At 37.8% G+C, this 62,528-nt stretch overlaps 1 protein-coding gene across 2 annotated transcripts; it reads left to right on the top strand.

Moving 5' to 3' along the window:
* Positions 1-25,862: 25,862 nt before the first annotated feature.
* Positions 25,863-60,595, top strand: ITCH (itchy E3 ubiquitin protein ligase). Of its 2 annotated transcripts, none has more exons than XM_009892100.1 (23): positions 25,863-25,947; positions 28,461-28,599; positions 31,374-31,498; positions 32,776-32,913; positions 35,099-35,141; positions 37,207-37,376; positions 38,550-38,784; positions 40,075-40,170; positions 41,432-41,606; positions 42,574-42,640; positions 44,499-44,583; positions 46,543-46,671; positions 47,336-47,408; positions 48,315-48,386; positions 50,479-50,567; positions 51,238-51,397; positions 51,658-51,791; positions 55,653-55,793; positions 57,594-57,714; positions 58,950-59,054; positions 59,288-59,384; positions 59,768-59,840; positions 60,447-60,595. In XM_009892100.1, the coding sequence occupies exons 1-23, from the start codon at positions 25,878-25,880 to the stop codon at positions 60,544-60,546; spliced, it is 2,637 nt and encodes an 878-aa protein (XP_009890402.1). In that variant the 5' UTR covers positions 25,863-25,877; the 3' UTR covers positions 60,547-60,595. The 2 variants fall into 2 exon arrangements, with proteins under 2 accessions (XP_009890402.1, XP_009890403.1); XM_009892101.1 differs by having other exon boundaries at positions 38,583-38,784.
* The last annotated feature ends 1,933 nt before the right edge of the window (positions 60,596-62,528 follow it).

Genomic DNA, 62,528 nt, shown 5'->3' on the forward strand with positions numbered 1-62,528 from the left:
TCCAAATAGGGTGTCTTTGACCTTGTGTGGCAGTAGTATCCAGATAAAAGCAGAAGAGGGTGTTTGGGGATGCCTATATCTAATTGGCTCTGGTATCCAAGAATGCAGCTTGTTTTAATAGCTGTAATTTGTGATGTTAAATTGACAAAAGAACTTCAGAGCTGCATGTGATACAGAGAGAAAGGTGGGTGAAGCATTTGGGGTATCTGTTATCATTTGTGTGGCATCCTTTACCCTTGAAGCTTCAGAAAATATCCCCAGCAAAACTTATCTTTATAGCTTAGTTAGAATTGAAGAAAACAGAAACCAGGGTACTTTAGACCGTCTTTTCACAATATATTATTACTTATTTTAGTGAGTTCCTCATTGTTTTGTTTGGTCTCTGCTACCCTGCCCCTCATCCTTTTCAAAGAGAAAAGGAGAGAAATCGGCACTGATATTTGTAAGAAGACAGCCCGTGTTGAGAAAATGACAGTAGATCCAGCTATTGCTTGCTTGTATTTACCTAAAAAAAAGGCATAGATATTTAAGAATGAAATGTGAACTGCAAGCTGTCTTCGGCTCTGAGGATTTTAACGCTTAAAAAAAAATCTTGTTTGAAAAATTTAAATTCTTTTCTCTCTTCTTGCAGCAAAAGTCCAAAGCAATTCTAATTTAATTATAGTTACATTGCTCGTTGCTACAGCCATTTAAATCTGAACTTGGTCTAGTGTGCATTCTTAGTTGTGGCTTGAGTGACAGTTTTAATCAGTACACTGAATGCATTCACCTCCAAGTGATTATTGAAATAATACGTAGCATTCTGATCCAAAGTGAATTTTCTTGTCTTTAAAACAAAGAACTGATACAGTGCGTGTGAAAGGTGATGTTGCAGTGGAAAATAACTGAGACTCCTGAGTGCTAACTTTAAAAGCTTCTTACAGATTAAACAGTTATTTTGGGGCTTAGGAGAGGTTGAGAGAAGGTTATTTATATGAATTTATTAGTTAAGTAGCATCACCTCGTTTTCTTCCCTCATTTTTTCCTCCCTTCTTAAAGTTCTGTTTCTTCTGTGGTGAAACAGACCTGAAAGATGAAGTTATCTTGTTTCTCTTGTTTCTAAGTTTTGAAATGGTTTGAGGAAGTTAACTACAGAATAAATAAGCTAATAGAAAGACAGGTGGTAAAGTAGCATGGTGTTTCTCTTGTAGAGTTTAAATTAATCACTGTTTCTAAGAAAGCTTGCCTTAGAACTGCTTGAAAAATATGTTTTATGAGATTAATTTTCTTCTATTTTACAGCATATGCAATAGTTAAGTTGCTTCTCAACAGCATTACCAGTTAGTCTCAGTCAATGATAGCATCTAAACAAACATCTTTTGTAAATTTAAACTGTTCAAACAAAGTGGTAAATGTATTCAACCATAGCGAAGTGCTTTTCATGTTACAGCAAAACCAATTTGATTTCTGCTTAAAAGCAAGGAAAAGAGTCTATAAGGTTGGAGTAGAAGAAAAACCCCTTGCAAATGGTAATGGTGAAACTTCTGGGAGTGCTATCACTGATGCTGTTTATTTTTAAGCCTTTCTGTTTGGCTATCCAGTTACATTCATGTAACGTTCTAATTTTTGTCAGTCTGCTATACTTATATGTAATTGAGGGAACTGCTTTGTGCCCTTACCTAAGAAAAGTGAATACGTGTGCATAACCTAGAGGAGAGTGTTTGCCTCAGTTGCTTACTGTAACTGTACTTTGCCCAACTATAGAAGCACTTTGAAGTGTGTGCTCGCCTCAGAAGAGGAAGTAGGCAAGCCATGATTATAGTCTAGCTTGGGAGTATTCTGTTTTTCTAGATATTTACTTTTTACTGTCTCATAAATTGAGTATTTTAAAAGGTTTTAGGCAATCCTTCATGGGCTTAGTTTGACTGTTACCCGAGTTAATTCTGTGTCCACATTTTGGAGCGGGAAAGGTAGTCTTTCTTCTTCATCCCTCTCATCTGAAGCATAAAGCGATAAGGACTTGGGCACTTTCTGTAAGTGACTGGCATTCAGGTTTTACTTGCTATAGTGCAGAGTTGCTGCAGTTGAAGGATTGATCTTTTTCTATATAAGAAGTGCAGATTACACTTAATAGAAATGAAAGTATTGTAGCAAACTGGGAAGAGTGTTTTAAAGAAACCAAGGCCCTGTTTCACATGACCAGCTCTTAAGTTATGCCTGGAATTTCTACTTTTACTATACTGGGGCATAGAACAAGCTTCTGGTAAAACATCAAGGGCAGATTTATTTTTTTTTCCCCCTCCAAGGAAACGCGATACTAGATCTTGTTACACTGGTTATTCAAATCATTTTTTAAAACTTGGCAGTATGTTAATATGCTGTTCTTTTTTTTTTTTTACATGTTTTATTACAGTCCTCCCATTTAGAAACGGATAATGCCTGCCTTCCACCCACCTGCCTGAGCTATTCTAAACTGTGCTGCTAGGAGAGGCCTATTGTTTCAGTCATGAACAGAACTACTTACATGTTTGCATTTAGATCATTGATTTTGAAGTTCAGTGCTTAGACTCAAATGGTATTGTTGTTGAACAAGAAAAGGCCTATTCTTTTCAGGTGGATTGTTAAAGTTTTGTTGCATGGAACCCTGTTTCTAATCAAGAAGAAGTGAAAGACAGGTGACTTACCTTTTAACTGAAATGTGCAGATCTCGGATTTTGGATTGGGTAGGTCATGATATGGAAGCTGGAGCTTTCAAGAAGAGGGTGCTAATGTCAGCTTCTGTAAAATCTTTATGCTCTCTGTTTTCTGTTCTTTGTAGGTCTAGCTTTTTGTCAAAGGTAGCCTTTAGACATACTTTTTCTCTCTTAGTATTAGCTAGATACCTGGTAATTTTTTTAAAGTTTAGTACTAAGGAAAGAAAGATCGGCTAAGGTTTAAAGCAATCTTAAATAGAAGACGACATAGTAAAGACAGGTTATAATCTGGTTCTGATTTACTCATTAATTCATCAAATGGTTAGCTGTTCGCAGTGAGATACCCATCAAGAATATAAAGTTTCTTATAAATGAACAGGAAGCCTGTTCATTTACTTAAAAATAAAATGGATTCTTTGATTACTTCGGTTGCACATGATTGTGATGGAACTTTTGCCTGTGCAAGTCATTCCGAAGTGGTTACTGCCCTTTTTAGTTTTGCCTTGTCCAGTACAGTCAAAAAACACAAGGAAGACTAGATGCTGAACAAGTTGAAGCGTATGTACAGAGACGTAGAAGAGTGGATTCTGTTAATTTTTAACATCCTTTTTTCAGTATCCACCCCAAGTGCCTGCTCCTATCCCTAGAGCTAGCTGTCTTTTAATTTTATATTACTAATCAGTACTGTTGCTTGAGAGTTAGGGTGCTCAGATATCCAAATTCTTATTTCTTCACTGCTGGTTTCATAAACATTTGAATGGATTAAGATCTGTTGCTCCAAATACTGCATTTGTACTTAGAATTCTGACACCTTAATTTTTGCTCTGCCAGTGCCATGAGCTGGTCTTCTCTTGATTTATTTGCAAAGCAGCTAGATGGAGTGAGGTCGTTCTTTATAAGAATTTTTCAACTTTGAAGGTTTTTTTACTTTGGCTTGTCAGAGCCTGAATTAATTGTCCTTCGGATCATTCTGATTTAATTTCTCTATGAAGGACTTGCCTTTTGTGTATATGTGTGTGTGTATTTTCTATTGCTGTAAACAGATAATTTTAGAGACTAGGTAAAAAAATGTGGCAATTAATACACAAAAATGTTCATAAGGTGAAAATGTGTTTGGTCTAATCTTTAACCAGGCTTGCTAACTTCTGTGAGAGTGATGAGCTGCATATTTTCACTAGATTTTACTTGAAGTTGAACACCCTTTCCTCTCTATTCAAGTTAAGACCTCCTGGGGTGATCCTGGGTATGAAGGACACTTTGCTCTATAAAGGAAGTGAGAAAGAAGAAAATACAGGAGCTTAGAAGATAAAGAGTAACAGTGTGACACTGACTTGTGTTTTGTGTAAGAATAGCAGGGCTGCTTCTGTCCTTAAATGTATGCGATTCCTCCAGTGTATGTGTTGTCACCAATGATGCAGTCTTCAAAGCAGCTTCTTATTCCATCTGTTTGAAGGGGAATAACAGGAAAGAGGAGGGAAATGCTGAAGGCTTAGGGAAACACTGACCTCCTCACTCTACATTAAAAAAGTTTCTATAGCTGGCCAAACTAAATAGCTGTCACGGGTGTTTTTACGTTGTGTTATTTAGTGTAAACACTGGCCATGTGTATCATTTCTAATACCCTTTAAAAGTGTTCATCACCTAGAGATACAGAGAAAACTTATGATCAGTGGGCAGTACTTCCCCAGATAATTGGCATACTCCATTTTGTGCTTGTTAAATTGAGTTTACCAGTAAGACATTAGAATATCTTTTTTTTTGTCTTTTGCAAATGCGGTGTATGCTGTATATTAGAATGACCAATTTCCAGAGCAATGCTACGTTTGTTAAACATTTGCCTGAACCAAATCTAGTTCAGGTCAATGAATAAGCTGTCACAAGGCAACGGTGTTCTCATTGTGCTTCTTTTGTGCACCCATCGAATCAGTGTATTTAACCCCTGTTCTGAAATCTAATTTGGGCAAGTGGATTTGCTCTGTGTGAAAACCTGTTGACATTGCTGGTGGTTTATTTAGGTGTTCTCAATGGTTTAAGGGTTTTAAACATAGTCCTGTGAGGTGTGGCGTATGGTTACTTTTTTCCTTTCCCTTCCTTTCCCCCCTTATCAGGCCCTCAGAACTGCAAGACTTTTATCGCATTAGCAACAATTTGAGTTGTTAAAGCAAAGATAACATTTAGGAGAAGTCTTGCTTTCATCTGGGATGTAAGTGTCTGAACAAAATAATACTGTCCTGGTGGTGATATTAGAGGTAAAAATGCTTTCAGACTGTTGTGCGTTCACTTCGAAGCTGTGTGCTTCCCAGTGAACCGTACATTTGAGTGTAGAAGATACCAACAAAGTGAAGTTCACAGTTAAGGGTGGATGATGTGGGAGTTGAGAGGAGAGGGACTTTGTAGACAGTAATGACAGGGGTAGGATTTATTATGAGAGAAAGCCCGTGCTGCAGCTGGGATTTCCTTGCTTTTTGGAATTTTGCTTCCTATTTTTAAAATAGTAAACTCTGTACTTTGTCTTTTGTATTTCTGTATTCATGACTTAGAATCAAATGCAGTAAGGTACTTATGCATTACAAACTAAATTAAAAAAAAAAAGTGTCTGAACAAAATTTAGAAGAACAATTGTCGGGACTCCTGACATGACTCAGACTCGGGGTTTGTATCTGGAAGAATGCTTTGCTGATTAAGAAGGTCATTACATGGCATTATAACCCTATGGGCCTATACTTTTACTCCAGTGTGTGAGTACCTTTTTGGTTTGCCACATAATGCATGGACAGGTAAGCCATGAAGGGGTGTGTGTGGTGTAATAAGTGTGTTCACACTGAATTACACTCCTTGTACAGAGTACTTTGCCAGGGCAAGCAAAGTATGACTATTTTATTTAAAAAAAAAAAAGTTTTGCAGTTGTCAGTGGCCCTAGGCCTTTTTTTTTTTTTTTTCCTGAAGTTTTACTGAATTTAAATAGGTCAGTGAGTGTCAACTTAGCACTAGAATTGGCACAAAGATCGGGGAGGACTGTGTGACTGGGAGGAGCCTGAAGGGGAAGGTGGGACCACTCCTTCAGCAATCTCGAGTTGCCAAAGTAGAACTCACCATCTGTGCTCCCCTGATAGCTGCAGCAGCTGTATTGCTGTCACTCTTACTGTACGGTTACCTCCGGCTCACTGTCAAGTTTTAGTTTAGGAGACACTTCTAAGCTTCTTCACAGACCTGTGAGCTCTAAGTTGTATCCCTGCAGTATGGCGATTCCCTTGAAATTCAAAGGTGCAATTAATGTTTGTTGTTAGCAGATAATCCTGTTCTTTTTTTAAAATGTGCAATTCTCAGTTCTTCATATAGAAGATCTAGGGTGTAAAGACTGAAACTTTTATTCAAGGATTTTATTTACTATAGTGAGAAGTCTTGGGTAGCCCAACATTGCAGAAAGGAAGCTTACTTTGTTTTCTGAAAAAGGGCAAAAAGGTTTTAGGGGGCAGCCCCACAAAAAACAACTTAAATGGAAGTGCTCAGAATATTGAGATAGTGGTGCAGTTTTAAGCTATCTTTTTTCTATAGTTTCTGTTTTATTTTTCAGAGAGGCATGAACTGGAATGCAGCAGGCAGTTGCATTTTGCAGGGTTGGGATGGTTGTGTTGTCCAGTCTGGGCTATGCTTTCATGTTGCCATCTGGTTACTCGCAAAAGATTCGTAGGAAGTAGGTGATGGACTACTTTTGCAATTAGAAGACATGAAGGTGATTCCTGGAACTCAAGATTTTACTTGCAGCACTTTGCAGTTTTAAAAAGACAGCGACCCATAGTAGACTTTCAGATACCCTGGTGTTTACTTAAATAATATCTCCCCCCCCCTGAAATTCTCATTTCCATTACATCTTTTGGATTTGTGTGCTTCACTTCAGTAATGCATAATTTAGGTTGGAAGGATGCAACCTTTTCTTCCACCTGGCATTGAATTTAGCACACAGGAATATTAGTTCATTTTGTTGCAAATACTACTAGATTTCCAGTTCTAGTTTTTTTGATTGTTTGTAATACTAAAAGTATTCAGAGAAGCAGCTTATTCTTCTTGTGGGGCAATGTATGTATATTCATACCTTGGCAAGTAGCTAACTGTAAGAATTTCAATGCATTGGCTACAGTAGTTCTTTTTCTTACAGCTGAGTCAAAGTTAGTCAAGAGGAACTGTCTTATTCCACCTAATTTTCTAAAGTAAGTACAAGCAGCAAGCGACAAAGAACTCTCTTTTTCAAGAGATTTCAAACAATCAGCAAATTTCAGATTTGTGGTTGTGACTGGTACTAGAGAATGATTCATCATTTCTTTGATGAGCCTTGGCGGCTTGAATTGCAGATCTGTGCAGTCTGTTTTCATTTGGTTTATTGTTCAGGTACTGACAGTCGCAGTGTGTTTAGCAAGAGAGTTTTTGTCAGGCGATAGCATTTGCCGGCACCTTTCTACCGATACCTCCATGACCGTCGTTGTCTGTGTTCTTGGGAGCAAAGAAATGGAGGTGTATCTGGGGCTCTCTTCTTTGTTATACCCTCAGAGGGAGAGATCTTTGTACACGTCTGAACCTTCCCCAGTGCTACTGAACCCTCTTAAAACAAGGTGCGTTGTGTGATGTACAGTTCTGTACAGAACATGCTAAAGAGTCATGTTTAGGTTAATGTAGATACCAGCTTTATTATGCTTTTGAAAAATGTGTCTGCTAGATTTGGGTCTTCTAGGTGTCAGAGTCTGGTTTTGGTTCTGGGTTTATAGACTGCTAGTAAACAACAGCCTTTCAAAAGACTACTTTTAAAAACATTCTTTAAAGCAACTGTAATAGTGGGTGAAGTTGTCATTCTTAGTAATGAATACAGAGTACTTCAATGGTCAAGCTTTTTGTTTGTTTTTGTTTTTCTTTCCCCATTCCCTCAGAGTTAAAAACTTTATGTAGTTTGAATAAGGGTGTGTGTGAACCATTGATAATGAAATGTAGTGCTGAGAATGGAATGGGGAAATACGCTGAAGCAAGCACCAAGCTGTAAACAAGAAGAAAAACTAATGGCTGGAGATTACAAAATCCTATGTAGACGCTGTCCTCTGTTCATAACTGAATATATATAACTGCTTCTAAAGTGACTTGTTTAAAAGCTGCAGGGTGGATGGTGAAACAGAAGGGTGGTGGCTTTGTATTTTGTTTTACTGTGAGAGTTTATAACATAGAGATTGTTTCTTACTGACACTTCAAAAGTAATGCCTTTGAAACATGTTTAAAAATAGCTGTAATACAAAAACACTAGTTTTCTTCTGATGCCAGATCACAAAATAACCAGTTAGTTAAAGCTCAAGTGGTTCTCCAACATATCTACTAATACCAGTCTTTTATCTCTCTTCCCATGAGCACCAAATTATGTTCTACAGTTTCTGAAATTTGCTCATGAAGGTTAATGATTTCCGCCTTTTTACTTGGAAAATAGCATAAAGCTGTAATCTGAACTGTGATGATACATGGATATTTCTGTAATAATGAGATAGCGGCGCTAAATGTACGCACTGGGAACTGTGAAATTAGGGAAAGTTAGTGGATATGTTAAAACCATAAGGCTAAAGTGGTAGAACAGCACATTGATGTCAATTTATCAGCTTCATATGTAGCTATATTATGCCTCCAAGATCCAGTTACCTGTATATATCATTGGGATTTTGGCAGCATTATTTTTGTTTGGGTTTAGTATCATAAGTGAAACTCCATTGCCATTCTTCCCCACTGAGGTTTGGATTAATTTATATAGATACCTAGGAAAAACTTTTAGAAACTGATCAAGGATCAACATCCTTTAAGTGACACTCCAGTCTAGTTTTGTCACACGTGGGATATTTTTAATGTAAAATACAGTAATTAGTTTGACTGAAAGTACTGCAGAGATTGGGACAGAGGCATTAGGGATGTGTGGGAGAGATATGGAGCAATGATACAAGTTAAAATGAAGGAAATTCTTAAAGATATGAACAGTTGGATACCTTCCAATAGTGAAGTAAAATATCTTTTTAAAGAAACAGAGTACCAACCATGATATCCAATGACTTCCCCATCTCTGAGGTTAAGAGATACCACAGGTTCCAAGGCAGTTCCGTCAGTGTTTTATGAGGTTTTTTATCAGGGCAAAAGAAAATTAACATAAGCCAAGAAAGCAGTATGCATATGAAGTGTACAATAGCATTATTTCTGTTGGGACAGTTGAACTTGTCCTAGATTTTTGCGTGTTTTTCAGTTTTACGTTGCCTGATTGTCATCAATTGAAGCTAGCTAACACTTTGGTATGTAGTCTTGGACATTTTGTAGAAGATTGACTCAAAGTGTATTCCTTTGTTCTTTATAGCAGAGAGCAGCAATAAGGTAAATGGAAGTAGTTTTTAAAAGTGAGAAAACATACCTAGTGTAAGCTTGTGCATTGAGTTTTAATATAGGACTTGAGAAAAGCTGTAGAAATTAGAGTAGATGACACTCAAGATGAAGATTAGTGACCCTGAAGGAGGTGCATGCTGGCTAGTAACTAGTAAAACTTAAGCTGTAGTCAATAACTGGGCACTGAAAGGGAACATCAGTTTGAAAAAAAAAAAATAATCTACATAGCCAACTTGGTAGATGTCTCTTTAGAGGAGGAATCTGCCACAAAACAGAAGCCTAAAGAGAACAAGCAGGAAGAATGGGACAGGTACAACAGGAATTACTGAGTTTGTTTTAGGGAAGTCAAAGAATCACAGAATAATTGAGGTTGGAAGGGACTTCTGGACAGTCTGGTCCAAACTCATCTGCTTAAAGCAAGGCCAGTTAGAGCAGTCAGTAACGTGACATGTTCTGTCAGGCTTGGACTATCTCTGAGGATGGTGACTTAACCTCTCTTGGCAAGCTTCTCCACTGTTCAACCACCTCACAATAAAATAAATAACTAAATCCCCTGTTTTTAAGTGGAATTTCCTGTATTTTAATTTGTGCCCACTGCCTATTGTCCCATCACTGTGCACTGCTAGGGAGAGTCTGGCTTCATCTTTTTTAACCCTTTGTCCCCTGTTCAGGTATTTATACACACTGGTAAGATCCTCCTGAGCATTCTCTTTTGCAGGCTTAACAATTCTAGCTCTCTCAGCCTGTCCCCCTATGTCATGTTCCAATCACTGTCATCTCTATGGCCCTTCGCTGCTGTCACTCCATAATGTTTGTGTCACTCCTGATTTGGGGAGCCCAGAACTAGACACGCTAGATGTGGTCTCAGCAGTGTTGAGTAGAGGGGAAGGACCACCTTCTTTATTCTGCTCATGATGCTTTTCCTGATGCAGCCCAGGATGTTGGCGACCTTTTTTTTTTTTTTTTTTTTCCCTGTAAGGAAGCATTGCTTGTTCATGTTCAACAGGACCAGAGTTTTCTGCAAAGTTGCTGTCTGTCCAGCTTCCCCTCAGCCTTTACTGGTGCATGGGTTTATTCCTCCCCAGGTACAGAACTTTGCACTTCTCTTTGTGGAACTTTTGTGTCATCAGCATATTTGCGGAGGGTGAGCGTGGTCCCATTGTCCAGGTCATCAATGAAGAAGTTAAACAACATTGGCCAAGTATCCACCCTTAGGGTACAGCACTAATGACTGGCGTCTAACTGGACAGTGTACCGCTGATCACAACCCTTTGAGCCTCACAGGTCTGCCAGGTTTTCAGTCCACTCTGCAGTCCTCTGTCTGGCCCATACTTCATCATCTTGTCTGTGAGGATGTTATAGGAGGCAGCGTCAAAGATAATCAGCATCCACTGCTGTCTTCTGAACTGCCAAGTCATCTTGTCATAGAAAGCTGTCAGGTTGGTCAAAGATGATTTCCCCTTCATAAATCCATGCTGACTAATAAAAAAAAAATCACCTTCTTGCCCATAATGTATTTGGAAATGGCTCCTATGAGAATTTGCTCCCTGACCTTCCCTGGGATTGACATGAGACTAACCAGCCTGTAGGTTCTTGGATCATCCTTCTTGCTCTTTTGAAGAAAGCATTTGTTTTTTTCGGTACCTGGGAATGTGGAGAGTTGCTCAAAGCAGTGGAGTGACCTTTTCACTTTTACATGGCACAGTATGGGCTTCACTGAGCTCAAATGTGACTTTGGAGATTTATCAGAAATTTTAGGTTTGCAAATGTGTTTCTTTAGCACATAGAATGAATGGGAAAAAAAACCTTCATTTTTTCAGCATCCGTGTAGATTCTTAATGCTTCTTGAAATTTATCTTCCTTGTAAAAAGAAACATTTGTATTTACACAGATAGTGGTACTCAGTTACTTGTCTTCCTTCCATGTGAGACAGATAGTTCTGTGGTCCAGCTCGTTGCTTAGGCCTCAAAGAAACACCATCTGTTACCCTATCTGAAGACACAAATAGCTTTTTTTTTTAACTTACAGTATTAATCATTCAAGTTAAATAGTTATATGCTTAAAATTCAATCTTAATCTATTTGACTAAAAAACCCTTATTATTTACTTAATTTTAACTGTGGTGGTCATGTCTTTCCAGTAGGTTTGCAGAAAAAAGAATCTAGTCTAGATTTTGTGCAGAAGAAAGCACAGCTATCCCAAAAGCAGGTCTATCCCACTGATGGAGAGTGGGAAACTTTGGGGTTTCCTTTTCATGTTTTTATAAAGGAAAACATTCTGTGACAGAGTCTCCTCTGAAACTGTCAAAACAGAGTGAAAGGTGGAAGTCTTGAAACAAAGTGACTAAGCATACCAATGTGTGAAAATACACATATCCTCATTCACAGAATTAAAGAAAGAGAACAGAAGTAATGCAAACGAATGAGCTTGAGTCAGTGGACATAACTTAGACCTGTGGAGGGTTTCCATACTGCCAGAATACATACCAGAGAGGAGCAGGTGAAGGGGAAACAGGGAGTTGCATCTGCATTAGTGTTTTAATGGTTTTAATTTGGACAAAGAGTGCACTTTGAAAATTATTGTTCTCACAGACTGCGCTTTGATTTAACGTGTGAAATGAGCTTGGATCAAGGAAGCTGAATTGCTTTAGGGTAAAACTAAACTGGAAGCTGCAGTCCAGCTGGTCTCGGGCTGTGGGATCAGGGTAGAGTTGCTCCAAAATAAAACTCCAGGAATGTATACAATGTCGGTATTGGGTCTAGAGACCTGTCTTACTCCCTAGCTCCACTTCTGTCACATGGCACTGCTTGCTGATGTGGACATGGTACAGCAAATCAGATTAAGGAAGGTACAGTGAGAGTTCAAAGACTGTCATTGCTGGGAAAAGGCTGTTGCCATTCTAAAAGATGCCATAACAAAAAAGAGACGAGTCAGCTACTGTATTTCTGAAAGGTGTGTGCCAGGAGTTTTTAGAAAGATCAGTGTACAGTGGGTGAAAAATGGGTCTGTCACAAAATAGGAATCTGTTTTGGCAAGTGTTTCCCTCGGTGAAGCTTAGAAGCCATAAGACAACGTAATAAGCTAATACAGGCTAAAAGGGAATAGACCTATTTTTAAATCCAATTTTTAGAAAGGAATTACTCTGATTTTCCTTGAATGTATACAATACGAACAAGTGCAGAAAAGAAGAAGCAGTAAAAGTCTTCAACAAGAAAAAAAGAAACAACCAAAAAGAAAATTAGATTGATACAAAGGGAAGCATTTATATGTATTTTTATTGACAAAAGGTGCAGGGAAACACATATCCTAAGGTGTTAAAGGAATAGCTATTACATTCACTAAACCTGGAATTATTTTTGGGAGAATGGTGAGATGGAGAGTGCTTCAGAAGGAGTTAGCTTAGAAGCTCTTCTCAGTCTTTCAGTTGAGAGTCATATGAAATTAATGTACAAACATACACTGAAAAAATTATTATACTTCTAAGAATTAAATCATGTAACAAAGTAAATCTTGTCATATAAAATTGGGTTTTTTTAGAACTATTAGATTTGCCCTCCAGTTTTAGGAAAGCAGTTTGATTTACGGTGGGCTTGAAGTCCTGAAAGAAGTAAATTATCTTGACTGTGGGAAATCTCTTGTGAAATGAAAGCTGGCTTGTATTTGAACTTGATTGAAAAGTCACTGCTTAGGGTAGAAGGGGCAGTTGTCTTTGGAGTTGACCTGTTTCCCTTTATTCAGTCTAAATCTCCGTATTATTGCAAATATCAAGAGGAACAAAATTTCTGAGGAATGCATTTTTAGGTAACTTCATATTTTAACTTTGATGCTAGATGTGTTTTGTTTCTCTTGATAAGTTTTAGCAGCAGTATGGCAGGGATGTGAAAGGCCTGAAATGTTAGGAATGTAAGGCTTTTGTGCACATTTACACGTTAGGAAAATAGGATATGCATTTGTGTAAAACCACAGAGCCGCTCACTTTGTTGTTATTGTATCTGGAAACTTGAATATCTTTTGAGATAACTTTATTGCAACTTGCATCTTGCAAGTTTAGTGTACTCAACATTTTTATGAGACTCTGGGCAGCCTGGTCTAACTTTGAAGTTGGCCTTGTTCTGGGAGGGTGTTGGACAGGACGACCTCTGGAGGTCCTTTCCAGCCTAAATTATTGTATGGTTCTATTAAAAAACCCCACATCTTTTGGGAGGAAATTAGAAAGTAATTCATAGAAGTGTGTTCTCATTTTAAGATACCCTTGTTTGCTTATATGCTCTTTCAGGAACACATTTTCATTTATATTGTTTTCAGTTCATTTTTAGATAGTTTTTTTTAATGCACAGCATAGGAGAGAACAAAAATATACATAGGAAGGTTCTGAGAGATAAGATACAAATGCTGCTTGACAGTTGTTTAGGTTATGTTCGGAAATATCTGAGAGTAAAACCAAGCAAACTTTTCTCATCCTGTGTGACATTTTTCACAAGGCTTTGTACCACGGCTTTCAAGTCACTGACTGTTCTATGTGTTTTGTCTCCCTGTCCTTAATTTTCTAGGCACTTCATAACAGGCAAAATTTTGGGACTTTAATGGTGTATTTTTTTATCTTTCAAGTTTTGTTCATGTGTTTTATTCAAAATAATTTCTAATCCTTGAATGTCTTTGTTTTAAATTTGGAGATGCTAATTTGTGTTTTTTCTGACTATTTCTACTGACTTGACTCCTTCCATTTCAGGAAAACTGTTAAAACTGCAAAAAGATGGGTGAAAGGGGGGTGATTTGAAATATCGCTTCCAGGCAGTCATCAGCTAATAAATTGCAAGTAAGAAAATTGCGTAAAGGGGGAACTTATAATTTTGGCTTAATATTTTTGCTCTGGGTGATCACATTAAGATTATTTCATTGCCCTAATTAAAAATTACTGAATAGCATGAATAAGTAGCTTATGGCTTGTGGATTTATGTGACCATCTCTTCTCACTACTGTCATGTAGCTAAAGCAGTGATAAGCGGAACCCTCCAGGTAAATTCTTTCCTTCCCTTCCCATAACAACAGGCAGGAAGAGAATTTGGGTAAAGTTCTTCAGAAGATTTCATGGTAAGGTCCAAAATAACCTGTTGGGAGCACCGACATGAACATTTGACTGAGATGGTTAAGAGTGGCTTTTTTTTGCTTTGTAGGAACCTCTTAGCCTCAGAGCCAGCTGAAGTGTAAACGTAGCTGTAGGGCTAAATGAGATTTTATATGGCAGACAGAACAAAAAATGTTGTTACTTTTGGTAACTCTGTGTTTTGCAACTATCTGGACTACTTCTTTTCAATGCTTCTTTGTACTCAAAGTTGTGCTTTGTAATAAAATTTGAGTAGTGTTGAGAAATTTAAGCTATGAATTACAAAAATGTGGGTGTTTCTACAGTTAGGGTACAATCTTACTTCGGTAAACTGTAACCATGCTGTAGAATATTGTGTTTATGAAACAACTGCAATTCCAAGAAAGTGCTAATGCTTTGGGATACTTGGTCAGCTTATTGTTAGTGCACAGTTTAACAGTGATTGCTTGGAACTATCTGGCCATGCTGTCTGCTTTTCCCTTGAGACAATTCTCTTCCAAGGCTACCACTGGAAAATGTTGTTTATACTTTCTAGGTACTTTCTTTTTAGAAACCTGGAAATAAAACAATGTTGGTTTTTAAAAGTGAGATATAGAAGGGCTTTTTGCCTCTTAGAGCTCTCTCAATACACATCTGTCAATTACATTGCCTCAGTCTTTGTAACTGTCTTTCCTTCCTCTCTGAGGAAGGATATCCCTGAAGTTACAGCACAGATTATTTTTTTTTTAACCTGTATTTCCACAAAGCTCCATATAGGGCATGGTTCACAGTGCAAGGAAGTGGAAGGATTAAGAAGGAAAGCTGTAATTAATTTCTACAAGATGTGAGAGTTCTAATTGCTAGAACTTGATGCCTTTTTGTTAGAGATGTATAATAACAGTCTAACAGTCTTAATAACAGGAAAGGTCAGAAGAACTTTGGTATTTGGAGAATCTAAAAGGGTATTTTCCTATGAAAGAAGAATATTGCCCATTCGGAGAAGTTGTTTCGCTATATAGTCAGTCAGGTTCTAGAACCTCTTCAGGGCACCAACTCTCAGATCATAATACTGTCAGCTGGTAGGCTTCAGATCATGAGTTTAATTTGTATGTTGGAAGCTGAACTTCCTCTAAACCATCCTGAAAGAAATGTGATGCAACTGAAATGTGATGGCCACCGTAGACCAGTGTGATGGGTTAATCGTGGCTGGCTGCCAGGTGCCCACCAAGCCGCTCTCTCGCTCTCCCTCCTCAGCAGGAGGAGGATAAAATAGCATTGAAAAAGCTCATTAGTTGCGATAAGGATGTGGAGATCACTCACCAGTTACCATCATGTGCAAAACAGGCTTGACTTGGGGACGATTAATTTATTGCCAATTAAAAATAATAGGATAGTAAAAAATAAAAACAAAAGTAAAACCATCTTCCCCCTACTTCTCCCTTTTTTTCCAGGCTCAATTTCACTCCTTCATTCCCAACCCTTCTACCCCTTTCCTGCTCTGAGCAGCACAGGGGAGTAGGGAATGGCGGTTGTGGTCGGTTCATAACACTTTGTATTTGCCAGTCCTTCATCTGCACACTTTTCCTCTGCTCCGGTGTGGGGTCCTTCCCATGGGATACTGTCCTTCACAAATTTCTCCGATGTGGGTCCTTCCCATGCGCTGCAGTTCTTCACAAACTGCTTCGCCGTGGGTCCTTTACATAGGGTGCAGTCCTTCAGGAACGGACTCCTGCAGCGTGGGTCCCTCGTGGGCCACGGGTTCTGCCAGAAAACCTGCTCCCAGCCGGACTCCACAGGTCCTGCCAGGAGCCTGCTCCTGTGTGGGCTCTCCACGGGCTGCAGCTTCCTTCAGGGCACATCCACCTGCTCCAGCATGGGGTCCTCCATGGGCTGTAGATGGATATCTGCTCCACCATGGACCTCCATGGGCTGCAGGGGGACAGCCTGCCTCACCATGGTCTTCTCCATGGGCTGCGGGGAAATCTCTGATCTGTTGCCTGAAGCACCTCCTCCCTCTCCTTCTTCACAGACGTTAGTGTTTGCATAGTTGTTTCTCTCACATTTTCTCACTCCTTTCTCACACAGCTGCTGCATAGTGTTTTTTACCTTTTCTTAAATATGTTATCACAGGGCGATACGAGCATCACTGATGGGCTCAGCTTTGGGCAATGGTGGGTCTGGTTTGGAGCCGTCTCAGTCTGACATGGGCGCAGCCCCTGGTCTCTTCTCACAGTGGCCACCCCTGCAGCCTCCCTGCTCCCAAAGCCTTGCCACGTAAATCCGATACGACCACCTAGTATGGAGACAGGTTTGGGGCTAAATTTGCTGAGTTGTGTTTGATAAGTAAAAAATTCTGTACTCATACCCTTAGGGATTTGTTACTCCATCAAGAAAAGGCACCCAACAGCAATTTAAAAATCTTGACCTGTAGGGTAAGCTTGCAGAAGAGGGGACCTGAGAAAATAGTTTTGCCCATCGTGAAATGGATAAAAGAGCACAAATCGTTATAAACAAACTTCTAATTTGTGAGTAGATTGTCAGCCCATGATAACACCTGGGTACTTTCCACCATTAAAGGAATAGGCTTGAATATCGGGGTTTCTTGAATGAAAAGCAATTTGTCTTGCTTTGCGAGTAGCAAAGTAACTGCCTTCAGTCCGCAGATCGTAACATGGTTCTAGTTGTGCACTACCACTGAAAAGCTTTCCTGAAGCCTCATGACAGAAATATGAAGGTGAAACATAGCTCTGAGTCAATGCAGTATTGTGTGGAAACTATATTATTACAAAAGATTTTTAAGAAAGAGTTTAAAAGACAAAAATTAATTTCTAAAAACAGTGGTTTGTAAAATGCAGGAGTTAATCCAGTCAATGGCCAGTTAATACCAGTAAATCCAGCAGTTTAAAAGAAATCTGTTTAAGTTTGTGGTAGTTGCAATGGCAGTTTCACTGTCTTCTCTGTCTTCCTAATACCAGTTTAATTCTCTCTCCTGTGGCTTAACACGCATGCCAACTTTAATATATCTTGTTTTCCAACAGTGGTATTTAGGAACCAGCCACTTTAAGTATTGCTCTATTTCTAAGATTACAGCAGTGAACTAGTTTTAGCTTCGTGGTTTGCATATATGAATTGTTGTTCTCTTTGAAATGGATTGTACCATGAGAAGGAAATGGCTGAAATAAAAATAGATTATCTCTTTGTTTTTACAAATGGTTTTAATTATCTCGTGCAGCTCTCTGCAGTGGCTTTCCTTGCCAGGCCTTTCGGAATCAAGCAAAAGGCATATGATGTACATGTACACTTTTGTCTTTTTTTTCCCTCTTTGAGCATTTCTTAGAGGTTGGTAAAAGCTAACATTCGTTTAGTTACAAAGGAGAGTTAGTGGCAAAGCCTGTTTTGTCCCTTTTGTCCTGCCTGCCACAGTTTCGGTCTAAGAACAGCCTGTGGTTGGGGAATTAATGATGTGCTACTGAAAGGGGAAAAAATCCTGTCAAATTACATGATTTTTTTTCTTTGAATTTTGTATATGTCAGTACTGTGTTTTTTACATATCCTTTTTTTCCCCTCGATTCTTTTATTCAGTATCAAATATGTATGTAGAAAAAAGTCACGCGAAGTATTTCTGCTGAGGTGCAGGTTATACAAGCAGGCTTCTTGGTGCATAGAAATGCTAACGAATGAATTCTCTCTAATTTTGATGTGTGACTTTGGTTTGAGAGGCCTGAAGACATAGGTTAATTTGGATTGCAAGCAGTGTTGTTGGAAGCATTTTTCTCTGCAGGTTGAAGTTGATGGACCAGTTTTTCTGATCTGCGCAGTTTGCATAAGGAACACTGGTGATCCCAGGTATTGAGGTAAAAGTTACAGCGTGAATGTCACTGGCTGTCTGGCGACGTTTCCAGAGTTATTCTTTCCTTGGGCAATCTCTTTGTTTTGATCGTCAGGTTAAATGTTTTTCAGCTTTTCCAACTTAAAAACTTTGGATTCAGAAGAATTTCCCATGTTCAGTTCCCTTTTGAAGTGGTAGATATTTAGGAAAAACAAGGAATCAGCGCTGAGGATCAGTGTTGCATAAATAATTGTCTGCGTGCTTTTAGGAAAGGCTGTTTAAGGCTGTTGGTCTGTAGTTCCGTAGTCTTTGCTGCTTTAATTTTAAGTGTGTTCATGACAGAATAGAACCATTTTTTGATCCTATTGTAGGATATCAGTAGGGTGTCAGACTGATTATCGTTCATGTTGTGTATGAGGTTGCAGGAAATTAGTATAACAAAACTCAGCGTGAAACTTTACAGGAAGGGAATGTGGTATTTACTTTTAAAGTCTCAAATTAATTTTACCCACTCACAGTCATTCTCTCGTGCATGTTGTTTACTCTTTCACTCTCCTGTACTCACGAGCACCAGGACGTTTTTGTGTGCTGAGGTGCTATAGTCAGTGTCTCTTATGTGCACCATGGAGGATGGATGGAACAAATGGTATCTGTCAACTGCTTATCGTGCTTTGGGTTCCTTTTGATGGCAGCAGACTGCTTTATAGACACATATTTTATATCCCTTAGGAGTCGAGTTGTTTTACACTCATCCTTTGCTTTAGAATCTGGCTTACTTCAGCCTCCATAAATCTTAAATGAAGGCTAATGCTAGTTGTTTTTTCCTGATTTGGAATATCCATATCTTTACAGCTACGGTATGTTTTCCTGTTGGGCTAACAGGAAAAGGAATGACATATGTGATGTGCCGTAACCCTCTTGGGGCACTCCTCTCTTTAAAGCACAGGCTCTTTCTGCTGGTCAGTCATCTCTGCTTGAAGGCATCCTGGTCTCAGCACGAACATGCCTCAGTTTTATTGCTGCAAGAAGTGTTCTTTGTTATCAATAAAAGCCGTTCTTCCAACCTTTTGTTTTGCTGGTTTTGCTGATTTATACATGCGCCTCTCCATTCCATCTTTGTTCATACCAATCTTAACATCTCCGTTGCAATTCTTTGCGAGGTATATTTACTTGTAGCAGTAGAACATCCAATAGAAAGGTTCAAGATAATAATTATCTAGAATAGATTCAGATAATCTCACTCATAAAATATAATTAGACCTGTTGATTTAAAGGAGATGTGACTTCTGACTCTTATATACCACTGTACTTTGAAACAGTGTAGAAACGTGGTTCGTGTGTTGAGCCAAAAGTACAATCGATCGCATACGTTTTATACATGAATAGGGAAAAATGTAAAATACACATTTTTAGGGCAGCATAATGGATGAAGTTTCTACTTCAACGTCAAGGATTTCTCATTAGCAAGTCTGTAGCAGGGAAAGGACAGAAGTTGGGCAGCTCTTCTCTGCATATGTTTTTGTGGTTTCTATATCTTGCTTTTCCCTCGTTGCAGCCTCTGAAGGTCATGTCACTTGGGTCGCTTCCCAAACTGATTAAAGTGTATTTCCCACAAATATATTTTTAGCTAGTATATTGAATTGGCTCAAGTGTTGTCTTTGAGCCTGCAGCTCACTCATTCTTATCAGAACAGCCGCCTGCATGTTAGCTTTGTAAATAGCTGAGGGGAGTGTGTACGCAGCGAAGGGGCGGTGTGTGCCCGTAGAGCTGTGGGGTGTATCGGCGGCTCTAATCTGGTGAGTACAGTTACTGATAGCGGTGGAGATAAGAGAGTGACAGCTCAGTAATTCAATCTAGAGTCTGGTTTTGGACACAGTATGCACTGTATTTCACATTTGTTCAAAACAAAAAATAAATTTAGGCACCTGGATTTTAAATTTCAACAGCTGTGTTACGGCAGAGACTACTTTGATTTTACTGCATTTGCAGTAAATAGGTGTAGTGCTGCTCACACGCAGTAATGGCCAAGGGAGCTAAGCTGCATTCTACTGTTAAAACCCTCTTTGTTTCTATTCCTTATATAAATATCCCTTGATGCAAACCTCATAATTGCTTCCCTGTTCAACGTGGACTCAACACTCTTATAATCTGTGTCTATTCTTTTCATCTTGGTTGATTACTCAGCAATTTCTTTCTTTCTGTATGTCTTCTTACTTGTTTGGGCAAACCTGACCATGTCTTTAAAACTTATTTTACGGGGAAAAAAAAAAGATAAAAATGTAAAACAATAAAAACAGCTTTGTCAAGCCACTTTTTACTTTAAAGATGAAACTTGAACAGTTAAAGTAACTGCAAATTTGCTAAACTAGCTGTCTCTGCCTAAGCTTACTGGGTAATTATAACAAACACTGAAAAGAACTTTTCCACAATATGCATGCCTCCAATTAAAAAGAGGTTTCAGTGTTTTGGGGGAAGGGGAGGAAGCATTTGTATTTAATTTCTCACACAAAAAAGTGCAGTAATAATGTAAACATGTGACTTTGAACTTTCACTGAAATATCTAGTTTAATCTCTTCATAATTGTTGGTAACTCACATACGTGTTGATAAAATAACTGTTGTAACGGGGACATGTTACATCTTGCATGCAGTTTTTTAAACAGAACTTTGTATTTTACATTTTTTCCAAAAGTCTATTCCTGTGTTACACATCAAGGTTTTCAAAACCATTGTTAAAATTACTGTTAAAATTAAAGACATTTTTCATTATGCAAATTTTTTTTTACTAAATTATTGAAAAAGTAAATACACTTTGAATTGGGACACCTGTAAAAAGCAGTTTAGCCTGTTCTTAAAATTAATTACTAAACATAAGGCTTACAGCAGGCAACAATGTGCAATTATTTCAGTATTTTTTAAATTATAAGAAGCATGTGCCAACATATTTTCAAAGCTATGCATGTATAATATAGAGTCACAGGATTTCATTTTGACCTAGTTGTGTCTTCTATTCTTTCAAATAAATATGAAACAAAATTACCTTCTTTGAGAAGTCAGTTCTTTAACAGATGAATTCCATTGCTGAATAAAGTCACCATAAGTTAAATTGGTGTGACACTCTAAAGATCTTTCAAGCCTTTGATAGCATTTTTCTTCTATTTATACTCCCTGATTTTGTGGGTTAAGAAGCTCCTTCCCTCCTCTTCTCTTACTTTGCCTTAACGAAGAAGCGCTCAAAGCTGCTTTTCTCCCCACTTTTCCTCATGATTTGTTAAAAGAAAAATAAATGACGGTCCTCCCTTTCTGCCTTGCTTTTTCTGAAACTGTTTGTAACATCTGGGCTGCGCTCCTCCAGAATTTCTTCCTTCTTCCACACCACTCAAAAAAAATCTAGTGGTGAAGTTCGCTGTCTTGGATTAAAATGCTGGTGAAGATAATGCAGTTTGGCCTAACAGCATCAGGTGCCGTAGGGGAGGCTTCTGAGAAAGCACGAGAGGTGGAATTCAAAGAACTGAATCCCCAAAGGATGCGTGGAGCGAGTTTCCTACTATGAGGCGGATTTATTTTAAGCAATGTTTGTTCAAACCTGCCTGAGTACAAACAATGGCCTGTGCAATTATGAAGCTGGGCATAATTTATCTAATAATCTACACATTGTGGGAGCATGTTATAAAAACAAACCAACCTGCCTGGGAGTAGGTATGCAGCCACTGAAGAAATTCAGGCAAGCATTTGAATGGTTTATTTTTAATGACAAGAAGATATTAATTCTGTATTATATCTTTTTATATGCTAAATAATTTGTTCGTTTCTAAGAAAATTATACTTACGTGATCGTGCTCTGAGTATCTGTTACACTGTCCGGCTGTCACAGTTTTCTAACCTTTCAACTAATGTTCCTAAATTTCATATACTGGCAGGTTTCTGGGAAGTGGGTAGCAGTCTCTGAGGGGAAAGAAATGGCAATATGAGCTTACTATAATTTAAAACAAAATAAAACCAGAAGAATAAAACAAACAAACCAATTCCCTAAATGTTTATGAAGATGTGTGTAATTTTCTACTGCAGAAAACTTGAGTATGCATTCTCAGTTGTTTGGAATGATGGTTTCAATTTGTGGAAGTACTTGTTGCCTTACAATGAATTTATAAAGCAGACATACCTAGTTTATAATGATTTCACAACTTACATTTTTGTTCGTAAAATTATTATTTATAACAGAGTTTGAAAGCAATCGTTATATTCCCTTCCACTGCCGAGGGGTCCAGAGGTGTAGTACAGTTAAAATGCTTGGTGCTCTGCACACATGATGGCCTGTTTGCATCCCGTTACTGACAGAACTGCTTATCTTTATTTACGATATTTGCTTTTTGCAGAATCCTAAATATTTTTTCTATTGTAATAAACCTAAATGGAAATATTTTAATGATTGAAGAGTGTATGTTTTATTATTTTGTGATTAAATTTATAAGTAGCCCTAGGGTGGTTTTGAGTTGAAATCCTATATAGTATTACCATTAAAAATAGCCATTAATACAGTCGTTTCTTACCAGATTTAATTTGTGTATTTGTTATGTAATCAAAGAGGAGTTAAATACTAAAAATTAAGTTTAAATGTAGAAATGAGCTGAATTTTTGTGACTTGTGGGTTATTGTCTTTTGCAGTCTCTTTGTGCTTCTTTAAAGAGTAGTTCATTAGTCATCAAGGGTTCTTATTTGATTGGTTAATGTATTTTAGCCTTGTTTCCTAAGAAAATGAGGGGTATAAAATTCCACCTGCCGATCCTGTTCTGTTCTCTTCCTCTCCTTTTCCTGTGTGTTGCACTACATACTTTCTTAGTTGCGGATCCATTCCAGCTAAAGATTGATGGAGGTATCAAAGTTGATTAAATTTCTATGAGTTATGAAAAATCTGCTTAGAGTATATACATGTATAGTAGGGGAAGTGACTTAAATTAGTCCCTGGCTGAGAGAAAAGCTGCAGTGTGAGTTCCGTGGTTGTTCCTTGCTGGATGTCTGGTTTGGAACCAGCTGTTCTGCTTGCTGGGTCTTTTTCAGCTGGCAGTTAAGGGGAGCAGAAGATTGTTGCTTGTTGCTTCTTCCTCTGGAACTCTCCCTTTTCCTGGTTAACTAGTGGAGCTTGCTTTAAGTGAAGAGCCCCTGGATTTTAGCAAGAGTGCAGTAAAATAAAACTCTTCAGTTTTATTGTTCAAAAATAATTAGAAACTTTATGGCAGCTGAGAGAACTAAACAATGTGTAATGTGGTTTTTTTGGTGGGGTTTTTTTTTAGAAGTATTGGCAGGCAGTAGATTCTTGACATTTTACTTAAGCTAGTTAGTGAAAAGCGACTCACTAGGTACATGCTTGTGCATATGTGCTAACTCAACAAATATTTGCAGGACGGTCATTTCAGATGTGATTACCTGGTTAGATTTTTTCCCACATATTCTCAATGGAAATGATCGAATATTAATAAAATCATTTTAATGAGTGTATTTTGCAGGCTTAGAAATGAAAGCTAGCTCTAACGTGCTTCTTAATGAATGTGGTATGCTGTATGTGCTTACTGTGTGACTTCAAATAAAAATTATCACCTTAAGTAATAGTTTTTGTATTATGTGTGGTGGTGTTTGTCTAGCTGCTCTTCTGTAAAAGCAAACTCCTTTAGGCTATCCAGTGTGTCTGTATTGGTCTAGTCGCTATTCAACTGCTTTCTTAAAATGTAAGGGATACCTAGTGAGTTTGGTAGAACTAATTACAGGATCAGAATTAAGACCTGTCCTCTAAATCTTTTAAAATTAGTCTGCTTTTAAAATACTTACATTAAAAGCTTTTTCACTCTAGCAGGACTCTGATTTGTGTGATTCACTTCTGGCATCTAGTAATTAACAGTACAGAATTCCACTAATAACACTATATACTATTTAAGCAAGTTGTTAGTGCCTTTTTGTGTAGTGTCATGTTCTCCAGTAGTTAACACTAGCATTAGCAAGCTGTAGGATGCAAGAACTTCCCATTTTACCACTTTCGAAATACCTGTGGCCTTATCAGTTTCACAGTAATTGCCACAATATACATATTTCTGCTTCAGATTGCAGCCTCTAAAAAGAAAGTTGCAATATTCAGATCTGAAAGTTGCAATATTCAGATCTTCTTTTACAAATTCTGTTTCGAATGTCATGCAGAGAATAAGACATGCGCTTGTTTAGACTGCTTGTGCTGTTATCAGTTGGTAAGTTCATACATACAGCCTTTTGTGCTCAAGATACAAACAGCAGCAGCTTAAGCTAACATGTTCCTTTCCTTATTGGAAATTATGTTGTGCGCAGAAAGTGACCTGAGAGTTGGCACGTGATATTTGATCTGCTTTGGGATTCAGATTTGGTGGCTGACCAAAGATGTGCAGCAGTGGGCTTGGGAGGTTTGTGTGTGCTGATTAGCCAGCCCCTTGGCCAGAGCAGCTGAGCCTCGCAACAGCTGGGAGCCCAAAGAGAGAGAGCTCAGACATAGATAGGGGGATGAACGGTTTTGCAGTAGGTTATGAGTGCACCCTCAGCAAGTTTGCCAACAACACCAAGCTGTGTGGTGCGGTCAACACGGTGGAGGGAAGGGATGCCATCCAGAGGGACATGGACAGGCATGAGAGGTGGGCCTGTGCGAACCTCTTGAAGATGAACAAGACCAAGTGCAGGGAGGGTCCTGCACCGGGGTCAGGGCAGTCACCAGCACAGATACAGGCTGGGCAGAGAATGGATTGAGAGCGCACTGAGGAGAAGGGCTTGGGTGTGTTGGTTGATGAGAAGCTCAACATGACCCAACAAAGTGCACTCACAGCCCAGAAAGCCACCGGCATCTTGGCCTGGGTGGCCAGCAGGGCGAGGGGGGATTCTGCCCCTCTGCTCTGCTCCGGGGAGACCTCCCTGCAGTGCTGTCTCCAGCTCGGGGGGTCCCAACAGCAGAAGGACATGGAGCTGCTGTAGAGGACTTACTGATACCTAGTTTAGTTGGCTGAAAATGTGTTTTAAAAATGAATAGGAGACCGGGATACCTGGATATTTCCAGTGATGTCTATTTTTAATATAATAGCACACCATTTCATTTCTGTTTGTTAATACTGAGGCACATTGTCCACTTTATCCCTACTGCCCCCCAAGACCAAATACTGAATTGAATAAAGTTCCAAGAACGGTAGGAATGCCTGCTTGCTTTGGTTGGTGCTGGGAGGATCAGGCTGACACAGGTGTAAGGGCTGGGGTGTGCTAAGAGGGGAGGTTGGGCTGTAAAGGAAGGTTTTCTTACCCTCTTTTAGAAGTGATGGAGTTCCTCTTTTACTGAAGTGCTTTGTAGAATTACAGCCTCTGTCTGTAGAATTGATCTGACCAAGTAAAAACAAAAGACATACAGAAGCAGGTTTTTCTAAATTTGAAATTCACTTTTTAATTCAATAAGTAATTTTCAACCTTTTTTTTTTATTGTGGTTTTCTTTTTTTTTTTTTTTTCAACTCAAGTAATACTTGTCATGGGAAGATAAACTTCTTACCCAGGACTTACGACATCAAAATAGGCAGATATTTTCAGACACAAGAGGTACAGCAAACTTTGCGATTAGAACATCATTCACTCTCAGTTAATTGGCAAATTGAAGGGACAAAATCAAAAGACCTCTTTTGCCTAGAACATGAATATTTACAGATCATGTAATAGTAGAGACTAAGCCCTTTGTAAACCATTTTCTGTACTTTGAAGACACGGAAAGGAACTAGAAAGAAAACAAGTGTGGTGGTTTTGTTTGCAGTATTATGTATCTACATGTCAAAAAACAGATGGTTTTAATTTTTTGAGTTTCTCAGGGTTCAAATGTTTACGTTGTCTCTTCATCCAGATTCAAGATCCAGCCCGTATTATGGCTGGCAGTGGATCCAGATCAGGACCATCCAGTGGGTTTTCCATGAAATCTCAGCTTCAAATCACTGGTAAGCCTTTCAAAAGGATATATCTTTTCTGATTAGAAATGTAAAAGTGTTTTTTCCACAATTAATTGGAAGTTACTAGTATGCTGTATTTCAGGAAGTTTTGAGTTGTACAAAACCCAAGAGAATTTGCACGATAAAATTCATGGTGTTATGCCATCATTACATGGCAAAAATACAGCTATTTTATTCAGGATTTTATCTAAAACACATTTTTAAATGATACATTTTTGTGTTAAAAAAAAAAGGAATACTTTTTGAGTGCTGCTAAGTAAATTGTACAGACCAGTCCTCTTTGAAATGTAATAACGTAATATGATATCGCTTTCAGTTACTAATACTTGACATAATACCAAATCTAACACTTTCTCCTAACAGTCTTTTTACATCTCAAGCTAGTGAATCTGAAATGCTGTTCATTAAATTTGACTTATTGCCTCTCCCTTGTTACACGTTTTTACGGCCACCATTGTAAAGGAGCTTTAATAAAAGTGTTGGTGAGAATATTAGTGTAATTCAGCATCTGTAGATTTCATAGGAATGGATTTACGTGACATGCTTTGCTTTTTGTAGTGCCCCACCAACAGAGCAGCAGTAGAAGCTTAATTACCAAGTTTTCCTCGCTTTTGCTCTCTGCCAGTTTTTACTGAAGTGTAGAGGTTAAATCCTGGGAATGGGAGATCTGTGGATGTATGCAGGTCTGTGCTTAGAAGCATCGAGGGGAAATTTTGCACCCACAGTGTGGAAGATCTGTGGGTATATGCAGAAGTTTCACAAAGTTGATATTGTAGGTATGAAAAAGATTGTCGAAATAGATGGGAAAGCTTTAGACTAGAAAGGAGCTTGGAACTGAGTAAGTTATGCTGGTTCTAGCTGTCACGCTGAGATCACAGGCTTGTTTTTTTCTCAGTAGGCCATGAGATTTTAAGAGAAATCTTGTCCCTACAGGTTGATACTGGAGAGAAAAGTTGAAGAGGTTTGGAAGGAGATACATCCTCCACATAGCCATGGAGGGCAGAGCGGAGGATTGAAGTGGTGATTGCTCTCTAAGGCTTGCTCCGTTAAACGCCTGTGACTCGCATAAAGAAAGTGAAGTTGAAGAAATGTCTCAGTGTTTAGAATTGAGGCTATTAGGATGTTTGAACAGTTCTTAGTTTCCGTAGTTCAGCCTCAGTCTGCAAGCAAACTATTTCCTGTGCAAGCAGGCATTACCTTTTGGTAGGCATTTCTGTAAACAGCACCCCCCACATGCCCTCCCCGTTCTGCTATCTTCATTAGTTTTAAATGAACTTTCAGAAACTTGAAAGTAGGTACGAGACTGATGATTTGTGCTGCCTCAAAGTAGGTCTTGATGCCTTTGAGATAGCTGGTGATGTTGAGGCATGAGATATTATGGTATAGAAGAATTGGAGACATGAAGGGAAGGGGAGCTATTTGTGAAAATTAATACTAGCTAACTGAAGCTAATTTCTGTAAGATGTCTGTAATATATAAGGAGTTTCCCTTGGGAGCAGTTCAGAGCAGTTTATACTAAGCTACTTCTCTAAATCTCTAAAGGAGCACAGACTATAAAGAGAATCTAGGTAGATTAGCCATATGGGCTTGAATTAGTCATCTTTTTTTAAGGATGTAGTGAAGCTGAGGTGGGTGACGAAAACACAGGAGACCAAGTTGTTATTTGTTAGAACAGAGTGGAGTTCACTGGCCACTTGGAAATGATAATTTCTTTGTCTTAAGTACTGTTCTGTACTACTGTTTTGTGTTGGGGTAGACTCATGCCCACACAGGCTTCTTTGGCTGAATGGAGGCAACATAGCCACAGTGATCAGAAAATACAGGAATGTTTCAGTCAGTGATGTTGAATGTTTTGTTGGGGTTTTTTTAGAAAAAAAAAACCACACCAAAAAAAAACCCCAAAACCAAACCAAACAAGACACCCTACTACACCCCCAAATCAAAGCTGTAGAGCTGCAGGTCTTGTCCAGGTTTTATTGCTTCTTTAACAATAGTAGTTATTGGAACACAGTTTGCCTTAAATTAGCTTTTCTGTAAGTTTGCTTTGATACAGAAAACTTAACACAAAGTTCGTTTTCTTAATGATGTTCTTTTGACCAGAAGTGGTGGCAGTTTTCCATGATTCCTTAATGAGAGAGACAGATCACGTTTTGAGCTTTTTAACAAGCAAGCGTAATAAACTCCAGGGATTCTCTTGGCTGGTGATAGACAGGGGGTTGTAGAGGATGTTTTCTACTTTCAAACACCTAAGCGCTTTTGTGGATCTGGTACTGATTGTTATTAATCATAGTGTCTGAAGGTATAGAACTACAGTTGCATGTTTTAGGCATTTGTGTGAGCTATAGCATTGTATAAAACCATCTGGAATGCAAGAGCGTTTTTGTCCATATAATCTCTTCTTTTTTTCTTGGACGTTATTGCCAAGCATCAATGACCTGATACTCGAATACTGAAGCACACAACTGAAAAATATTATTTGCAATTTTTCTCTTTCTTAACAGTTATTTCAGCAAAACTAAAAGAAAAAAATAAATGGTTTGGACCTAGCCCTTATGTGGAAGTCTCAGTAGATGGACAGTCAAAGAAGACAGAAAAATGCAACAATACGAATAGTCCGAAGTGGAAACAGCATCTTACAGTGTAGGTTTGATGGTTTTGTTTTCCAATTTATTTGAGCTAAATTAGTGCAATTGACAGTGGACTTAAGAGGTTGTGGTTTTATTTTAAGCAGGGCATTCAGTGTTACACAATATGAAGATATTTATATGATTTTTGGAGCAAATATACTACAGTCTGGAATATATATTTACAAACTATTGCATTATGTCCTATGGAAAGGACCAAGTGCTCATGAAGAAATATATATGCTGTATTAATGTATATGGCATATCAAAGGAGCTTTAAATCTGTGAGTAGTAAGGAAAGTAAAGTAACTTGATATTAAAACTGACAGTCTCATGCACATTTTTGTGGTCATGTTTAAGGTTACAGTGTTTCAGAAATACTGTTGCTGAAAAGTGTAGCTCTTCTTTCTGTACCACTTTGTTGTCTACTAAGCCGTAGCACAGGTAGTCAGCTCTGTCTTGTGTGTGCCTAAAATCAATCGCAAGTACAAAATTCCTGATTAATTCGTACCTTCAGAGTACATACCGAACATTAGATTCAAGATGAACACAGCTTGTTGACATTTGCTTGGCCCCATATTTGTGTTTTGAGATTTACAAAGCACAGAAAAAAATTGTCTGCAGCTTCTATAAAATTTAGTTTTTTCTTAAGAATGCGTCATATGGAACCCTGGGATAAAGGTCAGTCTTGCGCTTGCACATTTGCTTATGCTTAAATTCTAGATTATTATTCTTGAGGCACCTTAACATTCCTGCCTGATAAAAATCTTTTTTGTGCCTGTTCTTTTCTTGTAATTCACATTGTTATGAAGTTTTAGTTACTACTATTTACCTTACTTTCCACTGCAAAGAAGTATTTTAAAAAAAGAAATCTTTGCTTTACACATGTATCAATATGCAAGAGCAGAATTTTCTTTTAGCTTTTAAAGCCTGCCTTTTTTCTCCCCCAACCCCCACCCCCCGTTTTTTTTTGTTAAATTGAAATGTTTGTGGCTTGTGCTGTGCAAATCCAAGCTATAATACATGGACAGTTTTTGCTCATGTTCAGTAAGTGCCGAACAGAGACACCCAATGCCTGTCAGCTTATTTGACGATTACACTAATGCTACATGGAACTCAGTGGAGTAAGTTAATTGCTTTTGGGAAGTGTTTGAACACAGTTGCTTACATTCAGATTCAGAATAAAAAGGAAAAGTGTAATGGCTTCTGGAAATGGGTACGGACCACGGGCTCCTCGGCTAGGAGGCAGTCTGTTCGGTGGAGCTGCGTATTCTGAAGGGATTGACTGTGTAAGTCTGGATTTATCAACCATATGCAAGTGAAATTACCCACTAAGAAAATAAACAGTCATTTGTAATACCTGTTTCTCACAAGTAAAATTTAAAAATATGTATTAATGTTAGAATGTTCCTTATATATATTTTGAAGTTGCTGTTAGGGATTTTTTTTTTAAAAAAACAGAAATGGGTTCATACAATGCCAGCAACTGATACTGACATAAATTTGTTTCTCTGTTGTAAGGCTTCTCAAAACTCAAGGCAGTGTGTCCAGCAGGTGAATATTTTACCCCTAAGAGCAACTTTCTAGAAAAAAAAAAAAAAGGTGTTCTGAGCCTGTTCTTAATGATCAGCTATTTTGTGATGCTCATCTTTCTGCTGTTGTCAGAATACTTCTAAGAAGGAAAAAGGCTTTTATGTCGCTTTTTTTTCTTACGAATGGGAGAGTTCCTTTATTCTCCAAGATTTGCCAAGAGAACTTTGGCTCTTGTTTGGACTGTGCAGAGGCTTACATTGCTGCTGTTTGTACGGTGCCTGCTCTCTGGAGGGCATTGTTCCAGGTTGTATTTGAATGTTGCTTTGAATGAAGCTCAGATTTTTGTGTCACTAAAACAAGTAAAAATTTAAGAAAAGCCTCAGGGAGGTGAAAGGGGGTTAGAAATAAATGGTTGAATTCTTCTTTTTTGAATTACTTGATTTGGAATGAAAGGAAACTGTTGTGATAGTCGGATACGTAAAGGACTTTTCTGGTAGTAAACCTGGAACCAATTCTCCAAAGACATAATCAAATTAGCACACTGTAGAAGTAATACATCATGCTCCTAGGAATGGTGAGGGAAGTTTTTGAATTGTTAAGAAGATGTAGTGTGTTCTTCAGTGCTCAGGAAATGCATTGTGAAGCTGGAAGTATACCAGTAAAATGTTAAATAATTTTGTATGTATTCCTGCTTATTTTTCATAGTATGATTTAAGTATGTGCCAGCTTATTAGGGGAACAGTCATCTTCTAAAACCACTTGAAATAAGTTTTAGTATTTCTGAGTACTTCCCTTTTTATGGGTTGTCCTAAGATTTTTCTGATAACCTCTTCAGAAAACAGATTTACTGTATTCCCTCTCTGTGTGAAAAATTCTCACATTAAGGTACGCAGATGCTGAACACTCATGAAATGTGAACCTGCAAGAATCAGTCTTTTTTTCTAATCCTAGTTGCAGATTGCTAATTGTGAGCTGGTAAATTTTCTGTAGATATTTCCCTTAAAATAGTGATAATAAAAAATGTACTCAGTCTATGAAAAGTCTTGCAACAATATTGATTTACATGACATATAGATGTGACCACATACTAGAGTGTGATAATTAGAAATGGTTTGATGTTACCACCATTATTTCTTTGTTTTTAAATAATTTTAAGTGACAGTTGAAGTGGATTGCTTGTTTACCCGTGTCCCCTGCAACAAATGCCCTTACTCAGTGCTCAACTTTTTTTTTTTCTTTTTTTTTTTTTTTTTCCAGAATTGTCACTCCTGTAAGTAAATTAAACTTTCGAGTCTGGAGCCATCAAACACTAAAATCTGATGTCCTTCTGGGAAGTGCTGCTCTGGATATTCATGAGACTTTGAAATCAAACAGCATGAAACGTAAGTATAAGATTAACAATACCTTGCAATGCTGCAGAATTGGTCGGGAATTGCCTGTTAATGAGTGCTGTGTGCAACTCTGTAGATGGCCTTAAGAATTCTTTTTATTGCTACAGATTGCTTTTATGAGTTTCCTCCTGCTTTTTCAGTGTAATCTTTTTTTGTTATACAGAGTCTGCTATGGTGTCATAGAAAGCGTGGTCTTTTTCACTTTGTTAGTATGTGCAATAGTGGAAGCCTAATTAAAGAAAAGAGTGTTTCCTTTTATATAGCTTAAAAATGAAAACTCTGATATGTTCCTGGTGCTAGACCGGGAAGTGAGTAAAGTTATTTTTGTTCTAAATAGCGTTACAGGGATATGTTGTATTATTTCATGCGTCTTAGAACTTAGTTGGCCTTTAGGCAGCATAGGCATCCTATGAAACAGGAAAGAGAAATACAGAATTCTACACACCCGTTACAGAATCTGTGTTGCTACAGCGTATAGCTTTGTGCTGTCATATTTATGTTCTGTCCTTAAACGTTTGGTTCCAGACTTTCAGATGTGGGCATTGTACATGCAGCGTGTTGATAGCAGTATTACACTATTATTATGTATTATGTATTTTTACAAGCTGTTTTCCTGACGGAGTGTTACTGTCCTGTTGAATCTGGCTGAAAATTATCCTTGTGTGACTACATTGTCCTGTATGATGCCAGATACCCTGCTGTAATTCATTGGATTTTGTTTCAAACCATTTAATAGAGAATGTTTATTTACAGTTCTGTTTCATTGAAAAATAGTTATTTACCCTGAAAATATTTTTGGTCTGGAGATATGATGCAAAATCTTCACATTCTAAAAGTGAATCTTGATGTCATTAGATAAGTGTGAAATATTTTAATCAGAAGATAGAATCGATACCTGCTCTGTAGGAAGAATACGGTGGAGTACGTTTCCTAAGAATAGGCTTTTGAGGACAGGTGTATTAATTGCTTTAGAAATGTGGGCAGAAATGTGAGACTCAATCTCTGCTCTAATGATAGTCCTTCCTTTAGGCAGCAACAAGGTTATGCTCCAGTTTTCCCCTTTTTGCAGAAATAATGTCTTTTCACTGACATCTGGAAATGATTAGTTTTACCACACAACATAAAAAATTACGGAGAGATAGAGCTGTAGTTGTGTTTTGTTTTGGATTTTTCCCTTGATCTCTGTGGTCTGTGATTGGCTTTTTGAATCAAACACACTTTTCTGTCATGTGGTAAGATAAATTCCCATTGTTTCTCTGCTTTTTCAGTTGAGCAGGTAGTGGTGACATTGCATCTTGTTGGTGACAGAGAACCAGCAGAAGTGGTAGGAGATTTGTCTGTCTGTCTAGATGGGATGCAGGTAGATCCAGAGCTCCTCACCAATGGTGATGCCTCAAGTACAAGAAGTAAGTAACTTTCAGTTCAAATGTGCCCTCTACATGTATTTGGTATACAAAGCTTCTTTTTTTTCTGGAAACTTTAAGACAATGTTTTAATAATTATATAAGAGTGGGTTCTATATCTTCCTGTTTGCAGAGACAAGGACGCTTATGCATTCTTATTTGAGGTGGAGTTGTAGTCCACAGTGAAGATTTTCAGCCTTACTGTAACAAAAATAAGATCAGCATCTTTATTTCCTGGACTTTGCTAACTTATATCTAGCAATCCCAAACTTTAATGAAAGCTTCTAGCTTTCCTGAACGTTTAATAACATCATAAACAGAAAGGAATGTAAAATAAGTTAGTTTGATCTCATTATCACAAGTATTCTGCTCACTAGGAGACATGGGTTTATATTCCTTTTTCTTAAAATATCTCATTTAAATAAATATTTTCATAGATTTTGTTCCCTGTGAAGTGCTGCAGTGACTGATCCACTATTCTTTTTAGTTGCTGTCTTCAGTTTCAGATGACTAGTATGATTTTTAACTGAAAATCTTGAATACATGTAAAATGTGTAATTACACTAAAATGAAAAGTAAAATTGATACAGGACCGGCAATGGAGCATTTTTGATGATATTGTACATTGCAAAGTAGAAAGAGATAAGAGTTTATTTCTCCAGAAGGCAGCATTGGAGAGACTAGCTAGGCAGGTAATTGGCAATTTTTAGGTTTCTGGTTTTTTTTTTGTTAAAGGGCTAGAGGAAGTTGCTTTGAGATTCCATCTAAGTATCATAGGAAAATTGAATTAACACACTACCTTTGTCACCATTATTTCTTACAGCTTTTAGTCCATGTTTCTTTGCATTTTGTTAAAAGGATCAATCACATGATCTGACGGTGAGGGATTTTTTTGTAAATGAAAGCCAAATGCTGGGGTTGTGTGGGGCTTGTAGAGCGGGGCTGAGGTGTGTTGATAGAAATCCCTAGTGAAAGTAACAAATTTTCCTCTTATGCAATACTTGGGTTTCATCTGTGCTTCCTTCCATTTCCTGAAATTAACCTGCTGAGAAAAAGGTGCTAGCAAGTAGAAAAAGGCGTGCAGGTCGTGGAATTGAGTGCTCTATACAGTTTTGGGCTCAATGGTGAAGACAGATGTTGATGTACCAAGCCAGAAGTTCAGCAGAGGGTTCCCAGATGATCTGGGGACTGGAACACATGAGGAAAGAGTTAAATCTTAAAGTAGTGTGACACATTCTTATTGTACAGACTGAAGGTACTTACAGGCAGATACATTGCTTATTGAATAGCTTTTTAAGTTAAGATTTCTGTTTCTGGGATTAAAATCATTTTGGTGCACAGCCCACTAACAGCACATTATCATAAGCCTTTACATACCCACATCCTTGTCTTTGGCTTACATCTGTACGTAGTTCCCATCAGAATTGGTAACTGATTTCTTTTTAACGACATTTGTTTAATTCTATCAAAATAAAGTATTTGTGCTGTCCACATGAAGGAGCAGTTCTGTGCTGCATATTTAAGTATTGCAAATGCTGGCACAAAAGGCAAATATTTCCAAGCTGGCTGAATAAGCAGTTGCAAAATGTTTGCAAATCTGGGCGGAGCTGCTGTAATTCTCTTTGGAGCGCAGCCATATTTTGTACCTGCTTGAATGCCTTATGCGAAGTAATTTACAGAGAAAGGGAAGGGTCCAGGCTGGAGAGCCGCAGAAGACAAAGCCCCTGCGGTTGCTTGCTAGCCAACCAGAGAAGACTTTAGAGAAGTTGTTGCCCTTCCTGCCCTGCCTGTCATCATTGGAAAGGGAGAGAACGCAAAAAGCCAGTTCCACTTGAAGAATGGAGAACACTTCTTGGTACTGCTACAAAGACAGGAGACAATGTTACCAATTTGTGCGTCTTTGGGAATATTCATACAGTCAAATGATATCCTGTTATAGCTTTCATAAGGTGAAAAGATTACTCACTGTGGTAGTGGTTTTAAAAAAAACGTATACATGCACACGTATATAGAAACATGCAAAATGTATACTGTTTTGAAATAAGAAAGTAGATGTATAACTTCCATGCATGTAGCGTATAACTTCCAATTTTGAAAGAAATGTGAGCATTAAAGACTGCTGCTTTTTGTGGGAACAATTCAGAATGTTGCTTATACTTCTATTGTCTTTTTCTTTCTGATATTTAAGGTCCTACACAGAATGATAGCTCCAAAGCAAAGAATGATACACGGTGAGACTTGTTTCCTCTTTTCTTTTTTTTAACTGCCTTTTAGTGTTTGCAGATTTGAAAGAGGAATTGTATGTTTTATAAAGAAGACAACAGAATAATTTGAGTATGCCCTGCCACACTATCTGTTAAGGTCTGAGCACATCCTAAACAAAAATACTGTACCATTGGACATTCACATATTAAATTGTTTTCCATATGAGCCACATCTTCTGGCTTCAGTTTTCCTCCATACCTGACTGATCTTCTGTTTTTTCCCTTCGTATTCCTCATCCTTCTCCCAATGATTAACCAAAGTAAAATATAGAATTAAAAAATCCCACTGGTGAGTAAATGGCACTGGTTATTTTTACACTGTTTTGCTTTATAGCATGGAGGTATCAGAATTACATTTAGCTTTGTTAAAAAGGTACCAAAAGCTGTCTAGCAGTTGCAGTGTTTTAAGGTCGATATCAGATTATGTACATTGTTGCTTGGTGGGGTAAAAGTGTGACCATACGCGATGGTGGATTAACCTGCAGTGAGCACCGTGCCACTTTAGTTCCCAGTACTACAAGTATTTTAAGGCTCTGTACAGTGTACAACACTCTTGGATGATATCTGGAGTAGCTAAGTTAAACTTCACTATTTTTTTAAATAGTTTGTAACTCTCCTAGCTATGACATTTAAAGTCTTCCTATGAAAGTTTTTTTTTTTTGTTCTGTTTCATTTTCAAGCTCAGAAGAATGTCTCCATGCTTGGGTATTCAGGATGCCCCAGTGTGTAATAGTATAATAATAATAATAATAGTAATAGCTGCTTTGGTTTTAGTACCAACCAGTGGGGGTTTTGGTGGTCATTAAAGGTCCATTTTGAGGATCATGTAAATGACCTGGAACATACCTAGCAGTGGTTACTGTTACATGTAGAATAATGTTTTGATATGCATTGTTATACCTTAAGCCAACTGGTCAAATACACTAAAGATAAGAAGTTACACTTTTGACTTTAATGTTCAGACAACATCAGTAGGCTTTCTGGGGCTGAGGAGAACCTAGGCTATAGCTCTTACAACCTTCAGATCACTACTGATTTGTACACACTTTCATAACCATTTACTTAGCGGTTCGTGCAGTATGGTGTGAATTATGTGCACCACCACCTGGTATAGAGCAAAAGCGTGTTTGACAATGATACTGTGGTCAAATGTACATGATTCTACTTCGTCCTCTATGACTTATTTACTTAGGCTTACCTACCGGGTTTTATTTTCTGTACATGTAAAGCACTGTAGTTTTAGAGGTACTGGGCTGAAACCATATCCTATGGTTGTATTACTGATGGCCTAAGTACTTAACCTGCCAATTGGCTAGAATTTTAGTTGACAATCTTTTTATTTTGCTCAACATATTCTGAAAATAAAATGCTTCAGAACTGCACGTGTAGATACCTGTAACTCTGCTTAAGGAGCTACAGATATATCAGACTAATACACTGCTAGGTATAACTGAACAGTACGGAATAGGTGAGTACTGCTATTTAGTTTCTTAATCCTTGTAAAGTTGAGAAGCTTATAGTCATAGCTGTTGGTCAAAAGTTTAATGCTTAGCCCTAAATTCTCCAGACCTTTCCAGAATTGAGTTTAACGGGAAGTTTGGGATATTTCTAAAAATGTCTCTATTGGTGTTTTCTAAAAATTTGAAGCATTCTGTGGAGCAAATGCACACAGGCTGTTCTCAGGTCTTAGTCAGCGTCCCATCTCATTAGAGACAAGTGGAATTCATGGGTGGAAAGCGCTGAGCAGCAAAATCCAGAGCCTGGGCCTAAAGGCAGGTGTGTCGAGCTGGGAAGTTAAAGAGGAGATTTCAGTGATGGATAGTTCACAACCTTTTCATCAGTTTCTTGGGGTTTTGTATACCTCAAGAGATAATTCTAAAACTCTATACATCTCTCTAAACATACTAAGAGTTTATTATGAATATAAGAATCTCACCTAGTCATAACTATTACATTCTAGTGTCTTCCGTAAAATTTAATGTCATCCGTACAGTATTAGAACAGTTCTTCTTTCTGTCTTTTCCTGCAAAAGGACTAACTCAAATGGCATTGAAAGCTGTGAAGATGCTGCTCCCAGTGAAAACAAGACTGTTAATGGCAGTGATTCTCCATTACTCACAAATGGAAACTGCAAACCTGCTAGACCTCCCAGGCCTTCGAGACCACCTCCACCCACTCCCCGCAGACCCACTTCAGTAGCTGGTGCGTACTCTAGGGCCAGGCGTTCATTCCACAGCTGCACACTCTTTCAATGAACGTAGCTGTTTCTGACACTGATATTTTAACTACATTTTTTCACGGTTAATTCTTTGGCAGATAACTTCTGAAGGACTATTACTTCAGTTGCATTCAGTCGTTCAGTACCTGTTGTTTAATCATTGTTCCTATTATTAGAAATTTCTTGCTTCCGTGTCTGCTAAGTAATGCTTGCAGCAATACTGCTACATGTAGTGAAACTGGGCCCAAAAGAACACAACTGAATGCTACTGCTGCACTAGGACTTCACTGAGACTGGGGCTTGAGATGAAATCTGCTGAAGGAATCACAGAACTGTCTCAAGTTGATAATATTGGGGTTTGAAATGCTAGTTATTTGTTTCTACTGGTGTAGCTAAATTCTGTGAAATAGAACCACTTAAAACATTCACTACACTTTTGCCTGAAATGGATAGATTTTTGTTTTATTTTATTTTATCTGATTACTTAAAAACCTCCTTTATCCTCATACACTGCAATCTGTTTCAGTAGTCTCATTATTACGATCAATAAGTGCTGAGTCTGGATGGGAAACTGTGATACGGTAATTACTTTAAAAGATTAATCCAGTGTAGTTCAGTAATAAAACCTGACTTGTATACAACTTTTAATCCTACCCACCAAATAGCATTCAGAAAAAACTGAAAATGTTTAAAAAATGTATGTATTCCCCTCCCATTCCGATAATTTATTTCCATGCAAAGTCAGATCTCTTCTTGAAAATTTTATGCTTATTTATTATCTTTTAAATTAATATTCCAAATAATAAATGGAAAATAATTAACTTTCCAATGCAAGAAAGTAGGGGGGTTGTTTATAATCATTTAGTGTTTACAGAATGCAGACAACTTGCTTTGGTAAATATGATTTATTTTATCAGAAATATCAAAATTGTGCTGTTGATGGCGGTTCTTGGATTAAAGCATTTTTATGAAGTGAAACAAAAGTGCTTTTTAGTTCTTGTGTAAGCTGTAAAAAGTGGCTGGATGCGTGCACTTTGGAATACCAGTTCTTGCCTGTTTACTTTTGAGATTGCCAACTCCTAAAATAGATTGGTGATAAATATCAGTTAAAGGCTTTTTTTTTTTTCCTTCTGTCTTTGATATCTCTGACATCATAGCAAGTGTAAATGGTCCTTCATCCACACCCACAGAAAATGACGGGGCCAGTGCAGGCTCACTGGCGGGTGCCGCTGCAAATCCGTCTTCAGAACAGAGCCCCGAGGGGGCAGCAGCCGCAACAACAGCTCCTGCCACTGCTGCGCTCACCACACCTCCGGTATCCAGACAAGTCCAGCCAGTAAATCCTCCACCTCAGACACTTACTACAGTCAGTCAAGGTCCTCTTCCACCTGGGTATGAGTTTAATGATTATTTTTTTTAATTTTATTTTTTTTGTGCTGACATTTCTGGTTTTACTTTATTTTACTTACAGTAGGTATAACAAAGCATTCATAACATCTGTCTTTTGCTGCATAACAGAAATCCCCCCCGATATTAATTTGGAGGTTTTCATAACTGTTTTGTCTGGTAACCTTCAAGCATGGTTTATTCAAGAAAAGAATTAATTTTTCAGATATTTTTGATACTTACACATTCCCATGTCCATGAAACATAAAAGTTTTAAATAGCATGACAGCTTGCTGCTTTCAAATTACAATGGAGCCAGGTAGTAAAATACCATATAGATAAGTAGAAGAAAAGCTGCTATTGCAGTACACAATCTGCTGTATGTCCTGAAGTGTTGCACTTTGTACTGCAGCTCCTGGGAGCAGCATGAGCACACTGTTGTGTTTCAAGCACATGTAGAATTTGCCAGATGGTTGGTCTGTTGCCTCAAAGAGGCATTTAGAATCTAAACTTAAAAAAAAAAAAAGTTGTTGTTGTTTCTGGACTCTTTGGGAAGCTTTTGCTTTCCCTTACTCAATGTGAACGGTGTAATTGATGAAATATCTGCCATAATTTGCTGGCAGTTGAACCAAAAGGTAGGAGAGGTCTGAATTACCTCGCTTGCTCACAGGATAACTGAAATATAAAATCAGTCTTGAAACCATCAGTTGTTGCTTTACCATTTTGTTTTTGACAGAAATGGCAGATTAGCATGCTTTTTTCCCCTACAATGTTACATTTGATGCAAATACAGGGCTAAGTCAGCATCCCAAATGCTGCATATGCAGAAAATATGTGACCAGTGGCCTTATGATGAACCTTGTATATACATGATTGGTGGAAAATTTGCATATTTTGAGGATTTAAATTGAATTAATGTTACTTTAAAGGGGGATTATGCTCTACAGATGATTCTGTTCAACAGCTTATTGATATACTTGAATACAAAACTTTGCTTCATTGCTTGCTAAAATTGTATGTGTAGGTGTGAATTTTAGCTTCAGTTTCCCAGAAAGTGGAAGGTGATCGTGTAGAGCACTTTGTTTTCTAGTTGACATAGAATTAGTGCTAATATGAGCATTGTACCACTGTATATTGTACAACGTTTTGGTGCATCTCATGAACCAAGTGTTAGTTTCAAGAATTTTATTTAGAAGTAAGCATTTATGAAAACAAACATTTCTCATCTTTGTACTGTAGATGAATGTTTGTAGTAGTTTGATCTGGAGGAAGATAAAAGTATTGTTTTATTTTCAGTTGGGAGCAAAGAGTAGACCAACATGGTCGAGTATACTATGTAGATCATGTTGAAAAAAGAACAACGTGGGATCGGCCAGAGCCTCTTCCTCCAAGGTGAGCCAGGATATGTCTGGAGTTTTCAGAAACTGATTGACTGACAATTTACTAAAGCTAGAAAGTATGTTTGTAAATAGAAACGTGAACCCATTTGGTGCAAACAGTTGCACCAAATTGTCTCCAAGGAGTTCTGCAAAAATGCATAGTATGGAAAAGAGTTGAATGTCAAAAATAACAGAATCTGAATTTCCTGTCAAAGATGAAGCAAGTGCATCCGTACAGAGAAACAGATTTAAGTTAAAGACTGTAGACACCCCCAACTGTAAAAGAGAACCAGAACCACAGAAAAGTATTTTGAGATTGAGGTAACGATCAGCTTGAGTATGAATGCCCTTGGTTGGCTCTTTATCCCGAGGTTACTGTTTGCAGTCCTTTGATCTTCTCTCAGGGTTCCCAGCTGCTAATTTACTGTGCTCTTATAAACCAGCTTTGGTTATTAGGTTTTTCCAGCTGTTAGCATCAGAACAGCCAGTGGTGTTAGTCTCTCCATGGAAGCAGTGTTCACATTTGTTCTGTTTCTTATTTTTTAAAAAACGTAAGAAAAACATAAGAATTATTCTGTTGCACTTTGTTTGTACTCAAGTGGTTCACACGATCTACAGAATTGCAAAGTGAAAACATGGGATAGTAAAGAGAACTGGATATTAAAGAAGAAAAACTGGCAGATGGTCTCATGAAGGGAACCCACCTGTTGTACTCAATGTATTTTGCACTGTTTGACTAGTGTATTAAACTTAGAATGGTAGTGTTTTCACTCAAGTACTGCAAATAATACTGATTCTATATGAACTGAAAATATTAAAAAACAAAACAAAACAAAAAATAACAACCCAAACCCCAATGCCCACACCTTTTTTTTCTGCTAAATTTGAGTGTGAGGAAATCTTGTGTTGTTCATCCCAAACTGTCAGGGGTTTTGCTGTCTATTGTCTTATGGGTTGGGTGGGATAAATGTGGTGATGACAGTATAGTGATGACAGTGGTTTGTGTATCTCTTAAACTATTTCAAAAAATCCTGAAAGTACAGTAAATGGAGTGAGTCTGACTTGCTATCGTATGCAACAAAGTAAAAGTGATTCTCCTCAAACCATTTTAGTTCTTACGTAGTTTTAGTTGAGGGTAAAAGGAGAAAAAAATGTCTGCTGATGAGCCTGTGCTTTATAGCCACTACCAACATAATGCCTCTTTGCCTAAAAGTGCTTCTGAGCCCTTAAAATTGTCTGCTATTGAGAACTGTTGCTTGTAATTTTTTTAAAAGCTGGGAGCGACGAGTTGACAACATGGGGAGAATTTACTATGTTGACCACTTCACTAGAACAACGACGTGGCAGAGACCAACGCTAGAGTCTGTACGAAATTATGAGCAGTGGCAGCTTCAGCGCAGTCAGCTTCAAGGAGCCATGCAGCAATTTAATCAGAGGTTTATATACGGGGTAAGGAATATGTTGATGACTATAAAGGTTAAGCAAGAGAGGTCTCTCTTTCAGGTTTTCAATTCATTAGTCTCTTCTGCATATTGAAAGTATGTATGTATTTGGGTTTTGGGCATGCTTGTGGGTCACTCTTCCCCATAAAGATACTACACTTTGTTATGGTTTATTCTTTATGATACTATAGTATCTTTGTGCGTGTAGCATGGCAGGCAGTAATAATTGGTAACCTTAGTTCACGCTCTTGCAACGACTGCAGGCAGCACATGCGGTGTAATGGGGTTTTTTTATTTGTCAGCTGTGGTGTTCTTTGATAAAATTTGTGTACAGTATTGATAAAAGTCACTGCTTCAAAACAAACTACAGCTTAGTAATAAGCTGGTTTATTTGTATTGTGTCTGGTATTGGCTTGGCCAAAGGCCTGGAAGGCAAGCAAGCTCACAGAACATACATTTCTGCTTTGGGTAAAATGAAATATGCAAAATGAATGTTACGAAAGCAGGGAAATTGAAAATAATCCTTCCGGAATTTTAAATCCATTCTTTACCTCTGAATAGTAGGCTCCAACTCATGCCGCTAGTTTATCAAGAATGGTGTAGGTTCTGAATTTGCTGTATGTGTAGACAATAAAAATGGACTTCATAAATGGTGGTAGGGAGAACTGTACTGAATGCGGGAATGAAGTGGTTTGCTTTCTGGTTGTTTTGGGTGTTGCTGTACTAATTTCCCGTCTGCGTAGGCAGGGACACTATACAAAGAATAATTATTTTCTTGGCACTGTAGTTAATTAAGCATGCCAAGGTCTGTAAAATAGGCCTTCTCTGTGGAGAAAAATAAATTGTTGGCATCTTTGCTTATATGTAACATTAACAAAAATGCATTTACTTCAATAATCCATGATGGCTATGGTAGAGCATCTGGAAAGCAAATGACTAGTCATTAATGCACCATTTGTTTGTGTGACTTGCAGAACCAGGACTTCTCATCCACACAGAACAAAGAGTTTGATCCTCTTGGCCCTCTGCCACATGGATGGGGTAAGACTGACTTGAAAGTGTTTTGTAAGGCAATATAATTAAACATTAAAGCATACTCCTGCCAAATTATTTTGTCAGCTGTTCTAGGCTAGTTTTTTAAAATGAAAATCTGGATCAAAAATCTTTTAAAATTAAATCTAATCAAATGTGCTGTTAAAACAGAGTTCTGACAAGGATGTGCGGTTTCAAAGTAGATTAGAAACTACAAAGTATTCTGGTTTACTCCCTTTAACTATCATAATAGCTTCTTTCACAGTCATCCTCTTTAGCACTTACATTGGGTAGGATTCCCCCCCAGGATCCCGTTCCTGCCAAATCAGACTCCAAATCCCCTCTAAATCAGACTGCCAAATTCCCTCTCCAAGCCATCTCTTGGAGAGTTTTGTTCATCTGAAAATGAATGTTTTTTTAATAATGACAACTAACCAGTTTTTGGCTTGCCCCCTCTCTGGAATAATTTTGGTTTTGTACTTTACAGGGTTAATAATTTACAATTAATATAACTGGGGTGGTGTACAAAAGTGTAAGTGTAAAACTAATTTCTGGTGTGACTGTCAAGCAGATACAAGAATTCAAATTTCATGATACATAGGCAAAGTTCTCAGAATTGTGTATTTTTAAAGCAAGTAATTGTTTGGCAGTTAGACCTGGGGTTTTGGCTCGTCTGTTTTTCAGACATGACTGTTGGGATTTTTAGTTCTGGTGTTGATGTGATTTCATGCCATAAAATTTTTGTTCCCCACACTTGTGCGTTATTGCATTATATCTATAACATTTCAAAGAAAGTTCTTTAGGCTGGCGTTGTCCAGGAAACAAAAAAACTGAGTTTCCACATCATGTTGAATTCTGCTATCATAGACAAGTGTCTACTTCCAGACTTCTCTTGTAAACTGAAGCATTTTACCTATGGTAGTAGTATTTTGGCCTGTTCTTATAATTTGTATTCTGTACTTCTTTTCCAACACTAAATAAAAACTGCATAAAGAGCTGCAGAATAGCACGGAAGCCCAAGCCAGGGCACTTATCGTGAGCTTTGTTCAATCCTGGGCATGCACTAAACTATCTGAGAGAACACAGAAATGTATTTTCTTGGAACCTGCATTGATCGCTTTTTATTCCCTGCTCATAATTTGAATATGGAGCCCTTGTACTTTATTGATACTTGTGTATACATCTGGTACCTATTTTGTGTTTACTGTCTATATTGCTTGTAAGGTACGTCACAGTAATCAGCTGGAAGTTCTGTGGTGAAAACGGCTTACATTTTTTCTTTCTTCCAAATAATTTTCCTACCACTGAAAAATATATAGCATAGTAAAGGATCTTAAGATAGAAATTTCAACTTCATCAATATTTTAATCCATATAAATTTTTAACTTGCAAAAATAGTGAAAAACCTTTTAAAAAAGTGTGAGCAGTGGGCCAATAGATGTAACAAAGGTGAATCTCCTGTGATGAGCTACTTCCCTCGTGCAAGTGTTCATGCTGTTGTTATGATGCCCAATCGGGATTGTTGGTATAAGCGGTGCAGGTAGAGACAGCCAAACTTGTCAGGGTAAGAAATGAGATACAAAGATTTTACCTATGAACGCTATTAAGTGCAGCTTTTCACAGAGGATAGTTCCTCATGATTATTAGCAGTCAGTGGTATTAAGACAGGTTCCTGTTTGTGAGTAACCTGTTAAGGAATAATGTCACTGAAAATGAAAAGCTGTTGAGTCAAAGGAGGTACAGAGAAACCTGAAGACAGTAGAGGCTGTGGCAGGGTCTGTTGATTGATTTTATTTATTTTATTTGATGTAGTCTCAGTGATACATTGAGCAGGTACTGAATTTTTTTTCCTTTTGCATCTTTTCAGAAAAGAGAACTGACAGCAATGGCAGAGTGTATTTTGTCAATCATAACACACGGATCACTCAGTGGGAAGATCCCAGGAGTCAAGGGTAAGAAATTAATTGCAGCTTCATGTAAGTCTGGAACAAAAATGTTAACAAAGTAGTGAGACTGCAAACTAGGAAATGCTGCCCACAGCTGAAACACAGACTGTCCTACACAAACTTCAGACAGCCCGTTACAATTTCAAAAGGTACTAGCCAAAAGGGAAACTGTTCAAAAATATTACTTAGTAACAATACAATTACCAGGAAAGTCTTGGTCAACAGCAATAAGTTAATTCCCCAGAACAGTTCCCGCTCTTTTTATAAATAAGACTCACATGTCTGAACATCTGTATCACTGGGGGAGGGATGGATTTCTTTCATACGGTGGTGAGATAGTGCAGATGATCCTGAATAAGAATCTGATTATTTCCTAGACAGTCAATAGCTAAGAGAAAGAAAGAAGACCAACTTGAAAAACTGCAGCACCCTTCCTCACACCTTTTAAAAAAAGAAAAAGAGAGACAGGAAGAGAACTTGAGGCACTGCTGAAAGTAATGGAGTAGTGTTTATTTCGGGCTCTGGTCACTCTGACTCTTTGAGGTAGGGAAGGTAGGCAGGAAATAGAGGGTGAAGGGTGTTTAATCCCAACTCCTCCAGTTTGAGCTGAAAATTTCCATTTGGTGAAGCAACTTGATCTGTCCTCTGTAGAGGAATAAGAGGAGGGGGAGTGGCATAGCCAGGTATGTGTGGAGGGGTAATAGCTGCAGCCAGAGATGGCAACTTTAGCATCCCAGTCACATCTCAGGAGCTGACTGTGTGGAGAACACTGTTACTCTTCATTCAACCCAACAACCAAATGTGCTGGCTTCACAGGCAGGAATAGTGCTACAGGGTAGTTCTGCGGAGGGAAGTCACTCTGAGAGCACTTTGGGATGATACTACTCAGGTCTTCCAAATATATCAAGATCTATTTTTATTTATACCAAAATTGAGTTAGAAGTTGTTGAAAAATTATAGAAGATCAGTATTTGCTTTTATTTTTGTCATTCTGAAACTCTTAAGTTTTTGGCTGTTGTGATTATACATGAGGTACCAAAAGCTACTTATTAAAATTATGTCAGCTTTCAAGTAAAAACCTAATAGTTAGAAGATAAAAATCTATTAAGTGAAGGAAACACTGATTAACGTTGCTTGCATTCTTCTTTTTAAGTTTCTATTTGCTGTTATTCCAGGTAGTGCAACCAAATGAGCTAATGTTAGTTTAAACGGTCTAATTGAGAGATGACATGAAAATTTAAGAGGGGAAAAAAGGCCGAATAAATATCATAGAATCATAGAATGGTTTAGGTTGGAAGGGACCTTGAAGATCATCCAGTGCCACCCCCTGCCCTGGGCAGGGACACCTCCCCCCAGCCCAGGTTGCTCCAAGCCCCGTCCAACCTGGCCTTGAACACCTCCAGGGATGGGGCAGCCACAGCTTCTCGGGGCAACCTGCCCCAGGGGATCACTGCCCTCACAGGAGAGAATTCCTTCCTAATATAAATCTCCCCTCTTCCAGTTTGAAGCCATTCCCCCTCATCCTATCACTACATGCCTTTGTAAAAAGTCCCTCCCCAGCTCTCCTGTAGCCCCTTTAGGGACTGGAAAGCTGCTAAAATGTCTCCCCGCAGCCTCCTCTTCTCCAGGCTGAAGAACCCCAACTGTCTCAGCCTCTCCTCACGACAGAGGGGCTCCAGCCCTCGCATCATCTCCGTGGCCTCCTCTGGACCCGCTCCAACAGCTCCATGTCCTTCTTATGTTGGGGGCTCCAGAGCTGGAGGCAGTACTCCAGGTGGGGTCTCACGAGAGTGGAGGGGCAGAATCACTTCCTTTGACCTGCTGGCCACACTTCTCATATTGAATGGAAAGTTTCTCAATCCATAGTTTTTCTTGATCTGCCAAAATTTTTACTCTCTCAGGTATTGTTCAATCGACTTAACGTGTTAAGTTGATCAGTTACCATATATTTTCTTGTATCCATAGGCAATTAAATGAGAAACCCTTACCAGAGGGCTGGGAAATGCGATTTACCGTGGATGGTATTCCATATTTTGTGGATCACAATAGAAGAACCACAACATATATAGATCCGCGCACGGGCAAGTCTGCTCTGTAAGTGTTTTTAACAGTATACGAAGTGTTCAAAGTGAAGTTTAGCACCTATCATTTTTGAAAGTTTTTTTTTTCCTCTTTATATGTGTTTTTTTATGCAGAAAGTTTTACATGTAATAATGCTCCTTAATTTTCTGTTTTTTCCATCCACTGATAACTGTCCCTGAAGAAGGCAGTGTTTTGAACACTTCAGAGTCCTGCTTGCTAAGGAGTAGATAAGATTTGAGGGTAATGGAGGAGCTTCGTCAGTATTGTTGATGATCAGATTCCTTCCTACAAGTTATTAGTCTTCCTTTTTAAAAGTACACTCGACCCTCTTGCCCTGATTTTGAGCAACCAGATTGGAGTTAAAACGAGAATTTAACTCCCAACTTTATTGACTGAATGTCATCCCATCCTTATTGTTAGAATCTTTTTTACAGTTAATAATCAGATGCTGTTTTAAAAGTACTGTGTATGCATCCCACAGTTTACAAAGGAAGATTTTTTTTGTTTGTTTAAAAACAAGAAAATTACACCCCAAAATAAAAAAATGTGAATAAGAGTCTTCCAACTAGATAGCCAACTGAACCATTCAACTAGGTAACTAGTACATTTGCAGGCTTTTACTTGAATTATAAAACCACTTTTGAATGTCATTTTTTTCCTCTCCTTTTGGTTCCAGAGACAATGGACCCCAGATAGCTTATGTGCGTGATTTCAAGGCAAAGGTCCATTATTTCAGATTCTGGTGTCAGGTACGGATTCATTTCTTGGGAGTATTTGTTTGCATTTTTGGCTTTTGCTTATGTGCTTTGATGCCTTGCAAGTAAAGGTAATCAAACTACTTTAAGGTTAAAGGTGAGTTAAATTAGGAGGGAGTAAATACAGGACTTTTACAAACTCACGTAAGCTTTAAACCTAGGTAAGCTGTGGCTTTAAAACTTTTTAGAATAGAGGAAAACATTGAGGAATACATCAAGGAATATATGGAGGCACAGCATTTTTATAGTTATTACAAGATCTACTTTCTGCTCAAATGCATACTTCTGGAAGAAAACGCAGGGCGCTTGACAAAGAACATGCATGTCTAAACATTGAAGAACACACTGTGCTGCACGTTAGCATGCTCTAACACAGTATCAAATTCTAGCCTGTCGGTCCTGGTCCTCTAAGCATTATGTATATCAAAAGAGTAAGTAACTTGGTGTTTAGGAAAAAGTCTTAGGTTTAAATGTCCTAGTCTTCCACAGTCAATGACTTATCCTTTGAAAAATAGAAGAAAGACTAGCCTAATTTCTCACTTTGAATTTAGTGCAGAATAATCTAAATTTTCTAATTTTTTATTAAATCCTGGAGCAGAAAGCCTTGCTGACTTAGAATATGTTACTGATCTTAACTATTTCCAATGTCTGGTAAGAGTACAGTATTTGAACCTGTTCTAAGCAGGTTCTGGAGGCATGTATACCTCACTGTAGATACCAATACTGGAAGCGTTTTGTTCTTGAGTAAATTACAATGCAGGTGTCTTGATTACTGGATTTGTTTTATATGTATTAGTGAAATTCAACCGTAGCTCTTAAAACAATATATACAATAAATAACAGTCCAAACTCAGTATTAGAAACTTTAAGTGATTGTACCTCTAAAAAATTTCATTTCAGCAACTGGCACTGCCACAACACATAAAGATTACAGTGAGCAGAAAAACATTATTTGAAGACTCATTTCAACAGGTATTGTATTAAAACATGTTAGTAGTGGGCATGAAAAGTTGAGTTGATTAAATTTATTGTCACATGTCATTTTTGATCCTTTGACACCTTGCTGATGATATTTTAAGTGAGACTAACAAAAAATACTAGTTTAATAGTTGGGATGCATTCATACTTATATATTAAAAGATCATGCTAAAATGTGAAGTTCTGGCTCTGGAGACTGATTCACCTGACAGAAAAGGAGATTTTTTTTTTTATTATTTTTCCTTAGAATTCTTTAAAACCAGAGTAGATTTTGAGGGTAGTGCTATGGCAGAGCAGCTCCCCTTTCTCAGGAAGTTTTCATGTTGTGCTTACATTCGTTGGCACATTTTTCCTAACAGTGTGTTATATAAGCGTGGGCTATGTACCAAAATATATTAAGTTGCTCTTAGTCTGGGTGTTACGGGGCTTTAAATGAGTAAGTAAAAGAAAACAAAAATTATTAATTCTATTTAAATTATTAGTAGCAAAATGCTTGTTAATATCTGTAGACCTAAACGACTGTTAAAATTTGTTCCTATACAATATTTTCAAGTGCTTTTGAATTTTACTTTTGCTTTTTGAATGTTTGTTGTGGCAATACATCACTCCCATTGCTTTGAAGCCACAGCAGCTCTTTGTCAATCTAATAAGATACACAGAAACAGGCTTGGAAGTGTATGGAACAATTCCTGTTGGCAGATACTCGTCTTGGCCACTTCTGTATTTTCTAACTTAAAAGTAACTTAGGAAAATGCGGACCTTATCTAAGAAGATAGGAACTTTTTGCTTCCTCCATCCCTAGGTGATTTTTTTTTTTTATCTTCCTATATATCTTCAGGCTTCATTTCTTGTAGGAGTTATCGCAGATGTGTCAACCCAGGAAATTTGAACAAATAGAATAGTATGTTTTGAGACAAATATACTCTTCAATAAGCATTAATGCTTTCTTGCTCAAATTACTGTAAACTGCCTTAGCAGCAGCAGCAGATCGTGCAGTTAGTGGAACAGTGGTGCTGTGGAACAGTGATATCTTTAAATAAAAGGTGTTAGAAGGGGGCAAAACAAATCCTGTAACTGAAAGTTTGCTACAGCCTTATTTCTAAAATTGCACATGTTCCTTTTACGGTAACCACAGAGGTGAAAAAATTATACTGTACTGAAAGAATCAGGAGATAGATTATGTAATTATGTAAACATCAGCAGACCTGGGTTTCCTTAGGAATACAGGGTACCTTATCAATAATTTAGATGACATAATTGCACAGACCTGAGTTAATTTTTTATACTTGTTAATCATTTGGCATTTGCAGGTATCTCTGTTGGGGTTATAAAATTTTCTGTGATGATTACTACAGACATTTAAGAGAGATTTTAAAACGCAAATCTTGACCCAAATTCTGTGCCTCTCATTGCAAACAAAAACATAAGGTTCTTCGACACACAAAAGTGTTATGTGAAATTTCTTTATGTAAACCTCTAAAAATTGACCAAATCAGCATAATTACAAATTTGGTCATTGTATTAAAACCAGAATTAGTAAAGTTCTTTAGCATCTGTGATTCTTCCTAACTTTTAAAAAACAAACAAACCAACCAGCTAGATTTTTATCGTCCTAAGGACGATAAAAAAAAATACAATGTATGTTTGTTATTGTTTTTTCCTAATTTATTTCTTTGAGTCCTTGATCGTATCTTGTAATTGTACAAGAGTCCTTGATCTTCATTACTTGTAACTGGGATATCATTCATGACGGTCGTTAACAAACACTGAATTTACTCACTTTGGGCCCATTATTTATTGGCTGGATTTCTGTCATATACACAGGCTGCTGGCCTAAGTATGCCGAGTCTTTAATTTCCGAATTCTTTTTCTTTTACATCCTTTTACTTTTTAATCTCTGGAAATAGGTTTGCACTAATGCTTCAAATTCCATGAACATTCCATAAGCAGGTACTTCATGTACTCATAGTTCATTTTATGGTCTGAATTATGAAATACTATATTGCTTGACAGCAAACAGTAGTAAGTCTACCCAGTGCTTATAGCTGTTTTCTTAAAAATAATTGATTCTTTTTCTTTTACTAAGATAATGAGCTTCAGCCCTCAAGATCTACGGAGACGTTTATGGGTTATTTTCCCTGGTGAAGAAGGCTTAGATTATGGAGGTGTTGCAAGGTAAACTAAACTGAAATGGCAAATAATATTTTTTCTGCAAGTTGTTGGTGTGAAGACTTCCCCCAAGTAGATACTTAAACTGCAGTGCTTTCAAAATATTAGTGAAGTTTATTCCTTATCTTTCTTTGGAATGTCTGAGGAAGAGAGTTCCTTAAGCTGTATGTGTGTCTTAAAACTGTGTAAAACTATTTTCAGTTCGCATTAGGAATTACTTTAATCATCTCGGTAATAAGAGAGATGTGCAGTTTACTGAACTATAGTAAGCCTTTGGCACAACCGTTAATGTCAGGGTAGAGGTTTATTGAAAAAGTGAATAGAGATCTACTTTCAAGTCAAAAGTCTTTACTGGAATGGAACTGAGAAGTGTGTATATTAATTAGCATTCCCTAAAACACTGACGTTTTAATCAGTGGTAGACTTTTAATCTGCTCATTTAGATAAGGGTGGTCGTTATCTAAACCACTGATAGTTGTATATCATTGTAACTTTGCGTATTAATTCGTAATTTGCGTTAGTTTCAATTTGGTGTCAGTTTGGTCTAGCTTACTTTCTGGTGAAGAGGTCACATTGACTACCTATGTGCCAAAAAGTTCCTAAGTCAACAGGAGGGAGGGAAAGTAATTTCTAACTTAATTTATTTTGAAATGTGTTTTTGTTTGTGTGATTTCAGGGAATGGTTCTTTCTATTGTCACATGAAGTTTTGAACCCAATGTATTGCCTGTTTGAATACGCAGGGAAGGATAACTACTGCTTACAGATAAACCCAGCCTCTTATATTAATCCAGACCATCTGAAATACTTCCGATTTATTGGAAGATTCATTGCCATGGTAGGTTCAAGAGTAGAAAGAGGTGTACTCATGTAATTTTCCTATAAATAAATATTGTACCATCAGATGGATAATTGAACAATTAATTTTTGAGTTGAAACTATTACCAGGTGTTAGGATAAGTTAATTCAGCTGTCATGATATTCTGGGTTGGTTTAATTCTTTGGCTGTCAAATTTCATTGGTACAAAGTACAGAATGTTGTCATATGAAGTATTCAATCATCCTTTGTGTTATTTTGTCTGTTTTCACGTTCTTCAGGCTTTGTTCCACGGGAAGTTCATTGACACTGGTTTCTCTCTGCCGTTCTATAAACGTATCCTGAACAAGCCAGTAGGACTCAAGGATTTAGAGTCTGTTGACCCAGAGTTTTACAACTCTCTCATCTGGGTAAAGTGAGTTTGAATTGATTTTGTTCTTGAAATAGCAATATAATGTTTTTCATTTTCACCTATGCCAGGAAGTGGATGTAAATTTATTACTAAAAACCCTACTGGAAAGTATAATATATCAATTGCAGAGCAATACTGGAGTTTTACTGTAATTTTAGATAAATAATAGGTAATAATTAGATAATAATCTGATAATGCAAAAGCCTTTCTGGTTCATTGAATATTCTACACACCATCTTGCCTTCCATTTTTGCTGGTTTTTAATAAATCTAGCTAGACATTGTACAGAGGTGGCAGTCTTGAACACTGTTACGAATAAAATGGCTTGAGTAAATTCCACTGAAACTTTTCAGGTAACTGATTAAAAGAAATCAGTAAAAATCCACTCAGTGTTCTTCTCTAGTACCTGATTTAGTTAGAAAACATAAAAAGTTTAGTGCTACAATACCATGAAGTTAACAAATTTAGTTTATTATTTACTACCACATAATTCTTCTGTTAGCCTTACCTGAAATTTGACTTAAAGGTTTATATTGAAGATTTAATGCTTTACAGAAGTTAACGCTGATGCATTTTTCTAGTTGTCCTTGGTTTTGTGCTCCAAGCTGAATGATGCAAGACCATGCCTACACGTAGCCTTCCATTGTCAGTCATCTTATCTATTCTACACTCATACTCTTTGAGTCTTCCTTCTCCACTCCTTTGCAGATTCCTTTCCAGAGAGCAGCAAGTAAAAAGGATCTGGAATTTGTAGACCGTAATTATTTTGGAATCGTGTTTAAAATATTTTAAGAAATAATTTTAAAAAAAACCCTTAGATCTAAAGTACTGTAATTCTGTACTTAATTTATAATAGGAGGACTCCAGCATGTTGTAGTCCACGGTTGATGTGCACCATTTATTTCAGTAGCACAGATGATTCTCCTTTCCCAACAGTTAAAAAAAAAAAATAATTAAGGGAAAGATAACAAGACAAATTTAGTTAAATTTTTTTTTGCTTCTGTTGTAGTAAAAACAGTTTAGTAGAAAAATTAGTCTTTTTTATGTGAATAGAGAGATAAAACATTTTACTTAAAAATTATGTGAAACCAGAATACTTTCAAAATTGCTTTGAGAAATTCATAAAAGGTGTGGGGATAGATCGTTTTTTAAAATGCAGAAATAAATATAAAAGGCAAGATTATAATCTCCTGTAGTGGTGAACCTTGGAAGCATTATCTTGAATAATGAGGAGGAGGGGAAGCAGCTTTACGAGATGTTTACAAATTGAGACAGGAACTTTGGTTTGGTTTTCAAAGAGTGGCATGTTCCGTACTCAATGTATGAGCTGTGAAAAGGTGTAGTGAGCTAAAATTCTGTTAGGAAATCTTAAGATAGTTGCTACTTCAGTGATGATGCCATGAAACTGAGATCTGAAAGAGAAGAAAAGGTCTCAAAAGCTGTTAAGTCCTGATTTCTGCAATTAAGCAATCCTATTACCTGTTTTGTAGACAGAAAATGTGTGTATATTTTCTTTAAAAGAGCAGCACTTTGTCATTGTGGAATGATTACTCCCTTTAACGCAACAGTCATCCTGTGACTTACTGAGTTTTAGAGACCAAGCAAATACGATACTGAAAAACGCAAGTGATGGGGAAGAAATCTGCATTAAATCATGGAGGAAGCTATTACTGATTATCTTCTGAATAAATTGGAACAAATTGCACATATAACAATGTTTACCTTATGAACAGCATCAGTCCATTAATAATTTGTAGAAAGTCTAGAGTAAAAAGATGTTATTTTAAGCCATTATCTGGGGACACAATTGCACCTTTGCATTTGTGTGTGTAGTGCGCACAGGATGGCCACTTTCCACATTTCAAAGTAATTAATTTTCTTTATAACACCCAATAATGGTAAGGTCTTTCAGTGCTGCTTGAGTGTGTTACATTTATTTTATGTATAGTTCTTTTGGTGCATGTGTAATTTACAACGGTCTAAAAGAGAGCATAAAGGCTTCTGGAAGTCAATATTTTGCTGCTTGCCTGTGGCAATTAATGGGGACTTGTCATGGAAATCGCAGTCTACTTTTCCCCCCTCATTTTAATTCAAAATATGCAGTGTTGCCACATACCACCCGGTGGATTGTTGGTGTGAAACTTCCAAGACTGAATTCTTGCATATCAGTGGTCCCTAAGAAAAGATTTTTCTCAAAGACAGGAGGAGCCCGCATCTGTAGTGAGGAACTAGAAAGTTCAAAACTTACTGTCAAGAACAGCTCTTACTTCTTGCTCTGTACATCACAGTTTCAAATGACAAAGCTGCACTGACTACATATGCTTTTATTAATCTGCATTAAGTGTTAGGGGTTTTTTTTCTTTCTTTTTTTCTTTTTTTACCATAGAAGAAAGCAATAAGGAAGCCTACGGCTTTACCAAGAACTTTTTCTGACCCAAATATCAGTAGCAATTTCTGTAATGATAAAGAAATCTTCTAGGTTGGAGGTCGTGAAAGGCTTTGCCCCTTTGAAAAAACACTTCAGGATATAAAAATTCTGGAGAAAAACCTTCAGACCCCTCTGAGGGGTGCACATTGCCCTCGAAGTACAGAGGCCCAGGCTTCAAGCTGAGTGTAGTTGAGCCTCTCATCTGTAACGCTGATGAAGTTGTCCTCTAAGGATATGACTGCAGATTTGTAGGGGGAAAAGTCGCGTCTGTCAGGGTGGACGTAATTTTGTTCCTCACCAAAAAGGCAAGTTTTATAACTTTCCAAGAAGTTTCAGTAGTTCTGAATTTCTTGGCACTTCTCTCAGGTGGCCGTTTTTCTCATTCCCACAATTTTGAAAATTTCACAGAATCATTGAGTTTGGAAGAGGACCTCTAGAGGTGACAGAGTCAAACCTCTCTGCTCAAGCTGAGTTAGAGTGGGTATCCTTTTATTTTAAAAAGAAGGGGTGATTTTATTTCATCACCCATCACGCCTTCCCTCCTCATCTGAGCTTTCATGCAATAGCATGTATTTTGGAAAGATCAAGTTCAGAGGCACTGTTGCATCCCGGTACTAGATAAACCACAGCGATGGTTTCAAGACAGACATTTCCGTGTTGTGGTTCAGGACAAATATCTTAATTTTACACTTTGTTTTGGTGGGAAAACGGTCATCAAGACCTCTGCATATGCAGGTGATTCTTCACTTTACAGAAACACATATCGACATATAAATTACAGTGCTGTACCTGTTATTCTCCTGGCTGTTACTAACTATGAAGAGAATAGGATTTATTTGAGCGATGTTTGTTGGCTACGGATTCTTCTGATGTTTAAATTTCTCAGAGAATTCCTCTTTAGCAGGAGTATTTGTACGTTGCTAACTCAGGAGCTCAGGGCTTTTAGTGTGCTTAAAAGATAGACCCGTAAATATACTGGAGTGGAAGATAATTCATTAAGCGTGCAAAATCTTTCTTAGTTGCTTCTTATCTGCTATTACCTGATAAAGTGACAGCTGCGTTTTAACACAGTCCTTATATTACCCGTTAGAAGAAGCAATTGTGCAATGAAATAGGCAGAAATGTCATTATTTGAAAAGCTTCTGTTTTCCATAGACAATCCACAGATGGTAGTCTGCAGGTAGTTTGTCAGCCTTGCGGTTGGTAAATTTAAGGGTACTACTGATCCAAACTTTCTGATCAGGAGTACAATTCATGTATGCACACTGGTAAGATGAGTCAGTACTTCTTGCAAAACCATAATTACTGTGTAAGGAACACTTCCTTATCTTGATTATTTAGCTCCAAAACTTTTTTTCTTAAGGTTCTTCATACCCATCTCTTACTGAGTACAAGGTCTCAACACAGTTATTTAAAGTCATGTTTTTTCCTTACAGAGAGAATGATATTGAAGAATGTGGCTTGGAAATGTTTTTCTCTGTTGATAAAGAAATTCTAGGTGAAATCAAAAGCCATGATTTGAAGCCAAATGGTAGCAACATTCTGGTCACAGAAGAAAACAAAGAAGAATACATTAGGTAAGAATAAATAAAGATTTTAAAATACTCATCACCTCTGTTTTCTTTCTTTAGTTCTAGCAAGGAAAGAATGTCGAACTATGTAATTGGAAGCATTGTTGAAATTCTGTCTCTGAGTAATTGCTGGTGTTGGCAACACGTGGCAATTGTTTGGATATAATATTTGAAAGAAGAATATTGAGAGAATTAAGTCTTTAAAATCCACTTTTCCCAAAGATCACAGTTAGTAGAAGGTCCACTTTTTTTCCGAGAGGTATTTAAGTTTAGCAGAACATGATGACAACAAATGTGAAAGTCAGGTATTTCAGATATTTAATTAAATTGTTGCATGTGTTTATTACTGGAATTAATACTGCTTCATAGCCTGCTGATATTCTACCCAGCCATTTACGTTTGGGGGTTTTCAGAACTTAAGAAGACTTTTGGATGCTTTTGTGATGATTCTTATTTTTTTTTAATGATACTTGGGATTGTGACTAGTTTTATCTGAACTGGTCTTATAGTATAATTAGGTCTTAGCATTTGTAACAGGACAGTGTTATGCATGATGTCATAAGTTGTGTTGTCATAAATGATTATGGTTTCAGTACCAGAATGTTTTAAAGCAATAGGTTAAGAGGGAAGGAGCCTAAGAATGATTAAAGAATAAAAATGTGTACAGTCAACTGCTGAAATAGCCCCTTCTTCCTCAATGTGCAGCAGTACATAAGCTCTGCTTTAAGGTGTGAACTTCAACATAGAATCTTGAGGATGTGCTTGCAAAAAAAAAAAAAGTGACACATTGCAGGCACAAAATAAACTGAATCTCAGTAGATTTTTCCTCGCTTTCTTACAATGCGTTCTGTGAAGGCTTCTGTCATGGGAAGGGGTGAGGGAGAAGGGAGTGGATTTTGTTTTCATCGCATGAGTAATCTGAAGACATTTCAGTGATTCACAGAAAAGGTAGTATTTGCAGAAGAAACGTACTGGCATTGTGCAGTTCTGCAAAGTATTAATATTGGGGTTGAAAATAGGGAGGATCTGCAGAAAACCATTCTCTCCTAGTTTCTAGGAACCCAGGGAGAGTTTGAATTCCAGTTTCACTCATACTCTTTTGTCTTCCTCTGAGTCCTGCTTTAAGTCCCCAAAGTTTCTAGGATTGAAATCAGAAAATAGCCATCTCTCCTTTAGACTCCAGTTCTCCTGACAGGCTAGGCTTGAATTCAGCATAATATCTGCTTCTCCCTGGGTTCAGGTTCTTCGGGTCTCCTGCCTGCTTTTCACCCTTTTATTAATGGAGAGTGGAGTTTCTGCCACAGAGCAAAGTTTCATGATTAACAGAAACAAATATGGAACTTTCCAAATGGACATAGTCGTTTCTTGGTAAGCTAGCAGTCCTACTTATCTTCACCAGTACAACTTGACCTAGTTTTTACCTTTTTCATGGATAATGACTGAGATTTCTGGGGAGAATATTAGCCAAATATAGCTCTGCATTTTTTTCTTTCGTCAAATACCTAGGGACTGCTGTGCTCTCATTAATATAATCAGTGAATAGATGCTGCCTGCTCTTTGAGTCTAAAATACTTTCCGTAGCAGAATGGTTGGAAACACAGGGTTTTAACTTGAAGAAAAAACAAAATCGTTTGCACAGAGTAAAGGTTACTAATCAAATATACAATGCCGTATCCCCAGAACTTTCCAGACTTTCCATATTTTTTTTTAACTTACCTTACAGTTCGTCTCAAAATAGGCTAACAAAGATGTGAACTTGGGTTAGCACAGGCCATTTAAATTATCCTTCTGTGTCTTCTTTTACAGGCTAGTAGCAGAATGGAGACTTTCCCGAGGTGTTGAGGAGCAGACACAGGCTTTCTTTGAAGGCTTCAATGAAATTCTGCCACAACAATATCTGCAGTATTTTGATGCCAAGGAACTGGAGGTAAGGGATTTTGCAACTGCTAGATCCAGGTTGTTACACATAAAATACTTAAACTCCAGTCATTACGTCTGAAGAGCAGAACTCACTGAGGCTGACAACTCTGTTTGATAGGGCATAAGAGGGAAACCTTATGGAGTAGTATTTGATTAGTGTGTTTCCCTTCATTTTCCTCTTCACAGCCTGTTTATGGGTTTCCAAGGGCTAAGATTATGCCAGTAGAAATTTCTTGTCAAATTGCTTTTGTAATCCTCAGCAACTTGATTTGTCTGTGTTCAAAGAATGAGTAACTTGACAGAAAGGAAGATAAAGCCAGTAGATCTCATATAGACTGGACCGGGTTCTAGAGGGTTTTGATCACTCAAAATTACACTTTCTGAAGCATCTGTTCAATTTAAAAAAAGATAAAAACATAAAACAAAACCATCCTTTTTCTGGGCTCCCCAGTTCAAGAAAGACAGGGAACTGCTGGAGAGGGTCCAGCGAAGGCTACAAAGATGCTGAGGGGACGGGAGCACCTCTCTGCTGAGGAAGGGCTGAGAGCCCCGGGGCTGTTCAGCCTGGAGAAGAGAAGGCTGAGAGGGGATCTCGTCAATGCTGATCAATATCTGAAGGGCGGGTGTCCAGAGGATGGGGCCAGACTCTCTTCCGTGGTGCCCAGCGACAGGACAAGGGGCAACAGGCACAAACTGGAACACCGGAAATTCTGTCTGAACATGAGGAGGGACTTCTTTCCTTTGAGGGTAGTAGAGCACTGGCACAGGCTGCCCAGAGAGGCTGTAGAGTCTCCTTCTCTGGAGACATTCCAAACCCGCCTGGACATGTTTCTATCCAGCCTCGTCTGGGTGACCCTGCTTTGGCAGGGCGGTTGGACTAGATGGTCTTCAAAAGTCTCCTCCAGCCCCTGCCAGTCTGTGATTCTGTTACTAGCATAGAATTTTATGGCTGGGTGATGATAAAGTCTTCCTGGCTTGAATGTCTGAATGCAAGCAGTTCTTCCATTTTTCATGACAGAGATGAATGTTGTTTTGTGGCCTCTCTGAGTACACTTCATGAGCAGTCATCAGTCTTTGTTGTAGAAGTTTTGGATAAAGTTTAAAATTAAAAACAAGTATACTCTTACTACACAGGCGTCTAAGTGCGGGTGCAGTTGATGTTCTGTTTTGCTGTGTAGGAACTCATAGAAGGAAAGTCATAACATGTACTCAGGTGTTAATTCCCCCCTTTCTCCCCTAAAGGTGCTTCTATGTGGAATGCAAGAAATTGATTTGAATGACTGGCAGAGGCATACCATCTACCGGCACTATACCAGGACCAGCAGACAGATAATATGGTTCTGGCAGGTCTGTAGACTTTGTTTTATTCTCGGACCAACAGACGTTACAGAGCACAGCTACAGCTTAGTAAACAGTGGTCAGAATTATTGAACGGATCTGTAGTGTGTAAATATAAATTGTTACTGCTAAACCTCCTATTCATAATGGTCATGTAATTTGTTAATCTAGGGGTGCTGATGATGTGAAAATCTAAATGTCATACCTATACCTAAATGTTTATTTCAATTATTATCTTTCAGTTTGTGAAAGAAATAGATAATGAGAAGAGAATGAGACTCTTGCAGTTTGTTACTGGAACATGCAGATTACCAGTGGGAGGATTTGCTGACCTCATGGGTATGCATTAACAATCCCTCTAATGCACTAGATAATTGTTTTTAAAAGAACCAAGCTATATGTTTATGGACATTTTTAATGAATTTTATATTGAATGCTATTTTGTAAGTCCTGCATATAGTTGAGCTCTGATGGAAAAAGAGATGGAGGGAACATTTACACCTGTTGTATTGAGTTTCACAATCATTTCAAATTTATGCATTTCACCATGTGCATACTTTGATCTAGACAGAGTTGCGTAGTGAAAGACAGATGTCTTTTTTCCATGCGAGTAATGGTAATCTTGTCTGGTGTTTAAGCCTTTCGTACATCAGTTGTAACGTATTACATACTGATAACAAAGGTAGCTAGACTTATGACTTGTTCATTTGAATTTGTTACAGGGAGCAACGGACCCCAGAAATTTTGTATTGAAAAAGTTGGAAAGGAAAACTGGTTACCTAGAAGTCATACCTGGTGAGTCTGTAACAAATCAGAATATTACTGTTGTTCTGGTTTTGCTGACAACAATCTACTTGGAGACTTTAGTAAATGGGTAATACACTTAAACGGTTGAGACTGTGTGAAAGCAAAGTTCTACCAATAAACTTCGGTGTTGAATAATAGCTGAACTTCTGAAAACCTCTTGTGGCATTGTAAATTCCATGGATTTGTGTATTAGTGAAAATTTAAAGTAACGAACAGTACTGTCTGAAGAGGGTGGGATTGATCTTTCGTTATTGCGACACTCCATCTTGATAGTGAAGTAGCTACATTCATGCTCTTCCCTAGGGAAAAGGTAGCTTCAGATGTGAATGATGACTCTTGTTAACCAAATAAGAAGTTACACTAACTTCTCCTACCAAGTACACTGCATTTCTAGAAAACTATCACTGCCCAAGTGCTTGAACTCTTAACTTTTGTTCTTACAAATATATAAATTTATGTTGGTTGTCGGCTTGTCACAGGGTATAAATCCAGGTATCCATCTACACAGCAAAACATTTAATTACCCATATTCATAAAGGATTTTTTGTGATGGTTTAATTATTTTTCAGTATTAAGTTTTTTCTTTATTTTCAGTTTCAATCGCTTAGACCTTCCACCCTATAAGAACTATGAGCAGTTGAAGGAAAAGCTGTTGTTCGCAATTGAAGAAACAGAAGGATTTGGGCAAGAGTAGCCAAAATTTGCACCTTGAAGAATGTGAACTCAACACGATGTATGTTCTTCACTTCTTCTGCTTGTTGCACACTTCATTGTAAAGTAGACTTGACTTGGATTTATTTAACAATACTAATGTGTAAGTAAATGGATGTTACCCTGAGGTTTTATCCACATTAACTCTGGATTTCTACTGAGCACTTTCAGAAATCAAATGAGCAATCAGATATGGATACACATGAATTCAGACCTAGGTAGAGGTTTAATACAGCTTTGGGCTCTGCTTTGTTTTACCATTCATTAATTAGAATGTGTCCTTAATGACTGACACATTTTTAACAATAGTTTTGTCTTTCCTTTTTAGTAGCATTTTTTGCTACTGATGCACTGGGAAGTTCATTGGTAGCTGCAATGCTGCAGCAGCATCATAAGCCTCTTTACAGCAGTGTTATTTGAGCCAGCTCGTAACCATCCTCTGTGTACCGTGAGCAAATTCATTGCTAAAGCTCTTTTTTCTAACTCAAGTGTGGCCAGACTGTTTTTTCCCCGCCTGGAGTCTGCTCACATGCCAGCTGGACTCAAGCTGCTGTTAAGGGGATGTCACACTGTGGCACAAATCCAGGGCATAGCTTTGCTTTGTTTTTTCTCCGAATCCTGCTAATTTCAGCAAAATAGACACCTGCCCAAAGTTGTTGGAACATTTCTGTGTGCCCTCAGAAGAATTCTGATCTTTTTCTGTGTAACACATTTAACTTTTAAATCAATATTAACACTGTGGTACTTCACTTGTTTTGCAAAAGACAAGACCACCTGCGATTGCACTGATTCCGTTTAGATTCCTGTTTGCAGACTGATGTTTCTTGTCAAAAGTGTTAATGGACATTATTCTCAGTGTTACTCTTACATGTAGCAGTCAGTTTGCTCTGGAGGCTTTAGTGGGCTCTCAGGAAGAGGGGCGAAACAACTGGATTCGGAAAATGGTAATAATTACCATTTTTGCTGATGAACTGATATACGATACTGGCTAAGGCTAAAAAGATTAGAAAGTTCAGACACGGATTACAGATTTTTGGAGAAGCTGGAGCATCAGTAAATAGTTCTCTAAAGACCGAAACTAAAGTTTTTGGGGGAGGTTTCTAAGGTAATTCACCCTAAGCTGCTTATAGCTCTTAACTTTTGTAAGTGAGTTCCTATTGGATTAATAACATCTTTTACTTCCTTTTAGAATCTGTTAATACTCAATTCTCTTCTGGTTTACAATAACATTTTGCATTTTACTGCTCCTTTAGACTGAATGCACTTTTTGGGTATGGTCAGCTCTATCCCTATCTGAAGGGAGGAAAGCAAACTTCAGTGAGCCGAGCTGTTAGCCATAGTAAGAGACGTGACACTTGAAATAGCATGTAGCACATACTAAAGCATAAGCGCAGCTCAAAGCATAGGGACAGGAGCTGTTTTTAAGAGGCTTCTAGATACCGGAGCTGAAACAGGACAGTGGGAAACTGTAAAACTGAACTTCCAGTCTCGAAAAGAGCGTTTCTTTTCCTGCTGTCCCTTCTGTCTAAATGATAAGAGGGAAAAACTGATTCAGGTCTAAGAAGAACCAAGACACTACAGGTTTTAACTGACTTCAGGCGTTTTTCAGGTCATACAGTACATGCTTATTGGAAGGCAGAATGATGAGGGAACAGCTCTTTTGTCATGCATATTCTAAGAAAGGCATGAAGAAGAGTTTCTGATGATAGAGAAATGGCCCTCTTCTACAGTTTTGTTGATGGTGAGAGTTAAGCTTACTTCATGGCTTTACGAGGAGGAAAATCTGCCAACTTCAGAACGTGATGGATACATTACAGTATACAGCTCATGAGAGAAAAAAAGCCTTATAAATATTTTCTGTTTATATTAATTCTTACAAGGAAATGTAGTTATCTAACATATTTACAAGAGAGATTAAATTAAGCAAGATAATGCAAGATTAAGCTATGAAAACTAGTCTGTGTT

The sequence above is a fragment of the Charadrius vociferus genome, unplaced genomic scaffold (assembly GCF_000708025.1).
Source record: "Charadrius vociferus isolate BGI_N301 unplaced genomic scaffold, ASM70802v2 scaffold409, whole genome shotgun sequence".
Taxonomy (NCBI): domain Eukaryota; kingdom Metazoa; phylum Chordata; class Aves; order Charadriiformes; family Charadriidae; genus Charadrius; species Charadrius vociferus.

Bases quoted from the DNA above. Each gene is read 5' to 3' on its own strand.
- ITCH (XM_009892100.1), top strand. From the start codon at position 25,878: ATGGCTGGCAGTGGATCCAGATCAGGACCATCCAGTGGGTTTTCCATG. The intron at 59,055-59,287 runs GTCTGTAGACTT...ATTATCTTTCAG, and splicing joins AGATAATATGGTTCTGGCAG to TTTGTGAAAGAAATAGATAA. The intron at 59,841-60,446 runs GTGAGTCTGTAA...CTTTATTTTCAG, and splicing joins TTACCTAGAAGTCATACCTG to TTTCAATCGCTTAGACCTTC.